This window comes from Sus scrofa, chromosome 15 (assembly GCF_054392235.1).
Source record: "Sus scrofa isolate SSC_HxYL_T2T_F1_AM1 chromosome 15, Sscrofa_HxYL_maternal_Yorkshire_Landrace_v2.0, whole genome shotgun sequence".
Classification (NCBI taxonomy): Eukaryota; Metazoa; Chordata; class Mammalia; order Artiodactyla; family Suidae; genus Sus; species Sus scrofa.
In genome coordinates this window covers 104,892,479-104,964,567 of record NC_139397.1, presented here as the reverse complement: position 1 = coordinate 104,964,567, position 72,089 = coordinate 104,892,479, and positions in this window count along the sequence as shown.

Genomic DNA, 72,089 nt, shown 5'->3' with positions numbered 1-72,089 from the left:
CTAGTTCACAGGATTGATTTTGTGGCGGGTTGTTGGTGGTCAGGACTGTCTCCTGTGACCCCCTCCTGTTTCCAGTTAGTGCTCAGGATGGTTTCCTGTAATTGGCAGCATCAGCAGTTGATCCTGCAGTCCCTCCCTTTGTCAGTGAGGCTCTAGGGACTTCTCTCTGTAGCTGAGGGGACAGTCACCCTTGGGGGCATTCTCCATAACCCCAAAGTCAGGGGCTGCTTCCTAACTACTGTTAAAAGGCTTTCTCTGTAGCTGTAAGGCTTTCACCATTCCAGTGGTCCCTCTGCCTACTAGGCTGATGGTAGAGTTCTCCCTGTAACCATTGCAAAGTAAAAAGGTGCACCAGTGGGCCCCTCTCAGCTCTTTTGGCTAGCCTTGCAACATACACTGCTTCCACAGTCTCCTGGTTGATTGTTGGCAAGGATCACTGAGCTTGTGCTATTCCTAAGATCACTCCACCAATCCACTGGGTTGTTTTTGCCTCCAGGGTTGTGTATGTTGTTTCCTGGTTCCATTTGCCCCCTTCACTGGGACTTTTGGTGCTTTCCACCTGCTCACATGGACTCATGTGACTCTAAAGATCCTTTGTGCTGTTTCCAAGTTCACTTTCTTCACTTCCTATGCAGCCTGTGGCTCTTCACCTGCCCACCAGCCCTTTTGTGACTCCCAGGACCTTTAGCACTGTTTCTGAAACAGCTTTACCAGGTCAATGGGCTTTTCACAGCTCTCCACCTGCCCAGAATTGTGGATTCCCAGATTTTCCCCTGTTTCTGAGGTAAATTTCTCCACCTCATAGGGAGATCTCGGCTCTGTGCCCACCCAGGAGGCCCCTTGTGAAATCCTGCCCCTCAGCACTGCTTCAAAATTAACTTTCTCCACCACCTAGTAACTTGTGTCTCTCTGTCAGCTGAGTATGCCCCTTTTAGAATCCAGAGAGTCCATGCTATTTCCAAATTTACCTTCTCTCTGCTAGGCAAATTGCAGCTCTGTACCCACCCAGAAGGACCCTAAGGGACTCACAGGATCTTTCCGTATTTCTGAGGAAATTTTCTCTACCCTGTAGGACAATTGTGGCTTTGTGCCCACCCAGGAGGCCCCTTTCCAAATCCTGCCCCTCTGTGCTGCTTCAGAAATAACTCCCCCAACTAATATACTTTTATGATCAAAGCCTTTTTTATTTTCCTTTACTCAGTCTTTATTCTCAGATCCTTTAGATAATAACTTCTAACTAATCACAGCTTTTCTTTAAAAATGCACTTATTTATCTAAAAATTATAGGTGGGTATAGGCTTTCTTGTATGAAAGCACTCCGTTGTATGGTTATCTGTTTATATGCAATAAATAAATAGCCATTTCCCTTCATGTGATAAATCTACATTCTTAGGAATGCTTAATTTCCTGTGACAACCAATTTGTTTTTGAAATATTACCCTACATAATAACCACAAAATGCAATTGTTACAGTAAAGTAGAAATAACTGAGTTTATTAACTGATAAATGACTTTGACACTATTAGGGTTTTTGCTTTCCAAAATGAGGATCTCAAGACCAATGCTTATTGACTCATAATAAATTAAGAAAGTGAGGTTTCCTGTTGGAATGTGTCTGTTTTTGGGTTACGAATATGCATATTGTGTATATGATTTGGTTTTCCTTTTACTAGTATATTTAGGAGAATCTGTGTGAACTCAAGAGCAATGGCTTAGTATTGAAGTAGAGAAGTACTTCTTTATTGAAGTAGAAAAGTATTTTATTATGTACTAGTTGTAGCAACTGGATTGTGTTGAAGATGTCCCAATGTGCACAATTAAAACTTCAGGCTTTATGCCAGAAATAATAGGAATTCTGCTTAATCCAGATGATTCCTTAAGGCAAGTAACTTAGACAAATATTCCATTTCACTCATTTTTTTCCTTTATGTACTTGTATTTTCATTGACTTTGATAAAAAGATATTCAGGAATTTGTGTACATTTGTGACATTATAATATTTTAAATGTCAGCTAAATCAAAACCATGACAGAATTTTAGAATAAGAACAACTTGGAAGCCTGATTCTTCCATAAGTATACATTTTTAACTGACATGAACATGAATAGGAATTACAGCCCTGAACTAAGGAGTAGGTTCCTATGGATCATACCATGACTAAGATAAGAAATATTTATCACTGTGTTTCATCATTTCACCCAGATAATTGTTGCTTGATTGCATGCTTGGAAATATTAAAACAAATAGAGTATAGAGAAATGGTAATTGTTAAAGAGAAAGACAATGCTGTTCATTTTATTTGATAGTTTATTGATAACGTACACTAGAAGGTACTGGCAGTTTGCAAATATTGCTGCGATAATATTATCCTGCCAGTGTGCCAGACTGCTGCTCAGAACAAGCTTGAAACCTGGCATTCTTATTTGAAGACTAAAATTGAAGTTATGCACCTGTGTTTGTATAATATTTTGCAATTAGATGTGAGCTGATATCTGTTGTCAATTCTGATACTGTATAGATGATTTCATACCATCTATGCATTAAAAATTAGGATGTGAATGGGAGTTAAGAAAGTTTATATTTTTACCACATTGATTTGCAACCCAGTAGATTTGAATACTTTTTTTACGATTAATGTACTCATTTACACCATGTTGGTTGTTTATGGAAATTAGGCACTTGCTACAAATGCAAAGATATGATTAAATTGAAGACTTTTTTCCTCAAAAAACAAAACAGAAATGATAGCTTAGCAAAAAATTGGAGGTAAACTATATGTGAACTAAGTGAGGAATATTTGATGAATTTACTGCAATAAATATTTTTGAGCATTAAATGTACAAATGTAAATACTCTATTGTCAGGAACCAGAAAGTATGGGAAAAATTAACACAGTTTTTCTTGTTTTTATGCTGTCTTCTGACATGTTTTTATCCTATAGAACTCTTAATGCTTTTCAGAGCATTTTCTTACCATGAGTATGTTTCCCATGTTTTCTAGCATTTCTAGGTTCCTAAAATTTTCATTTAAAAAAAGAGTAACTCTATATGCAGAATAGAATATAATTGCATTTCATTAATTTAGTCTTGAATAACTTGAACAAAAAAAAATTAATAAAAGTAATAATGTAGTATTTAGAATATCTCAGAATTAAGGAAGAAGTTAGGCATTAGCCACAATGCACCATCAAATCTGAAAATTGAATGGGAGGAAGACCACAAATACAGACATTCAAAGATGGAAAAATATGAGTGATCAGTTAGTCAAACATTTTTATAGATGATTCATATCAATTTGATTTTGTCAATGAAAAGATAGCATAATCAAAAGGAATGACTGAGGAAAGTTGAATGAAGGTACCGTTTATAAAAGTGCAAACAGGAAAAGTGAAGCCTCCGGGTTAGTAATAACCATTATACACCTAGACCTGAAGGAGGAGTACCTGAAGGATGTTACTATTACCTTTGATTTATATTTACATATATTTTAATAATTTTAGTTATTAATATTATACATGGGGTATTAAAAGTAAAACACTTTCTGAATTTTTTTAATTAAAAAATTTTTTATTGTTATTTCCCCAATATGATTTTTTTCTACTGTACAGCATGGTGACCCAATTACTAATACATGTATACAATCTTTTTTCTCAAATTATCATGCTCCATCATAAGTGACCAGAGATAGTTCCCAGTCCTATAGAGTAGAATCTCATTGCTAATCCATTCCAAAGGCAATGGTTTGCATCTATTAATCCCAAATTCCCAATCCATCCCACTCCCTCTCCCTCCAGCTCAGCAACCACAAGTCTATTTTCCACGTCCATAATTTTCTTTTCTGTGGCAAGGTTCATTTGTGCCATATATTACATTCCAGATATACGTGATATCATATGGTGTTTGTCTTTCTCTTTCTGATTTCCTTCACTCAATATCAGAGCCTAGTTCCATGCATGTTGCTGCAAATGGCATTATTTTGTTCTTTTTTATGGCTGAGTAGTATTCCACTGAGTAGCCCAATTGAAAAATGGGCAAAAGACCTGAATATTCTAAATTTACCATGCCCTGAAAAAATTGTGTAGAATAATATTATCTGGTCATGGAGTTCCCATCATGGTGCAGCAGAAATGAATCTAAGAACCATAAGGTTGTGGGTTTGATCCCTGGCCTTGCTCAGTGGGTTAAGGATCCGGCGTTGCCATGGGCTATGGTGTAGGCTGCATACATGGCTCGGAACTGGTGTTGCTGTGGCTCTGGCATAGGCCAGCAACAATAGCTCCAATTTGACCCCTATCCTGGGAACCTCCATGTGCCACAGGTATGACCCTAAAGAGACAAAAGACAAAAAAAAAAAAAAAAAAAATATTGTCTGGTCTTCCTGGACCTAGCAAGAGCCTGCAGTTCAAGGAGGTTGCTCAGAGATTATTCTCTTTTTTATCCCTTTACCATTCCTACCCACACATATAGGTAACAAATTCACAAGTTTCTAATTTGCACTTTCTGTGATTTTATTTTTACAAAGATTAGAAAATATCTGCATTTTATTATGCCCCTCTTCTTCCTCAAAATATAATATAGTATGGATACTATTTTGTTCCTAGTTTGTCCCACTTGACAGATTATCCAGTAAACACAAGATACATATTTATTAATTATCTCCTGATTATTTTTATATAGCTTCTTAACACAGTTGGAAAGATCAACTACATTTTATTCAACCTGTGCAAAATCATTTAAATAATTTTCTTTTTTTATTACTCAAATGAATTTATCACATCTGTAGTTGTATAATGATCATCACAATCCAATTTCATAGGATTTCCATCCCATAACCCAAGCACATCCCCCCAACCCCCAAACTCTCTCCTCTGGAGACCAAAAGTTTTTCAATGTTTGTGAGTCAGCATCTGTTCTGCAAAGAAGTTCAGTCTGTCCTTTTTTCAGATTCCACATGTCAGTGAAAGCATTTGATGTGGGTGTCTCATTGTCTGGCCAACTTCACTTAGCATGATAATTTCTAGGTCCATCCATGTTGCTAAAAATGCTGGTATTTCATTCCTTTTAATGTCTGAGTAATATTACATTGTGTATATGTACCACATCTTCTTGATACACTCCTCTGTCAATGGACATTTAGGTTGTTTCCATGTCTTGGCTATTGTAAATAGTGCTGCAATGAACATTGGAGTACATGTGTCTTTGCGAGTCATGGTTTTCTATGGGCAGATGACCAGGAGTGGGATTGCTGAATCAAATGGTAGTTCCATTTTTAGTTTTCTGAGGAATCTCCATACTGTGTTCCACAGGGGTTGCACCAATTTACTATCCTACCAACAGTGTACTAGGGTTCCTTTTTCTCCACACCCTCTCCAGCACTTATTGGTTGTAGACTTTTGGATGATGGCCATTCTGGCTGGTGTAAGGTGGTACCTCATAGTGGTTTTGATTTGCATAGTCTCTAATAATGAGTGACGCTGAACATCTTTTCATGTGTTTCTCGGCCATTTGTATGTGTTCTATGGAGAAATGTCTGTTTAGATCTTCTGCCCATGATTTGATGGAGTTGTTTGTTTTCTTGGTCTGGAGCTACAGAAAGTGTTTATAAATTTTGGAGATTAATCCCTCCAAAAATTTGTCAGTTGATTCATTTGCAAAGATTTTCTCCCATCCTATGGGTTGTCCTTTCATTTTGTTTAGGGTTTCCTTTGCTGTGCAGAAACTTTTAAGTTTGATTAGGTCCCATTTGTTTATTTTTGTTTTTCCCGTCAATACTCTAAGAGGTGGATCTGAGAAGATGTTGCTGTCGTTTATGTCAGAGAGTGTTTGGCCTATGTTATCCTCTAAGAGTTTTATAGTGTCTGGTCTTATATCTAGGTCTTTAATCCATTTTGAGTTATGTTTGTGTATGGTGTTAGGGAGTGTTCTAATTTCATTCTTTTCCATGTGGCTGTCCAGTTTTCCCAGCACCACTTATTGAACAAGCTGTCCTTTCTCCATTGTATATTTTTGCCTCCTTTGTCATAGATGAGTTGGCTGTAGGTGCGTGGGTTTGATTCTGGGCTTTCTATCCTTTTCCACTGATCTGTATTTCTGTGTTTGTTCCAGAACCATGCAGTTTTGATGATTATTGCTTTGTAGAATAGTCTGAAGTCCGGTAGTCTGATTCCTCCAGCTCCATTTTTCTTTTTCAGGATGTCTTTGGCTATTCTGGGTCTTTTGTGGTTCCAAACGAACTTTAAAATATTTTGTTCGAGTTCTGTGAAAAATGTCCTTGGTAATTTGATAGGGATTGCATTGAATCTGTAGATTTCCTTAGGTAGTATAGTCATTTTGATAATATTAACTCTTCCAATCCATAAGCATGGTATATCTTTCCATCTATTTGTGTCATCTTTGATTTCTTTCGTCAGTGTCCTATATTTTTCAGAGTACAGATCTTTTGTCTCTTTGGGTGGGTTTACTCCTAGGTATTTTATTCTTTTTGATGTGATGGTAAACAGGATTGCTTCCCTTATTTCTCTTTCTGATCTTTCATTGTTAGTATATACAAATGCCCTCGATTTCTGTGGATTGATTTTGTATCCTGTGACTTTGCCAAATTCATGGATGAGCTCTAGCAGTTTTCTGGTAGCATCTTTAGGATTCTCTAGTATAGTATCATGTCCTCTGTGAATAGTGTTAGTTTTACTTCTTCCTTTCCAATTTGGATTCTTTTTATTTCTTTTACTTCTCTGATTGCTGTGGCTAGGACTCCCAGAACTATGTTGAAGAGTAGTGGCGAGAGTGGACATCCTTGTCTTGTTCCTGATCTCAGTGGGAATTCTTTCAGCTTTTCACCATTGAGAATGATGTTTGCTGTGGGTTTGTCATATATGGCCTTTATCATGTTGAGGTAGGTTCCCACTATGCCCACTTTCTGAAGGGATTTTATCAGAAATGGGTGTTGGATTTTGTCAAAGGCTTTGTCTGTGTCTATTGAGAGGATTATATGGTTTTTTGTTGTTCAGTTTGCTAATGTGGTGTATCACACTGATGGATTTGCAGATATTGAAGAACCCACTTTCATCCCTAGGATAAATCCCACTTGATCATGATGTACAATCCTTTTAATGTATTATTGGATGTGGTTTGCTAGTATTTTGTTGAGGATTTTTGCATCGATGTTCATCAGTGAAATTGGCCTTTAGTTTTCTTTTTTTGTGGTATCTTTGTCTGGTTTTGGTGTTAGGGTGACGGTGGCCTCATAGAATGAGTTTGGGAGTATCCCTTCCTCTGCAATTTTTTGACATAGTTTCAGAAGGAGAGGTGTTAGCTCTTCTCTGGAATTCACCTGTGAAGCTATCTGGTCCTGGACTTTTGTTTGTTGGAAGTTTTTTAATCACAGTTTCAATTTCAGTTCTTGTGATGGGTCCATTCATCTTTTCTATTTCATCTTGGTTTAGTCTTGAAAGATTGTACTTTTCTAAGTATTTGTCCATTTCTTCTAGGTTTTCTGTTTCATTGGTGTATAGTTGCATATAATAGTCTCTTATAATCCTTTGTATTTCTGTGATGTCTGTTGTTACTTCTCCTTTTTCATTTCTAATTTTATTGATTTGAGTCCTCTCTCTTTTTTGCTTGAAAAGTCTGGCTAGGGGGTTATCAATTTTGTTGATCTTTTCAAAGAACAAGCTTTCATTTCATTGATCTTTTCTATGGTTTTCTTCATTTGTATTTCATTGATTTCTGCTCTGATCTTTACGATTTCTTTCCTTCTACTTTAGGCTTGTCTGTTGTCTCTCGAGCTGCTTTAGATGTAAAGTTAGCTTGTTTATTTGAGCTTTTTCTTATTTCCTGAGGTGGGCTTGTATTGCTATAACCTTTCCTCTTAGAACGGCTTTTGCTGCACCTCATAGATTTTGGAGTGTCATATCTTCGTTGTCATTTGCTTCTAGGTATTTTTTAATTTCCTCTTTGATTTCTTCAGTGATCCATTGGTTGTTTAGTAGCATGTTGTTGAGTCTCCACGTGTTTGTGTTTTTTGCAGTTTTTTTCTTGTTGTTGATTTCCAGTCATATAGCATTGTGGTCGGAAAAGATGCTTGTCATGATTTCAATTTTCTTAAAGTTACCGAGGTTGGATTTGTAGCCCAGGATATGGTCACTCTTAGAGAATGTTCCATGTGCACTTGAGAAGAATGTGTATTCCGTTGCTTTTGGATGGAATGTCCTATAAATATCTATTAAGTCCATCTGGTTTAATGCTTCATTCAGGGCCTGTGTTTCCTTATTGATTTTCTGTCTGGATGATCTGTCCATTGCTGTAAGTGGGGTGTTAAAGTCCCCCACTATGATTGTGTTATTGTCAATTTGTCCTTTGAAGGTTGTTAGCAGTTGCCTTATATACTGTGGTGAACCTATGTTGGGTGCGTAGATATTTAAAATTATTATAACATCTTCTTGGATTGATCCTTTGATCATTATGTAATGTCCTTCTTTGTCCCTTAAAATAGTCTTCATTTTAAAGTCTATTTGTCTTATATGAGTATTGCTACTCCAGCTTTCTTTTGATCTCCATTAGCATGTTATATATTCTTCCATCCTCTCACTTTCAATTTGTATGTGTCCCTAGAAGTGAAGTGGGTATCTTGAAGATAGCATATATATGGGTTTTGTTTTTGTATCCATTCACCCAGTCTATGGCTTGTGGTTGAGGTGTTTAGTCCATTAACATTTAAGGTAATTATGTATATGTATGTTCTTATTGCCATTTTATTAATCACTTTGGATTTGTTTTTGTTGCTCTTTTTTCTTCCCTTCTTCTCTTGTTCTCTCCTCTTCTGGTTTGATGACTATCTTTAGTGTTGTATTTGAGTTGATTTTTCTTTGTTTGTGTATCAATTGTAGATTTTTGGTTTGCCGTTATTCTGAAGTTTTGATATAAGTGTCTATATGTATATGAGATTGTTTTAAGTTGTTGTTCTCTTAATTGCAAGTTCATCTCCAGTGTCCTGCATTTGTACCCACCTCTTCTCATGACTTCAGATTTTGGTGGTATAATTGTGCATGGATAATTTCATATCTCTACTGTATATATACCTTTACTGATGAGCCTTGTCATGTGTGGAATTTTTGTTTCCTGTTGCTGTCTTGTCTTTTCTGCCTAGAGAAGATCCTTTAGTATTTGTTGTAAGGCTGGTTTAGTGTTGTTGAGTTCTCTCAGCTTTTGCTTATCTGTGAAGGTTTTTACTTCTCCTTCAAATCTGAATGAGAGCCTTGCTGGGGAAAGCAATCTTGGTTGGAGGTTTTTTCCTTTCATCACGTTAAGTATATCATACCACTTCCTTCTGGCCTGCAGAGTTTCTGCTGAAAAATCTGTTGATAATCTTATTGGGGTTCCCTTGTATGTTATTTGTTTCTTTTCCCTACCTGCTTTCAAGATTTTCTCTTGGTCTTTAATTTTGGTCAGTTTGATTAATATGTGTCTCGGGGTGTTCCTCCTTTGGTTTGTTTTATATGGTACTCGTTGTGCTTCCTGGATTTGAGTGAGTGATTCCTTCCCCATGTTAGGGAAGTTTTCGGCTATGATCTCTTGGAATATTTTTTCTGTCCCCTTCTCTCTCTCTTCTCTTTCTGGCACCCCTATAATATGGATGTTGGTGCGTTTCACATTGTCCCAGAGTTCTCTGAGACTCTCTTCATTTGTTTTCAATCTTTTTTCTCTTTTCTGTTCTGTATCCATAATTTCCACTAATCTGTCCTCCACTTCGCTTATTCATTCTTCTGCCTTCTGTATTCTGCTGTTAGCTGCTTCTAGTGAATTTTTTATTTCAGTTATTGTATTTTGCCTCTCTTCTTGTTTAAGTTTTATATCTTGTATCTCTTTGGTCAGTGTTTCCTGTAAGTTATCCATCTTTGCCTCCAGTTTATTTCCAATGCCTTGCATCATCTTCAGCATTGACAATCTAAAGTCTTTTTCCTGGAGACTGAGAATCTCCTCATGGCTTAGCTGATTTTCTGGGGTTTTTTCTTTCTCCCTCATCTGAGTGATAGTTCTCTGTCTTTTCATTTTTATAGGTTTTTGGCATGGTGACCTTTATACAGATAATGGAGTTGTAGCCTCTCTTACTTCTGGTGTCTGCCTCCCTTTGGCTTAAGTCTGTATGGGGGCTTGGTGTAGGCTTCCTGATGGAAGGGTTTGATGCCTGCCCACTGGTAGGTGGAGCTGATTCTAATCCCTCTGGTTGGTTGGGCTTTGTCTCTGGATGGGATTGGAGATGGGTGTCTGCCTGAGGGGTCTTTAGGTAGCATGTTTACTGAGGGGCAGGGCTGTGATCCCACCTGGATTGTTGTTTGCCCTGGAGCTTCTCAGCACTGACTTACAGGTGGGGCCAGATCTTCCGAAAATGGCCACTTCCAGAGAATGGCAGCTGCTGAATATTCCCGAGAGCTTTGCTTTCAATGTCCTTCCCTCACAACAAGCCACATTCACCCCTGTTTTCCCAGGATGTCCTCCAAGAACTGCATCAGGTTTGATCCAGATTCCTATGGAGACTTTGCTTTGCCCTGGGATCCAGTGCACATGAAAGTTGTGTGTGCCTTCTACGAATGGGATCTCTGTTTCCCCCAGTCCTGTGGAGCTCCTGCACACAAGCCCCACTGGCTTTCAATGCCAGTTGCTCCAGGGGCTCTTTCTCCCAGTGCCAGATCCCCACACGCGGCAGTTTGATGTGTGGCTCAGAACTCTCACTCCTGTAGGTGAGTCTCTGTGAACCAGTTAGTTTCCAATCTGTGGGGCTTCCCACCCGGGATGTATGGTGTTGTTTATATCACAAAATGCCCCCCCCCCCACCATTTGATGTGGCCTCCTCTTTTTCTTCTGGAGTAGGATATCTTTTTTAAGGTTTTTGGTCCATTTGGGTGAAGACTGCTCGGCCTTTAGTTGTGAATTTTGTTGTTTTTAGGAGAGAATTTGAGCTCCAGTCTTTCTATTCCACCATCTTAATACCATCCTAAGTCATTTTCAAACTGTTCTGATAATATATAATGTTGCAGTGAATAATCCTTTGTAGATGTATTTTCTTGTTAAAAATGTACTTTCAGGAGTTCCCATCGTGGCGTGGTGGTTAACAAACCCGACTAGGAACCATGAGTTTGTGGTTTCGATCCGTTACCTAGCTCAGTGGGTTAAGGATCTGGCATTGCTGTGAGCTGTGGTGTAGGTCACAGACGTGGCTTGATTCCCACACTGCTGTGGCTCTGGCATAGGCTGGCAGCTACAGCTCTGATTAGACCCCTATCCTAAGAACCTCCATATGACACGGGAAGCGGCCCTAGAAAAGGCCAAAACCCCCCCAAAAAAATGTACTTTCAGTGTACTTTCTTAGAAAGTGAATTTCCTAGACCAAAAGGTAAAGTCATATGTAATCTCTTAAGGTATTGATTAATTACTCTCCTTAAAATGTATACAATCATATTTGCAGCATAAAGTATGAGAGTGCTTATTTTATGATAGCCCTGCCCAAAGAAGTATATTGTCAAGGTTTTAAATTTTTTGCCAAACTAGTAGTTGGGATATTACATCTCTGTGTAATTTTATTTGCATTTCTCTTATTCTTTTATGTAATATGACCATGACCACCATTTTATATGTTTATAGAACATTTTTTATCTTTACGATTTTTTTCTTTAGGTATTTTTCTCATGTTTCCCAATTTTAAGAGATGCTTAATTTTTACCTATGATTTATATTGCATTTTTTGTTTGTTTTTACCTGTCTTTTAATTTTGCTCATGACGCACCCATATTATCGTCTAGTGTTTGTATGATTTCATTTTGTTTTATGTCTCCAATCTGGTTGGAGTTCATTATTGCATGTGATGATAGGTATGGATCCACTTTTTTGTTTGTTTGTTTGTTTGTTTGTTTTTGGTTATGCAATTACCTCCTCACCCTTCATTTTAAATGAAAGTTATTCTATTTCCTAGTGTTTTGAAATGCCAGTTTTGGTCATACACTAGAAATCCCTATGTATTTGGGCCTACCTATTGATTTTTTATCCTATTCATTTGTCTCTTGGTCTGTTTTTGTGCTTGGAGCACATTGAATTTTGGTTTAATTATGATTATGTGTGTTTTAATACCTGTTAGGGAATTATCCATCTTCATAGTCTTTCCTCTTCAGTGATTTCCTGCTAATTTTCATATTCATTTTTCAAGATGAACTTTAATGTTGATATGTCTAGCTCCATTGAATAAGTTAAAAAACTCAACCCAAGACATTTTTATTTGTACTGTGTAAAACTGATAAATATTAACTTAAACTTAGAAAGAATTGGCCTGTGTAATATTTAATCATTTTACCCAGTAGTAAGAGACATCTTTCTATTTTTTTCAGTTGACTTTTAGTACACATAGTAGTGTTTTCCTCATAAAAATTTTACTCATCCCATTATAATTACTATTAAATATTACCTTTATTAGTAGTAATATTAAATCTTTTTATTGTTATAATTATATATTATTTAATATATGTATCATATAAATATATTAAGCTTAGTTATTAGTAGTTACTTGCTGTTCTAACGAATTGAAATATTTTCTAATTTACTATGCTCTGAAAAAATATATGACATAAGACTATCTGGTCGTTCAAAGTTTGCTTAATCTCCCTTGTGAAAATGTTGGGGCATGCTGCCTTGTTTTAGGAGTTCATCCCTTGAGGATGAATTCTGTCTGGTGTGCAATGTTGATAGGGATAGGTCACTTATACTCAACTTAGGATTCTGTTGACTTGAGACTGGATTTAATATTTCCTAAGGATTATTTCTTTATCTTATTCTAGGGAGTATCTTTTCTGCAAGTTTGGACTATTTACCAAACCCCTGTCATTTTCACTCTTCTTTCAAACACTGGCTTCTGCCTCTTTCTGCTTCAATTCTTAGACTTTCTATCCTGGGCCACTTACAGAAAAGTGTTTGGGAATCAGGCTTGTGTTTTCCTTTATCCCAGGATGTTGTTTCAAAGGCTTCTGAAGTCTTTTGTCTTCTAACAAATTTTTATTTGGAACACACTCCAGATTTTAAGGTGATATTGGTGAGAACAGCATGAATAGCAGCATGCTATTTTTCTTTAAGCACATTCATAAAAATGACCTTTGATATTAATAAAGTGTTTATATAAGAAAATTCTTACAATTCCCATTATGAAGATTTTTGTCAGTGCATAATTACTTTTAGTTGTCCTTTATTTTTAGCATTATCTATGGAAAGGAGTCTATCTAGAATACAGTGACCAGAAAAAAAATCTACAGTATTCTTATTTTTCTTCTAACAAAAGGTGAATTTTTTTTTTTTTTTTTGGACTTCAAAGCCCAGAGACTGGTTTAGTGGAAATATTTTATCACTTTTTGGAAGTGTATTAGTTTTCTAGGACTGCTATAACAAAATACCACAAACTAGAATGCTTAAAAAGTAGAAATTTAATGTCTAACAATTCTGGAGACTAGTATTTCATAATCAAGGTGATAGCAGTATTGTTTTCTTGTGAGGACTATGAGGATTAATCTATCCAGGCCTGTCTCATTGGCTTATAGTTGACTGTCTTCTCCCTTATCTCTTCACATTTTAGTCCTTGTGTTTTTATCTCTGTGTCTGAATTTGTCCATCTTTTTAAATAGGGGTACCGATCATATTGGATTAGGGCCCACCCTAATGATTTCACTTTTACTTGATTACTGCTGTAAAGACCTGTGTTTCCAAATAAGGTAACATTTGGAGGTTCTATGGGTTAGAACTACAAAGACCTTTTGGAAGGGACAAAATTGAATGAATAATGAGAAATAAATGTAGTGTAAATGAAAATACCATATATATGCATTAATTCATATTAATGCTGATAGATTTCTGGTATTTGAAAATATTAATTTTAGGGAACTTGAATTCACAGTAAGTAGCATAAAGCAGCAAAAACTACTGGTAAAAATAAGCTGAGCTCAGCCTTTTAGATTCTCCTAACAGCTAGAAAAAAGTATATTATAACTTCTTCCTAGGTAATTTTTTTCATAATTGGATTAATAATTTAGACACATCAGTGAGCCTATTGATTCTACTTTTCTAAATTGTAAATGTCTTCAAGTCTTTTACCATAAGACCATAAAGCCCGTACTGCCATGGGTTGTTCAGACTATTCTATAATTTACGATGGAAACATAAGATTAAACCACATAGAAAGTTTTAAAATATTAGAATACCACTAGAAAATCTTCCCACAGAAGAAAATAAAAAAAAAAAACAAACTCTCATTAATCTGGCATCCTCTGCAGTGACAAGGTCATTTCATGCTGAACGAATTAATTTATATATTTCCTATTCTGTAGTTTAGTCTAAACAAAATAACAAAGTTTGAGCTCTTGTTTTAATACCAAATTACATATAAAACTTTTTCATATTTGATTTCTCAATGACATCTGGATGTATTTATTGTTAATAATCTGTTATTAAGAGCTAAGATAATAATATTCACATATTTATTGAATAATTATTTAGTATATTTAATATTTTATAATGATTAATAACTGACAAGTTACAGCAGGAAAGAGGTGGCACAATCATACTCAAGTGAGTTTATTCACAATGTGAGCATGACTCTTACTGTCCAATCCCTGCCAATCTACTATTAATAAGCATATGAAAACAAGAGATATAAATTGGAACTTTACAGCGTAAATGATGGTGCATTTTCACCTTTGTATCAAAAAGAATTTAATGAAGAAACTTTTTTTTAATTTCCCCAATACATTATTTTTTTTCTACTGTACAGCATGGTGACCCAGTTACACATACATGTATACATTCCTTTTTCTCACATTATAATGCTCCCTCATAAGTGACCAGAAATAGTTCCCAGTGCTATAGAGCAGGATCTCATTGCTAATCCATTCCAAAAGCAATAATTTGCATCTATTAACCATAAGCTCCCAAGCATCCCACTCCCTCCCCCTTAGCAACCGGAAGTCTGTTCTCCAAGTCCATAATTTTCTTTTTATGGAAATGTACATTTGTGCCATATATTAGATTCCAGATATAAGTGGTATAATATGATATTTGTCTTTCTCTTTCTGACTTGCCGAGACCAGCTCAGCAGGATGGGGCTGAAGAACGGGTGCTGTGGAACTTAAAGAAAAAAGTTAACATAAAACAAGACACAGAGACATTTATCTTAAGTAAAGGTGGGAACCAGGGGACTTAAGGTCTCAAGGACAAAGAGTCCTGCCTCAAGAAACCACACTGCTTTTATTGTGCTCTTGAGGATTATGTCAAGTGTAAAGGGGGTTGTAGGTGCAGGATATAGGGGTTTTTTTTATTATTATTTTATAAGTTCTTTTATTATTTTAAAAGTCACTTAGCTGGTAGATGGTTAAACTTTTACTCTAAACTTTAGGCATTTAAGAATCATTAGCATTTGAGTTAGCTATCTATGCATAGCATTTCAGAGAATCCTCACTGTGCTTCCTCAAATGGCATGCCTATTTGAGGCAACCCTGTATGCCTAGGTTTGCACCTTGGTTTTCTTTGCTAATGCATATTCTGCTAACGACCACTCTTAAACCACTTGGCCATGAGGTTCCTCTTTCTCTTATTCTTTAGAGAACATATCATCATATCATGCTTGTGCAAATGGCGTGCCAATCTGCACAGGTCCGGCATGCCTAGACCAATGTATTCTGTCCTCATTCAGCTGACCCTACGAATAACCCATGCCCTTAGGTCTTTGTCCTTAAGCTTAAGTCATTTACCATCACCATGACTGTTTCTCAAGCAGGAAGACGGGACAAAATAAAGGACAAGATAAAGTTTTCAGCAAAGAGGCTAAGAAAATAATATAAAAACATGTCTCACAACACTGACTTCCTTCACTCAATATGAAAGTCTCTAGTTCCATCCATGTTGCTGCAAATGGCATATTTTGTTCTTTTTATGGCTGTGTATATACACTACATCTTCCTAATCCAATCGTCTGTTGATGGACATTTCGGTTGTTTCTATGTCTTGGCTATTGTGAATAGTGCTTCAGTGAACATGTGGGTGCATGTGTCTTATTAAGGAAAGTTTTGTCCGGATATATGCCCAAGAGTGGGGTTGCTGGGTCATATGGTAGTTCTCTGTATAGATTTCTAAGGTATCTCCATACTGATCTCGATAGTGGATGTACCAGCTTACATTCCCACCAACAGTGCAGGAAGATTCCCTTTTCTCCACACCCTCTCCAGCATTTGTTATTTGTGGACTTATTAATGATGGCCATTCTGACTGGTGTGAGGTAGTTTTGATTTGTATTTCTCTAGTAATCGGGGATGTTGAACATTTTCTCATGTGCTTGTTGGCCATGTCTACATCTTCCTTGGAGAAATATCTATTCAGGGCTTTTGCCCATCTTTCAATTGGGTGGTTGGATTTTTTTGCTGTTGAGTTGTATAAGTTGTTTGTATATTTTAGAGATTAGGCCCTTGTCAGTTGCATCATTTGAAACTGTTTTCTCCCATTCTGAGAGTTGTCTTTTTGCTTTCTTTTTGGTTTCCTTTGCTGTGCAAAAGCTTGTCAGTTTGATTAGGTCCCATTCATTCATTTTTGCTCTTATTTCTGTTGTTTTGGGAGACTGACCTGAGAAAATATTCATAAGGTTGATGTTTTGCCTGTGTACTCTTCCAGGAGTTTGATGGTGTCTTATCTTGTATTAGTCTTTCAGCCATTTTGAGTTTATGTTTGTGCATGATGTGAGGGTGTGTTCTAGTTTCATTGATTTGCATGCAGCTGTCCAGGTTTCCCAGCAATACTTGCTGGAAAGACTGTCTTTTTCCCATTTTATGTTCTTGCCTCCTTTGTTAAGGATTAATTGACCAAAGGTGTCTGGGTTTATTTCTGGGTTCTCTCTTCTGTTCCATTGATTTCTCTGTCTGTTTCAGGACCAGTACCTGACTGCCTTGATGACTGTGGCTTTGTAATATTTTTTGAAGTCTGGGAGAGTTATGCCTTCTGCTTGGTTTTTTGTTCCTCAGAATTGCTTTGGCAATTCTGGGTCTTTTGTGGTTCCATGTAAATTTTTGGATTGTTTGTTCTAGTTCTGTGAAAAATGTCATGGGTAATTTGATAGGGATTGCACTGAATCTGTAGATTGCCTTGGGTAGTGTGGCCATTTTTACCATATTACTTTTTCCAACCCAAGAACATGGAATATATTCCATTACTTTACATCTTCTTTAATTTCCTTGATTAATGTTTTATAATTCTTAGCATATAAGTCTTTCACATCCTTGGTCAGGTGTATTCCCAGGTATGTGATTTTTTGGGGATGCAATTTTAAAAGGTATTGTATTCTTGTATTCCTTTCCTACTTTTCATTATTAGTATACAGAAATGCAACTGATTTCTGAATGTTAATCTTATACGCTGCTACTTTGTTGAGTTTCTTGATCAGTTCAAGTAGTTTTTGGGTTGAGTCCTTAGGGTTTTCTATGTATAGTATCATGTCATCTGCATACAGTGACAGTTTTATGTCTTTTCTTCCTATGTGAATGCTTTTAATTTCTTTTGTTTGTCTGATTGCTGTGGCTAGGACTTCCAATACTATGTTGAATAACAATGATGAGAGTGGGCATCACTGTCTTGTTCCAGATTTTAGTGAGAAGGCTTTCAGCTTTTCTCCATTGAGTATTATATTTGCTCCGGGTTTGTCATAAATGGCTTTTATTATGTTGAGGAGTATTCCCTCTACACCCACTTTGGTAAGAGTTTTGATCATGAATGGATGTTGGACTTTGTCAAATGCTTTTTCTGCATCTCTCAAGATGATCATGTGGTTTTTAACTTTTGTTAACGTGGTGTATGGCATTGTTTGATTTGCATATGTTGAAACAGCCTTGTGTACCTGGGATGAATCCCACCTGGTCATGGTGTGTGATCTTTTTTGTATGTTGTTGGATTCGGTTGGCTAAAATTTTGTTGAGAATTTTTGCATCTACATTCATCAAAGATATTGACCTATGGTTTTCATTTTTGGTGGTATATTTGTCTAGTTTTGGAATTAGGGTGATGGTGACATCATAGAATGTCTTTGGTAGTGTTCCTTCCTCTTAATGAAGAAACTTTCAATAAATATTTTCACTTTCCAGTAGAACTTTGTAGTAATTCTGAGATCAGTGATAATAGACAATAAGATATATGGGAGTGAATATATGGGATCAAACCTTTTAATCTAAATAAATTACATTACATTACATTTGGAATGATTGTTTTGGTATTTTACTTTCTCTGCAAGGCAGAGGTTTCTGATCTTTTCTTGAAGGAAATAAATTTTTGTAATACCCAACCATGACATTTCTGGTCATACCACATTAGTCATAACATAGTTGCAAAGAAAACTAGGGAGGTGAGAAATTTTGTAGGGTGACTTTTCTTGAGAAAAATTAAAGATCTATTAGTATTAATTTAACTATCTATATTTTGAAAACAAATACCAATATTGTTCATAAAAAGATAATAAAGAATTCTATACCACGATCCACAATATTGACCTACCATGGTGTTACATGCAAATAAACCCATCATAAATTGAAAACAGTAAGCTGAAAAGGTATTTAATACATCTGACCCAAGATGCATCATAGATTATTAGTCTATCCTACCTTAAATATGCTCTGAATATTTAAATTGGCCTACAGTTACACAAAATCATCTAACACAAAGTCTATTTTATAATAAAACTTGAGTATCTCATGTAATTTATTGAATACTGTACTTAATGTCTCAAACAGATTGGTTATAGGTGTGTTGGTTGTTTATCCTTATTATTTCATGACCGAGTGGAAACTGTGGATACTGTCTTTATTATTCTTCAGTATGTGTTGGCTATTCTGGGTCTTTTGCCACTCTGTATAAAGTTTAGTATTGATTTGTTGATATCGGTGAAATAATTTTCTGGAATTTTTTTTTTGGAAGTGCATTGAATCTATAGATCATGTTGGGAAAATGTGACATCTTGACGACACTGAATCTTCCTTTCTATGAAATTAGAATATATTTCCATTTAATTAATTCTTTTTTCTTTCTTTTTTTTTTCTTTTTTGGGCTGCACCCATGTCATATGGACTATTCCAGGGTAGGGGTCAAATTGGAGCTGTAGCTGCCAGTCTATGCCACAACCACAGCAATATTGCATCTGAGCCATGTCTGCAACCTACACCATAGCTCACTACAATGCCCAGTCCTTAACCCACTGAGAAAGGCCAGGGATCAAACCCATGTCCTCATGGATACTAGTAGGGTTCATTACTGCTGAGCCACCAGGGGAATTCCTAATTCTTATTTGATTTCATTCATCAGCATTTTATAGTTTTCCTCATATAAATTATGCACATATTTTGTTAGATTTATACTTAAGTATTTAATTCTGGGTTGCTAATATAAATGATACTATGTTTTTAATTTCATTCCACTTATTTATTAGTATATATGAAAGCAACTGACTTTTGTATATTAACCTTGTATCCTACAATCTTTCTATAATCACTTATTCATTCCAGGAGTTTATTTTTATCACAAATGGATGTTATATTTTTGTAAAATTCTTTTTCTGCATCTGTTGGTATGATCATATAATTTTTCATTTTTTAGTGTTAATATGGTGGATTATATGAATTGATTTTCAAAATTTGAACCAGCTTTGTATACTTGAGATAAACCTCTCAGTTTTGATGTATAATTCTTTTTATACTTTTTGGGATTCAATATGCTAATATTTTTGAGAATTTTATATCTATATTTATGAGAGGTATTTATCTTAGGGATTTTTTTCCCCCTTTAATATCTTTGTATGGTTTTGTTATTAGGGAAATAATGCTGGCATCATAAAGTGTGTTTGAAAGTATCCCCTCTGCTTCTAATCTCTGAAAAGGATTGCAGGGCATTGTATGATTTCTTTTTTTTTTTTTGGTCTTTTTTTTGCTATTTCTTTGGGCCGCTCCCGCGGCATATGGAGGTTCCCAGGCTGTAGCTGGGAGCTGTAGCCACCGGCCTACGCCAGAGCCACAGCAATGCAGGATCCGAGCCGCGTCTGCAACCTACACCACAGCTCACGGCAATGCCGGATCGTTAACCCACTGAGCAAGTGCAGGGATCGAACCCGCCACCTCATGGTTCCTAGTCAGATTCGTTAACCACGATGCCACGATGGGAACTCCTGTATGATTTCTTTTTAACTGTTTGGTGCAGTTCACCAGTGAACCCATCTGGGCCTGATGTTTTCTGTTTTGGAAGGTTATTAATTATTGATTCAGTTTGTTTAGTAGATATAGACCTATTCATATTGTCTATTTCTCCCTGTGTGTATTTGGCAGACTGGGTTATTCAATGAATTCAGTCCATTTTATTTAGGTTATCAAATTTTTGGACATTGAGTTGCAAATAATATTCCCTTATTATTTTTTTTTAAATTTCCATGGAAACTTTAGTGATATCCACCCTTCATTTCTGATATTAATTATTTGTTTCCTCTTTTATTTTCTCTTAGTAAGTCTGGCTAGATGCTTATCAATTTTATCATTTCTTTCAAAGAACCAGTTTCAATTTTGTTCATCTTCAACATACATTTCCTATTTTAAATTTCATTGATTTCTGCTCTTCTTGTTATTTCTTTTTCTCTGGTTACTTTGGATTTAATTTGATTTTGTTTTTCTAGTTTCCTAGGTAGAAACTTAGATTATTAAATTTGCATCTTTCTTCTTTTGTAATATATGCATTCAGTGCTAAAAAAAAATTCCCTCTAAGCTTTGCTTTCACTACATTCCATAAATTTTGGTATGCTGTATTTTCATTTTCACTTAGTTCAAAATATTTTTAATTTTTTCTGAAATTTCTTCTTTGTCCCATGCGTTATTTAAAAGTCTGTTTTTTTTAAACTCCATGCGTTTTGGGATTTTCTAGTTATTTTTCTGTTATTGATTTCAGTTTAATTACAGTGATAGTCTGAAAGCAGCCATTTTATGACTTCTAGTCTTTTAAATTTCTTAACACGTGTTTTGTGGACCAGGATGTAATCTGCTTTGGTTTCATGTGAACTTGAGAAAAATGTGCATTCTGTTGTTCTTGGAGAAGTAGTCAATTATATCCAGTTGATTGATGGTGTTGTTGAGTTCAGTTGCATCTTTACTGGTTTTTTGCCTGCTGGATCTGTTGAGAATAGTTTTGAAGTCTCTGACTATGATAGTAAGTTTATTTCTCCTTGCAGTTCTATTAGGTGCTTTTATGAGCATTTCATGTGCAGAATTGTGACAACTCAAAGCAAATTAACTGACATTTAACAAAAATCAAATGAAAGCATTAATTATTGATTATTTATTATTTATTGAAACCTAATATGAGCCAAGCCCTGATAGAGTAGTAAAGAAGATAGACAAGTTTAATGATCTATTGGACCTTACATTCTAGCTTAGAGATAAAGGGGAATGGGGGAAGGAAAAAAGAACAACAATTAGATACATGAACCTGAAAGTAATTTAAGATAGTGAGGTTATGGGGAATAACAATTTCATCTACAAGTTCATTGCAGCAGAAAATTCAATGGCTCAGATTAACCAGTGTTGAACTCCACTTCTTGCCACAGGATACATTTACTAAAAGGCCTGAGGCCTTTTAACATGTTTTCCTGTGACAAATTAGCCTGAAATATCCATAAGTTATTTTACATAAAGTAACTGGCTGATTCTGCTGAATTAGGAATATTCCATTTTTCTGGTGCTTATAATTCTATAACTCTATAATTACATAATATTAAAACACAGAGAAGTGCAAGCATCTGCTTTGATTTAGAGGGTTTATGAAAGACTGCATTGTAATAATGAAGTATTTTAATGTAGAAAGTGAAATAATATAAATAAATGCAAATTTTTCACACTATAAACTTCTACTATAGTTTATAATTACTTTTATAAAATATGTAAGTAATTGTATATTTTTATTGATGCTTCTTTTCCTGGCTTTGTTTTCTTTAAAATTGCTTCTGTGGTAGGCTAAAGAGTGGCTTGCAAAGTTATCCATATCCTAATCCCTGGAACCTGTGAATGTTACTTTATATAAAAATGACTTTGCAGATGTGATCATGTTAAGAATTTTGAGGTAGGGACATTACTCTGGATTATCTGAATGTGGCCTAAATGATGTAATCACATGGTTCATTTTAAGAGGGAGGCAAGAAGATCAAAGGAGACAGTAGGAGATGGGACAACACAAGCAAACGGATGAAGTTCTGTAAGGAAGGGACCAGAAGCCAGGGAATGTGGGGGACAGCTAGAAGTTAAGAAAGACAAACAGATAGCTCCCTGCAATTTTCACTGATGGGAATAAACAATAATTTTATCACATGAAAATTAAATCAGAATTTTAAAAGGGTACTTTGTAAAAAACTGAAATAATATGTTGAATTATATATCACAGTGGTATATTGAACATAATTATTTCACATAAATTTAGAACACAGTGTACTCAGTGAAGGTTTGAAAGTATCATTTGAATCTTAATGAAAGTAATACATACATATATAAGTGTATATATATATACACATATATACATATCATTTTATTTTGGAAGTGTATGTGCATGTATAATTCAACATATACATAAATGGATAAATGAATCATTTTTTTAGGAGCAAAGAAAAAAAAAAGAAAATATCACAATTGCATGTGTCCCAGGCACTAAAGACAGCTATAAGAAATATATATACATTCCACAGACTCTGAAACCACAGAAAATGGCAAGGAAAGAGCTCAAAAAATTCTGCCTTCCACTGAAACAAACATAAGCTAGCAAAGACTGGCAGAATTAACTTTTTTAAGACCTATGGAAATTAACCCCAAACTTAATAGTAAGGGAAGTGCATCTCTGCACTCTGAGCTGACAGGTTATAAAAGCTGACAGAGTTGTAGGTGGCCTGGCTTGGACAGTGGAGATACCTAATTCATATCTAAGTTGCAAAGACCTGAAGAGAGGCATGTTTTTGTTTTGTTTTCTGTGAGCAGTTAGGATATCTAACCCAATTTATCACTTTCTAGGACACCGAATATGAAGTGTTTGTAGCCTTCCCAGAAAATAGCTGGATTAAAAAGTTCTGTTTCTTCTTTACACATGATCAGGTGCTTCTACCTTCTGTAGATCTCTGAAGGATTGTAAAATTCTAAGATTCAGATTTGAGCATGGGAACTATGTTATGCATCATCTCATTATTGTTATTCTTCAACCTATTTTTATCAGATTTCTGGGTTGGGACATTAGACTCAAAGCTCAACAATCAATAAAGTGGCTTTTCTCTCCTTGCCATTCTTTCAAGGTGGTCTCTAACCCATTAAGAAAGTTTGGAAAAAGTAGAGGATGATCTTGGGCAGTATTCTCATATATCTGGATTCCTAGACTATATTACCATCTAACAGAGTTTCATCTTTTTCCTAACATCTGGCATTTCGAACAAACAAACAAAAAATAAAAAACTATAAAAATTACAAGAATATTAAAAGCAATTGTTTTTCTACTAATCTCTAATGTAAAATTAAGATTATGGCAGAGACTTAAAAGTGCTATTTATAAAATGTAATCTAATTTTTTAAGTATATGTGGATATTTTTTTCAAGTTATTTGTTTATTTGGGAGCAGTCTCCCTTGGCAATCAAAGTACAGTTTTTAAGATGGTATGTAAATATTTTAAGAATAGAGGTAGTATACTTTTAGGTTAAGTGCAGCAACTCTGGGGCCAACTGCTTGTGTTTTAGTCCTGACCTAGTCATTTTCTAGCTGTATTACTTTGGTCTAGTTATTATCCTTGTACACAGCTTTCATATATATGAAATGGAGATAATAAAAGTATCTACCTTATAGAGCTATGAAGAGTAAATGCATTAACATTTTTAGTGTACCAATTTTACAACATATATTCTAAATACCACAAAAAGAAGGCTAGCATGAGGAAAGAAAATAGTAATATACAATGAAATAAAATAACAAACAATACGTTAGTTGACAAAGTTGTTGTACATTGGGAAAAAATCTATTCATTTAAAACTTATCAATTTTATTTTTTAGGTATGTTGGCTCATCTAGCGAAGTAGTGTTTGCATAAAATTCTAAAAAAAAAATAAGGATATAATGACAGAAAGAAAAATCAACCATTGTTTATTTTGGGCATAAGGGAAAGTGTGAGGGAACTCTCCAAGGTGAAAAAATAATTCCATATTTCAATTGCAAGTTGTTACATGACAATATACAATTTCCAGAATTCATCACACTGTTCACTTAAAGTTGCTGAATTTCATTTTATATAAATTATACTTTAAGAAGTTGGGAGGGAAAATGTAAAGAATTTATAGAGTGTTGCTATAGGTTAAAAGGGAGGTTAAAGCAAAGCTTTTAGCACAGAGTCTCAAAAATGGTAGGTGTTTGGTATGTGCAATCATTATTTTTACTTAATTTTGTTATCTTTTATTTTACTTGCTCATTTAGCCTTTTACCTCACGGTTATGTGCTGTAAAGTTTAACTTCAGTAGACCCAGAATTGCCCTGAACTGGTTTGCTAAAATACTACCATGACACTTATCTGTAGTCAAGGTATGAAATCTACTGTTTAATCGTGTTATTTTATAACCATGAACCTTACAAATTTTAGAGTGGCTTGCATTAGATTTGTAGGTATTATTTATTAATAATTTACTGTGGTTACCAGTTAATATTTTACAGATTTAGTTATACTAAGCCTTTTTTGAATTTTGAGATAAATATTACTTGGCTATGTTATATGACATCTCAATATAAGATTTAGCTTTGTTTTTTAGGTGCTTACAGAATGTTTAGGAGTTATAATGCCTAGAAAATAATTTGCACACTGAACCTGAAGCTTAAGTTATTCTTCCATGTTCACATCATTCAGTCTTTTAAGAGATTGCAAACATACAGTTCTCTTAAAGTGGGACTGGGGGAGCCTCATGCTTATCTCTGGGGAAGCCTGGAAGTCTGATACTGACCATTTGCCAATAAAGGAGTGGGCTAATCTAGCTAATGATTTATAATGTGCTATTTAAAATTCAGAACTCTCCTGGGAGCAAATAGTACTAACTTCTATTTTTCGGAGAAATAGACATTGAGAATTTATTCCTGGTATAACAGATGCAGTGCCCAGCTTTAGCCAAGTGACAAGTGGGGTACATAAGACCCCTCAGCAGAAAAGGGGTATAAAAGATGCCTCAATTCTGTAGGTGGGATTTATTTAAATTGGTTAAGCCACTATGGAAAACATTATGGATATTCTGCAAAATGTTAAAAATAGAACTATCATAAGATCTAGCAATTCTACTTTTTGGTATTTTTCTAAAGAAAAAAATAATTCAGAAATCTAAGCACCCTATGTTCATAGCTATATTATTTGCGATAGTCAAGATATGGAAATAACTATGAGTTTATCAACAGATAAGTGGATAAAGAAGATATGGTTCATGTGACCGCATGTGCAAACACAGGCGCGTACACACACACACACACACACACACACACACACACACACACACACGCAGGGGAACATTACTCAGCTGTAGAAAAGAAAACAAAAACAACAAAAAACTCAGATGCAGAGAACAAACTAGTTGTTGCCCATGGATAGGTAGTGAGAAGGGCAAAATCGGAGAAGAGGCTTAAGAGATGGAAACTACTAGGTGTAAAATAAACTACAATGATGTGATGGACAGCACATGGAATATAGTCAATATTTTATGATAAATTTATATGGAGTACATTCTATAAAAGTATTCAATTACTATTTTGCACATGCTTAACTAACATAATGTTTTAAGTTAACTATAATTCAATAAAAAAATGTAAAAAAAAAAAAAAACGAAAAAACACCCCTCAGTAAACTCCTATATAGGCTCCTCTGGAGCTGAGAAATATTGCACATATTTTGTCAGTTCATAATCCAGAACCAAAGCATAACCTGTCTGATGGAGAAGGGACTTTAGGGAACTGTCTTTGGAAATCTTTGGATTTCTCTGTTATTCCTTATTTTTTTTCCACTTTGTTCCATATCCTTTACTTTTACTAAAGCCCGTATGGATATGCCCTGTGCAGTCCTGTCCTTTCAATTATCTGACGAAGTGATATCATTGCAGTAAGTATTTCCATGCGGAATTTTATTTTCACTTCCTGAATTTTCATCACTCAGTTTCTTGTTTTATTTTAATAGTATTTATTAATCCAATTCCCCACTACTAACATTACTATTCACTCAGAAAGCCTTTAGAATATTTCCATATTCAAGTTTCCTAGATAAAGAGAGAGAAAGAGAAGCTATAGCATGGTCTTGGATAAGCCTTTGACTACAATTTTTAACCTGATAGAAATAGCAGTTAGTAAAAAAGATGTTATCCTGAATTTGAAGCCACTTCAATACTGATTCAATACTAATTGCCTTAAAATTGAAAGTATATGGAATCTTATAAAACAAAAACTCATGCTACCTTCCTGTAGGAAAACATACAATAAGCTGCTAGTGTTATAATGTATTTTAAATTATCTTTTGAGCTATCTTCACAGTAACTGTTATCAACTCCTTTTACATTAAAAATTTGAAATTTTTAGGACTATCTCAACTGCTTCCAATTAACTCTTCAAACTGAAGTTAATATGTCACTTAGTATGTTGGCTACTAAAAACTAAGTTGATTTTATATACAGACCCTATAAAATTCTGTTACTCAACAATTTTAGACAAATGGATTCCTTGAAAAAGCTTCTCGTAAAGTCTGTAGGTGCCCAGAGAACACTTGAACAAATGCAAAATGTATTTCAGTCTAACATCTTTCTAAATTTTTACTCCTTTTTTTTCCTTCTAGAAACACGAGTCACAGATTTGGTGGGAGATAAAGAGGTAGAAAATTGAACATATAATCCAGAATCACTAACGGGAGTCTTGAGTTTTCCTTTTTAAAAAGCAGTTGCTATATAGAAACATGGATATTCAAAAGATAGTCATGTCTGAAATGATTCATGTGGAAAACATACTGTGTGTGTATTTGAGTTACTGCAAGTTATTATATAAAAATATAATAGCAATTTTGAAACATCAGTGATTTGAGGTAGCATATTAATAAAGCATTAAATAACATTAAATATAAATCACATTTTGAATAGTTACAAATAATGACCTCTTTTTTTTAATTCTCTCAATTTTTCTGGTTCAAGTCAAGGATAAATAAATAGGTTCAAAAGCAACTTTATAAAACTTGATATTTTCCTTTCAAAAAGATGAAAACTGTGAAATCAAGCAGATCTAATTGAATTACATTTATTTTTCTAGCCAGAAATAATAGTTTTGCATTTTAGCAAGATTAACAAAGTTTCTTTTAAAATAAATATGCTTAAGTAAAAGCATGAATCAATATAAATCAGATATTAAATAAATCATACTACTTTTCCTTATATAATACATGTATTGGGAAGGCAGTATATGTGTGTGACAGAAATTAAGAAAACCAAGTCTTAACCTGACTTCTGTAATGCTGATAGGTTTGTGTTAAGCCCAGTCACTAATATAAAATAAAATACTGACAAAACTTTACTGAACAACTCAGGTTTTTATGAGAGTTCCCAGTAGAGCTTGCGAGCAATTGGGAATTATGTAAACACAAAGAGCTGTATAAAATTAATAATAAATTATTTTAAAAGAAGCAGATAAAAAGTGATTAAATCATGTTTCATCATGATAGGTCTTAAACTGATCCTTTAAAGATTAGAAAAATTTGGGTTGTTAGTGAAGGAACTACAGAGAATAATTTGTTCAGAGTAAGCATTAAGACTAGACTCAGGGATCATGAGCAGCATATTGGGATTGAAAGTGTGAGTGTTATATAATGTGTAACTAAATTGTGCAAATAGGAAGAACATTACATTTCTAAGGATTTTGGACTTCAACCTCAAGATCCAGTCATTTTTACCCTGTTCCCTCATTAGGGAGATTTTAGAAAATACTTTACACGTGCTCTAACTTAAGCCAAATAAACCGGAATTTCTGAGACTTGGGATTGTTGTTGTTGTTGTATTTAAATTCCCAAGGTGACTTTAAAATTCAACCAGATTGGCGAACCACTACTTTCAGCTGTGAGCCACCATTACAAGCTTCTGATGAAGAATATAACACAATTCAAATAGTGGTTTTGGTTGTGATATCTGTTTCTCAGATAATGATTTTTCAGAGGAAGTTTAAAGAAGCATTACAGAATAAGAAGTTGAAGCTTAATAAATAAATTATGATGGTCCAGGTAAGAGATACTTATTTTTTGAATTAAGGTAGTAGGAATAGAAAAGTTTGGATGCAAGTTTAAAGGTTTATATGTAAGCTTACCAACTTTATATTTAGAGGACATTGTGTTAGTGTTTCTTCTTGCTGTAGAGGTGATGCTTTTGTGTTGATAACCAGCACTTCCTATCGTCACTTACATATTGACGTACATTTTTATGAGAATGGACTGCGGACTGCCATGGAAATAGATATGGATATATGTAATGACAGTGACTTTAGTGTGTATTTGTGGTCTGTTGTTAAGATTGTAGCTTTTCATACAAACAAAGCTTACAAATTTAATCTAGTAATTAAAAATTTCCTTGACTTTAATATTTCATTGATTTAAGCAGTATTATCAACACTGGATCATTTTAGATGAAAAAAATATGATTTGATGTGAATTTTCACACCTAGTCTTATTTTTATGCATTGTAATGTCATGTTAAATATTTTTATTTAATAATTTAAGTTGGGGACTTCCCGTCATGGCTCAGTGGTTAACGAATCCGAGTAGGAGCCATGAGGTCGTGGGTTCAATCCCTGGCCTTGCTCAGTCAGTTGGGGATCCGGTGTTGCCGTGAGCTGTGGTATGGGTTGCAGATGCAGCTCGGATCCTGCTTTGCTGTGGCTCTGGCATAGGCCAGTGGCTGCAGCTCCGATTGGACCCTAGCCTGGGAACCTCCATATGCCACAGGAGCAGCCCTGGAAAAGACAAAAAAAATAAAAAATAAAATAAATAAATAAATAAATAATTTAAGTTGGTATATCTTCAAGTATGAAAACTGAAGTGTCAGTAATAGTCAAACTGAAAAAGATAAGGACTAAAATCAATGTAATTTTTATTCATTTGTAATCATTGAGAAATTTATACATCTTAGACATTAATAATGCAGTATCCAGGCAATTTGAATTGATTTGGATCAAAATCTTATAGAAATAGGAACATATACGGCCTGTGGATTATTTTAAGGAAAGAAGTATCATGGCAAGTAAGAAATAGTTATATCATTTTATTATGGTACCATATATATAGTCTTTTATATGGTGACATTCTCCTGATATATATGAAAGAAAAAAGGGACATTCTGAGAAGTAAATATTTGCATTCCCAACTGCTAATGCAATCACTTGAAGAGGGTAGGTAGATGCAAACTATTACATTTGGAGTTCCCGTCGTGGCTCAGTGGTTAACAAATCCAACTAGGAACCATGAGGTTGTGGGTTCGATCCCTGGCCTTGCCCACTGGGTTAAGGATCTGGCATTGTCGTGAGCTGTGGTGTAGGTCACAGATGCAGCTTGGATCCCACTTTGCTGTGGCTCTGGTGCAGGCCGGTGGCTACAGCTCCCTTTGGACCCCTAGCCTGGGAACTTCCATATGCCATGAGTGTGACCCTAGAAAAGACAATAAGACAAAAAAAAAAAAAAAAAAAGAAAAGAATGGGTAAGCAATGAGGTCCTAATATACAGCACAGGGAACTATGAACAATCTCTTGGGACAGAACATGATGGAAGATAGTATGAGAAAAAAAAAAAATATATGTATGACTGCGTCACTATGCTTACAGCAGAAATTGACACAACACTGTAAATCAACTATATGCTAATAAAAATAAAATTTAAAAAAGTAAAAAATAGATTCGCTTGTTTATTTAAAAAAGGAAAAATGCACTTAATTTCAAATAGATCATCCTACTGATTAATCCACAGAATTTTAGTACCACTAAGAATATAGATATTCATTTAGCAGAGAAAGTTAATTTCCTTATCTAATTGCTTAATTTAGAAGAGACAGTATTTGAAAAGTTATCCTTAGTGACATATAGTTTCAATACCACATTTGTGATTTGTTGAGTAAAATAAACACTATTTAATTTTAAAATTTATTGAGATAGATTTTAAAAATTATAACCATTTTTATTGCTAGTATATTAATCATATATATACTTTTTAATATTACTGATATATAAAAATAAATACCATTTAAGAACTTTTCTAATTACTACATCTTGCTTTTATGTAACATTTATGTACAATTTCTATTTTCTAAATATTGTAAATAGTTTCATAATGACACTTTTTGTCAGTGTCTACTGTAAAGCAAAGTGACCCAATCATAAATGTATACATACACACAAACACACACATATTCTTTTTCTCATATTATCCTCTGTCGTTTCATCACAAGTGACTAGATATAGTTCCTTGTGTTATCTCATTGCTTATCCACTTCAAATGCAATAGTTTGCAACCACTAACCCCAAACGTCCATCCATCACACTCCCTCCCCCTCCCCTTTGCCAGCCACAAGTCTGTTCTCCAAGTTCATGAGTTTGTTTCTTTTCTGTAGGTAGTTTCATTTGTGCCATATACTAGATTCCAGATATAGGTGATAGCATATGGTATTTGTCTTTCTCTTTCTGACTTACTTCATTTAGTATGAGTCTCTATTTCCTTCCATGTTGCTGCAAATGTCATTATTTTGTTCTTTTTATGGCTGAATAGTATTCCATTGTGTATATATCCAACATCTTAATCCATTCATCTGTCAGTGGACATTAGGTTGTTTCCATGTCTTGGCTACTGTGAATAGTGCTGCAATGAACATAGGGATACATGTGTCTTTTTCAATGAAGTTTTGTCAGGATATATGCCCAGGAGTAGGATTGGTGGGTCATATGGTAGTTCTATATTTAGTTTTCTGAGATACCTCCAATACTGTTTTCCATAATGGATGTACAAATTTACAGTCCCACCAGCAGTGTAGGAGGGTTCCCTTTTCTCCACATCCTCTTCAGCATTTGTTATTATTGACTTGTTAATGATGGCCATTGCATTTCTCTAATAATTAGTGATGTTGACCATTTTTTCATGTGCCTGCAGCTATCTATGTATCTTCTTAGAGCAATGTCTTTTTAGGTCTTCAGCCTTTTTTTTTTTTTTTTTTTTTTTTTTTTTTTTTTTTTTTTTTTTTTGGCTGTTGAGTTGAATAAGCATTTACTCTTTATTTATTTTTGTCTTTTTGCCTTTTCTAGGGCTGCTCCCATGGCATATGGAGTTCCCAGGCTAGGGGTCTAATCAGAGCTGCAGCCACTGACCTACACCAGAGCCACAGCAACATGGGATCCGAGCCGTGTCTGCAACCTACACCACAGCTCACAGCAACGCTGGATCATTAACCCACCGAACAAGGCCAGGGATCGAATCCGCAACATCATGGTTCCTAGTCAGATTCGTTAACCACTGCGCCACAACAGGAGCTCCAACAAACATTTACTCTTAAATGCTCAAAGGCCCAGAAACAAAATTGTGATGTGATCAGGGTCACTTAGTAAGTACTACTAGTGCTTATTGTTTGTAATATTGCCCAATTGCCAGTTCCATTTTCCTATCTTTCAAAGCTCATACAGCTTTATCTGCAAAAGCATCTCATAAAAATGTTTATTTTTCACTAAATGTCCCATTGGACAAAAGCTCCAGAGATATTACACAGAAAATGACTCAAACATGGATAATTATGTGGAAAGTATTGCTTTTTCAAAATGATAGATGTAACATCAGCCCCCACCCATCCTTTCCTGCCTATAAAAAATATTCCCAAATCATAGAAAAAGTGTCAATAACATAATATATGAATAGAAGATAAGTTTCTAGGTAGATAAAGAGGTAAGAGAAAGGAAAGGGAGAAAGAGAAAGAGAGAGACTAATAGTTGAAAATAAAGTGTGGCTTTTGGTGGAAAAGAAACTGTATGGAATCTAGTTGAACAATGAAAAACAGATGAAATATGATTGAATAAGAAAAGTTATACCAGCATGAGAATGAAAGAGGACTGCTATAAAAGGTAGAAGCACTAAAAAATAGGTTCTGTGTCACACAGTGATTACTGGAGCAAGAGAAGCCTAGAAAAAAAATCAGTAGATTGAGAGCTTTGGCATTACAATAGTAGTTTCCAGGCAATTCATTCCCAAATACTAGATACTCTTTTATTATTGGAAATAACAATGAGAATGATGTTTTCCCATAGAAAGAGAGCTTAAGTTGGCAATAAAGGGCAGTGCAGATGCCTGGGAGACACCAAGAAGAGTTGGGTTCAAAAAAATAACTGTGTGTGATTGTTTTCTTTAGCAATATGTCTTCTCCCTCATTTGTAGAAAAACAGGTTAGTGTGAAAGTTAATGAAGCATACCTTTAAATTTAATTTAAAAAGAGTATTTAGGAGTTCCTGCTGTGGTGCAGCAGAAGCAAATAGGACTGGCATCCAAGAGGATGCAGGTTCAATCCCTGTCCTCACTCAGTAGGTCAGGAATCCAGCATTTCTGTGAGCTGTGGTGTAGGTCACAGAAGCTGCTCAGATCCCAAGTTGTTGTGGCTTTGGCATAGGCCGGCAGCTGAAACTCTGATTCGACCCCTAGCTTGGGAACTTCCATATCACTGGTGTGTCCCTAAAAAAGATGCTAAATAAATAAATAGAATTTAATTATGATGTCTATTTTTCACTTCCTTCTTAATAACGTAAGAATGATTGAACTCTTTAATTCTTATCTCCTTTTTTTTCCACTTCAAATCTGGAGATGTCTAAATTTTTATTTCTACCATAGTTATTTTTTAATACAGTTTTGTTTTTAGGAGAGTTTTAGATTTGCAGCAAAGTTGCAAGAGTCATAGACTTCCTACATACAGTTTCCCCTAGTGTTTACATCTCATATTAGTATGGTATGTTTGTCTCAACTAATGAACTAATATTGAGGAATTATTATTAATAAAAGTCTGAACTCTATCTAATTTTCTTTAGTTTTTATCTAATGTCTTTTTTTGTGTTACAGGATCCCATCCATTTTATCACATACAGATAGTCATACTTAGGCAACTTTTGTTTGTGAAAGTTTCTCAGACTTGCCTTGTTTTTGATTACTTTGTTGGTTTTGAGAAATACAGGCAAAAGTACTGAAGTATCTGACTATTAGATTTATTTATTTCTCCTTTCTGTTCTCAGTTTTTGTTCCATGTATTTTGACACTGTTGTTAGATGCATACACAATTAGGATGTTATATCTTCTTGGAGAGTTGGCTCCTTTGTGATTATTTAATAGCCTTTTTTTTCTCCCTGATAACCATATGGTTGTTGTACTTTGTCTGAAATCAACATAACTACTCCAGCATTATTTTTTTTTCTTTTTAGGGCCACAACTGCAGCATGTGAAAGTTCCCAGGTTAGGGGTTGAATCAGAGATGCAGCTGGTGTCCTAGGTACAGCTTCAGCAATACTGAATCCAAGCTGTATCTGTGACCTAAACTGCAGCTTGTGGGCAACGCTGGATCCTTAACACACTGAGTGAGGCCAGGGATTGAACCCACATCCTCACCTACATTATGTCAGGTTCTTAACCTGCTGAGCCACAAGGGAAATTCCCAGCCTTATTTTTTATTAATGTTAGTATGTATTACCTTCATTTTCCTCCTTTTACTTTCAATCTATGTTGAATCTTAATATTTAAACTGAGTTTCTAGTGGATACATATAGTTGGGTCTTGATTTTTGGTTTGCTCTAACAATTTTTGTCTTTTGCTTGATGTGTTCACTCAGTCCATTTCAAAATGATTATATAATAGCGTTAATATTTTCAATTATTTTTTTATATATTTAGGAGCAAAATTTCTAGGTAATGTAATGATTATATATTTAAACTTTTGAGGAACTACCAAACATTTTTCCAAGTGGCTGTCATTTTACATTCCCACAAGCAATGAATGTGGTTTCTAGTCTTTCCACCTTTTTGCCAATATTTGTTGTCATTTTAGCCTTTTTGAATGTGGTCATTCTAGTTGGTGTGAATTGTTATCTAATTGTGGTTTTGATTTACATTCCCCTAATTGTTATGTTGAACATCTTTTCAGGCACGTCTATGGAGAAATGCTTGCTTAGGTACTTGTCCCCTTTAAAAAAATAAGGCTGTTTATATTTTTATGAAGTTGTTATAATTCAGGGTTATAAGTTCCTTTTCAGATACATTTTGCATATAGTACTATTTTTCAGGTTACCTTTTCACTTCCTTTTTAAATTTTTTTTTAACATACAGTTGATTTACAATGTTCCTTCAATTTGCCTTGTATAGCAAAGTGACCCAGTCATACCATACATGTATGTACATTCTTTTCATTTTTTTCATACTATTTTCCATTATTTCTTAACCCAAGAGATTTAACATAGTTCTCTGTGCTATACAGTAGGACCTCATTACTTATCCATTCCAAAAGTAACAGTTTGTATATATCAACCCCAAACTACTCATTCATCCTATTCCCTTCCCTTCACCTCTGGCAACCATAAATCTGCTCTTCATGTCCATGAGTCTGCCTCTGTTATGTAGATAGATTCATTTTTGCCATATTTTAGATTCCATATATAAGTGATACCATTATGGTATCTGTCTTTCTCTTTATGACTTACTTCATTTACTTTGAGAATCTCTAGTTCCTTCCATGTTTCTAAAAATAGCATTATTTTTTTCCTTTTTATGACTGAGTAGTATTCCATTGTGTATATGTCCCACATCTTCTTAATCCATTCATCTGTCAGTGAACATTAGATTGTTTCCATGTCTTGGCTACTGTGAATAGTGCTGCAATGAACATAGGGATACATGTGTCTTTTTCAATGAAGTTTTGTCAGGATATATGCCCAGGAGTAGGATTGGTGGGTCATATGGTAGTTCTATATTTAGTTTTCTGAGGTACATCCATACTGTTTTCCATAGTTGTACCAATTTACATTCATACCAATGGTGAAAGAGGGTTCCCTTTTCTCCACATCCTCTCCAGCATTTGTTATTTATTGACTTGTTAATGATGGCCATTCTGACTGGTGTGAGGTGGTACCTCATTGTAGTTTTGATTTGCATTTCTCTAATAATTAGTGATGTTGACCATTATTTCAAGTGCCTATTGGCCATTGGTATGTCTTCTTTAGAGAAATGTCCATTCAGGTCTTCTGCCCATTTTTTGATTGCATTATTTTTTGTTGTTGTTAAGTTGTATGAGCTATTTGTATATCTTGGAGATTAGGCCCTGTCACTTTATTGTTTGCAAAGGTTTTCTGTCAGTCCGTGGGTTGTCTTTTTGTTTTTTTAATGTTTTGTTGTTGTTGTTTTTTTCTGCTGTGCAAAAGATTATTAGGTCTTGAAATTAGGTTGCATTGATTTATTTTTGCTTTTTTTTTCTTGCATTTTTCTTTTTTAGGGCAACACCTGTGGCATATGGACATCCCCAGGCTAGGGGTCAAATTGGAGCTGCAGCTGCCAGCCTATGCCACAGCCACAGAAATGCCAGATCCAAGCCAAATTTGTGATCTACCCCACAGTTCACACAGTTCCGGATCCTTAACCCACTGAACAAGGCCAGGGATTGAACCAGCATCCTCAGGGATACTAGTCATATTCTTAGCCCTCTGAGCCACAATGGGAACTCCCTATTTTTTTGCTTTTATTGACCTTGTTCTAGAAGTTGGATCAAACAAGTTGTTGCTGTGATTTACATAGTAGGGAATTCTACCTATATTTTCCTCTAGGAGTTTTATAGTATCTGGCCTTATATTTAGGCCTTTAATCCATTTTGTGTTTATTTTTGTGTATGGTGTTAGTGTTCTAATTTCATTCTTTTACATGTAGCAGTCCAGTTTTTCCATCTCCACTTATTGAAGAGACTATCTTTCTTGCACTGTCTGTTCTTGTCTTTTTTTGTAATTGATTAGTTGCTTGGATTTATTTTTGGGCTATCTTTCCTGTTCCATTGATGTATATTTCTCTTTTTGTGCTACTACCATACTGTTTTGATAACTGTAGCTTTGTAGTATAATCTGAAGCTGGGAAGCCTAATTTTTCTTTTTCAATATTGCTTTGGCTATTCAGGGTCTTTTGTGTTACCATAAAATATTTAAAATATTTTGTTCTAGTTCTGTGAAGAATGTCCTTGGTCATTCGATAAGGATTGCATTGAATCAGTAGATTGCCATGGGTAGTATTGTCATTTTAACAATATCAGCTCTTCTAATGCAAGAGCATGGTACATATTTCCATCTGTGTCATCTTTGATTTCTTTCTTAAGCATCTTACAGTTTTCAGAGTATAGATCTTTCGTCTCTTTAGGTAGGTTTATTCCTAGGTATTTTATTCTTTTGGATGTGATGGTGAATGGAAGGGTTTCCCTAATTTCTCTTGCTGGTCTTTCATTGTTAGTATATGAAAATGCCTTTGATTTCTATGTGTTTATTTTGTAGCCTGCAACTTTGCCAAATTCATTGATGAGTTCTAACAGTTTTCTGATAGTGTCTTTAGAATTTTCTAGGTATAGTATCACGTCATCTGCAAACAGTGATAGTTTTACTTCTTCTTATCCAATTTGGATTCCTTTATTTCTTTTCTGGTTGCTGTTACTAGGACTTCCAAACTATGTTGAATAGCAGTGGTGAAAGTAGACATCCTTGTCTTGTTCTTGACCGTAGCAGAAATGCTTTCATTTTTTCACCATTGAGAATGATGTTAGCTGTGGGTTTGTCATACATACCTTTTATTATGTCGAGGTATGTTCCCTCTATGCCCACTTTCTGTAGAGTGGCATAGACATGGGTGTTGAATTTTCATTTTCATTTTCTTGATGTTGCCCTTTAAAGCACAAAAATGTTCAGTTTGATGAAGTTTAAAATTCTTTTTGTTGCTTTTGCTTTTGGTTTTCATATCTAAGAAGGCTTACCTAATGTCACAGATATTTACTCCTGTTTTATTCTAAGAGTTTTATAGTTCTAGCTCTTAAATTTTGCTCTCTGATCCACTGTAGATTGGTTTTCTTATATGTTGTAAGGGAAGGATCATACTTATTCCATTACATATTGATATCCTAGTGTCCTAATATCATTTGCTCAAAGTATGGTTGCCCCCACCACCCCGTTTAATTGTCTTAGAATCCTTGTCCAAAGGCCTTTGGCTATAAATGTGATGATGTGTTTCTGGACTCAATCCTTTTTAATTGATCTGTATTTCTATCCTATGCCAGTACCACATTGTCTTGCTGATTGCATCTTTGTACTGGTTTTGAAATGGGTAAGAGTGAGTCCCTCAACTTTATTGTACTTTTTCTCATGATTGTTTTGATGATTTCATTGTTTCTTATATGCAACATTTTCCTGCCTGTTGCAGTCTTAGCATATCATTAATTGGATCTTTCAGGAAAACTTGAAAATATAAGTTTACCACTTATTATCTAAAAACCTCAGATTTATATGTGTTTCTTTTCAATTTAGGAGCTTTTAGACTCTATGTAACACTTTCAGCAGAGTCTGAATGAAGATGCATATTCAAAATGGTAACTTTTCCAAGAAGTATGTGTAAATATTCCCACTAACTGAGATGAATTTAGGCTATAAATAGTTCACATCATTTCAGATAAAATTTCACTGACAAATGATTTGCTTAAAATCTTTGGAATTCATGAACCCTCTCATCCAGAACTCTCTGGCTTTTGAAGTTTAAGCTGATGTTCCCAATCACTTGTTGATTACCTTGCTCATGCTGTCAGTTACTACCAAACAATATGAGCTCTCACAGTACCCAATTATCTTGTATATGTAATTAAATTACTAATCATATAGTGAATTGTCTAATGTCTCAGCAACCAGATTTTAACTCTGAACAGAAGCTAGGCTTTCTTATCTACTATAGGCCTTTCTTGTTTAGGGCTTTGTAGCATGTCCCACAAATAGTTATTTCTCACCACGTGTAAATTGTGCTTACTAGTCTCTCTCTTGGTACAGTCTTGTGCCAGTTCTTAATATGACAAGGTCCTTTTTATCCTTGTGTCTTGGTTTAAACACTGTTTGCTCCAAGAGTTTATATATATATATATATATATATATATATGTAGGATTATTATGAAATTTCCAAAATATTTAATATAATGAATATAAATTACCTTCTTAATAAAGTGTGTTCCAAAAGCAAATAATAAAACTAAAACTAAACATTTAAATTTTTTCTATACATTTTCTCAATAATAATCCTAAACCACCTTATATCAATAGATGTAGGCACTATAAGACATAATCAAATAAGCCAATAAGTTCCTTATTATATATTATAAATAAATGAATCATAGAGGCTTCAAATATGCAGAAGTTAAATATATCATGATAACAGATATTAATATTGTTAAACCACTTAAAATGGTCTGCCTTCTTTTAAATGAAGCAGTCAGGATCTCTAAAATAATACATGCTCAGCATGCAACTGCAAATAACTTCAAAAATACAGAAAAGAAGGAAAATATTTCATTTAATTTATGTGGGTGTGTGTATGCTCTCAGGTGTTTTGTAAGTTTAAAACGTATGAAACTATAAGAGAAAGTAGGTAACCATATAAACTGTATATAAAACAGTGGTTATATACTTTCAAAAGTGGTGTCAACCCATAGAATACTGTAAGAAAAATAAAGCTATTAGACTGCTGATTCTGGTAGATATTCTAATATTAATTTTAGAGAGTTTGACTTTGATAATTTGTGATTTATTATTTTAGGCTTTTTATTGTTAAGAAAAGTATTAACTAGAAATAATTCTGCTTACTTGGGTGGTAGAGACAAAAATATAAGTTTTAAATAAAGTGATAATTTTTTTTTCTACTATGATGTTCAGGGTAAAGATGAAGAAGTCATCATTTCAGCCTTCAAAGGACTTTTAACTTACTACAGGAAGTAAACGTGTAAAAAAATGAACACAGAATAGTTGATTACTCTAAAGGGTATGGTAGAAATGAGGAGATCTCATTTTGCTTATGTCTAGAAATAATGAGAATCAAGTTTCCGAAGTTAAATATTAGTATTGTGCCTATGAAGTTTTTTAGTATTGTCAATTTTTGAATGACAAATTGTGAGGAGCCTATACTGTGGGAACTACATAAGTAGCTAAAAGACATTCAGTCTTAATTTCTAAACCAATGGCATAGTTGATCTTGTAATTTCTCATTGATCTGTAGATATGTAAGGAGACAGAAGCAGGAACTCTTGAGTTCCTAAAATAATCCTAACTTCCTGGCCAAGATTGTTGTTTATAAAAATGTGTGTGAAGCTTAATATGGTATCATTTTGGGGAAAAAAAGAAGGGATCTTGGGATCTTGAAGATGCCAGTGGCCAAATGTTTCTAACATGTATAAAGATGTGAAAAATTAGATGTTACAAGCTTTAGACATATGTTTATGATAAAAATGATAATGCAGAACCCTTGGAAGCATTATGAAGGAAAAAAGATAATAACAATTTCTCTGAGAACAATTTATTGTGCTTGGTGAGCAGAGAATATTTAAAAACATGGTATTTCAGTTTTCAGCAACACTATCCATGAAAATATTAGCATGTATGGGCTAAATAAAAACTGAGTCATTCGAAATCTAAAGGTTTAATAGTTAATGACTACCTGTGTGAAGGCATGTCTTTAAAAATATACCACAGAGAACATCATTTATATTATCAATAATTTGGATCTATCTTAGAGGTAATGATTATCCCATTTTCATTTAAAAACATATATTTATTTATTTACTCTTATCTTTTTAGGGGTGCGTGTGCAGCACACGCAAGTTCCCAGGCTATGGGTCTAATGGGAGCTGCAGCTGCTGGCCTATGCCACAGCCATAGCAACACAGGATCTGTACCGCATCTGTGACCTACACCACAGCTCACAGCAACCTGGATTCTTAATGCACTGAGTGGGGCCAGGGATTAAACCCACTTCCCCATGGATACTAGCTGGGCTCATTACTGCTGAGCCACAGTGGGAACTGCAATTATACCATTTTCAGATAACAAGATTCTAGAAGTTATGCAAACACAGTAATTCATATGATTTTCAGAAATGATGAGGTGCATCTAAAATATATGAATGTAAAATTCAGAATTTTGGTAATGAGAATAAGAATTAACAGTGTACCAAGTTTGAAATTTAATATATCTAATAGAGTAAAATTAAACAAAAATTTTAATAATATAAAAGTGGTACAGGTTTTACTTACCATGACAGTTGAAAGAATTAGAAAGTTGATTACATGTTATATTTTAATTTTGTTTATTCCACAACTACAAGAGTCTATGAACTGGAGTACTTCACCAAAAAAATCAACTGAGAAACAACTAATAAAACCTATTTACTTTTCCTGAAAATTTCATTAAATGTAATTTTTGTAGTTTATTTTCTATTTCAGAAGCAATAGAGAACTAATTGTGACAAGCCATCTCTCATTGTCATTCACAGCTCAAAATAGATGTCTGTATGACATTAAAATTAGAAAATTAGATGTTCCAGAGAAATATTTGGGGATTTAATTTTAACATTATATAAAAATGTGTTTGTTTCTTACCACTCTATAAAAGAAAGATTCAGTTATGTCTTACAGAATATTTGTATTCTTCTTGAAATTATTATAAAGCAATGCCTTTTAAAAGCATCAAGATTAAGTGGAAGAGAGGAATATATGTTTTCTAGAATGAAAAATCCCAGCCTGCATATTTTTGTTAAACATTTCAATAATTTGACTTAAAAACTACAGAATGATAGAAACCTGGATTTATCCATTTATTTTTTGAAGAATATAATACTGTAATGCCTCTGTATTATAGTTATAGCAAGAACTAATCTACTAGCCAGATGACATGCAAAATAGTACCTAAACCTAAAAAACAAACAAACAAAATATACACACGGTTCCATTAAAATTTGTAATGTACATACTGGTTATTTCTGTCACTGCTAGTTTTTGTGAAAAACATTTATGTACCATAATTTTATTTTTCTTTCTTTTCATATTCAATATATAAACGAATTATTATTATTTTTTTTTTGGCTTTCTGTCTTTTCTAGGGCTGCACCCATGGCATATGGGAGGTTCCCAGGCTAGGGATGTAATCAGAGCTGTAACTGCGGGCCTATGCCACAGCCATAGCAATGTGGGATCTGAACCGCATCTGTGACCTACACCACAGGACCGGCAACGCCAGATCCCTAACCCACTGAGTGAGACCAGGGATCAAACCCAAACCCTCATAGTTCCTAGTTGGATTCATTAACCACTGAGCCACGACAGGAACTCCTAAACAAGTTCCTTTTAATTCTATCAGATGCCTGCTCCCTAAATTTTTATGATCCTATATGGACCAAACAAAAAGAGAGTTATTAAGATAGTTTGTTTTTATATATCATTATATGGTAAACCTTTATAAATAATTTATATCTATTGATTTAAAATTGATATTTTCTATATAAAATATCATTTAAAATAATTTTGTTATACTGATTCTTTAGTGGAAACTAAGAGTTTTAATGTCTTTGCCCCTTCATTTTCTATCCTTTTAACTCAGTTATTTTACACTTGATAAAATTGGAGTTCAGAGAAGTTAAGGGACTTCATATAACTTTATTTTTTTCTTCAGAATGCAGTATGGGAGCACTAAAAATGTACTCCCTTGCCATTTAGGTAACCATGTAAAAATATTTCCTACAGGTCTCATTAGAAGTATCAACCTCTATTCCCTGAGTCTAAGCATCCGCATAAGTTTCATGACAATATAAAGATTGTATTAGTCAAGAGTTCTTCAGAGAGACAGAAGCAATATTGTGTGTGTGTGTGTGTGTGTGTGTGTGTGTGGAGAAAGATTTCTCTTAAGGAATTGGCTCACATGTTTGCAAGGGCTGACAGCTTCAAAATCCCCACCAGCTAGGCAACCTGGTAGGTATAAAGTTGATGGTGCAGTCTTGAGTCCAAAGACTGGAGGCAGAATTCCTTTTCCTCCAGGGGACCTTAGGCTTTTTCTCTTAAGGCCCTCAACTGATTTAATGAGACCCAACCACATATGGATGTATGCTATACTCAAAGCCTACTAATTTAAATGTTAATCACTTCTAAAAATATCTTCACAGCACATCTAGACGCGTGTTTGATCATAAATATGGGCACCATAGCCTACCCAAGTTGACACATAAAATTAACGATCGCAAAGGCAAATTAATTTCTCTGAGCAGGAGAAGGTCCTGAATACTATTGTAGCATATTGTATTATTAAAGTTAGTTACCTAGTAAAGAAGATAGTTCCTCAAATTTAAGTAGAAGTAGGACCTTCATTGAAGTAAGAGACTAACCCACTTTGGGTATTATAGTCAGGTTGTTATGATGAGAGTTATCTGAATCTGAGAAATTTTGATTCTATATAGTTTTAAAAAGTGTTACTTAATAAACTGAACTATATTGAATGATGAAAAAAGAACAATAGAGAGCAAGTGGGAAAATAAGTTTTTGAAGTGCCTGTGGCAATTAATATCTATTGCTATTATGTTTCAAAAACATGTGGGTTTTTTACAATATAAAACCATTATTAAACTTTGAAGTCCTATATTCTTGAGGCTAAAAAAAATCATCTCTATTAAATTTATTTTTATGACTCTTCTTGCAAACCACTGCAGTTATTCTCTGAATATGTGTTATGTACTGAATTTAGGTGTCCAAAACTCTAACAAAATTCTGGTGGATAGTTGGTAAGACTTTGTATATCAATTTGGAAACATTCTCTTTGTTGATTTAAAAATATGTCTAGTATGTTTCCATTATGAGAATATATGTTTAAATACCCTTCCTAAGAAATAGCACAGCATGTGTGTATATGTATGTGTGAGTGTATGCATATATGCATGTGTGTTGGGGTATTGTCCATTGGTCCTAAAACTATGTGAATTGGTCTACAAGATGCTACACAATTCAAGGATTCCTTTTTTTAATATATAAACATTATAGAACATAGTAAATTTCTGGGTTACTTTGTGTCTGTATCATTACCACTCCCAGAGGCCATAGCACCAGAGGCTGAAAACAACATTCGTACACACACACACACACACACACACACACACACCCACACCCTCATACACACTGCCATTTCGTATAGCTGTGATGTTAGAATGATGTTATATTGTCTCTGGCTTACCTGAAATGACTTAAAAAGTCTTATCAATTAGAGGACAACAAAATAAAATAAAAGTCTAATTGTCAGTATTGCTGAACTAAAAGGAATGACTGAGATATCCCGATTTGTCTTTGATTGTATTCTGTTCCGCTTTATGCTTAATTGAATTGACTCTCAAGTTATTTTAACCATGAGGAGTATCAGATTGATTTCAAGGCAAACTATAGAGTAGGTCAATCTTCCCATGGATGTCACAATCTACACTATCATAACCAATGAATAAATGTTACTTTATTAGAGATAGATTTTAATTGTGACATCAAGGTTGAAAATATTCCATTATGAATGAGGTTGTTTTACATTTTGGATGAATGTATTGTGCATATTGAAGAGGTAGATTCTGGTAGGATTGTTTTGTTTTGCTTGTTTTCTTTGTCTTTTTAGGGCTGCACCCGCATATGGAGGTTCCCAGGCTAGGGGTCGAATTGGAGCAGTAGCTGCTGGCCTGCACCACAGCCACAGCAACACCAAATCAGAGCCGCATCTGCAACTTACACCACAGCTCATGGCAACACTGAATCCTTAACCCATTTAGCGAGGTCGGGGATTGAACCTGTGTCCTCATGGATACTAGTCAGATTCGTTTCTGCTGAGCCACTATGGGCGCTCCAATTCTGATAGTTTTAGAAAAGGTGGGACAGGGGTTCACCAGAAAAATAAGGCAAAGGTCTTATTCTCCTTTTTGCAAAAAATGGAACAAACACCAAAATATATATATATATATATATATTATATATATATATATATATATATATTATATATATATATATATCCAGCATATTATGTGCTGAATATTCATGTTTTCCAACAGTGAGTGTAGTGGTAAAGAGCATGGATTCTGTAAATGACAGATCTGAACAGCTCCTTATTAGCCCTGAGATATATGAATTGCTTAAACTCAGTTAATAATAGCTACTCGTATTCTAAATAATTTGGATCAGGAAAGAGAAATCAGAACTGTCTTTTCTGGAGTTCCCATTGTGGGTCAGCGGTAATGAGCCCGACTAGTATCCATGAAGATGCCAGTTGGATCCCTGGCCTTGCTCAGTGGATTAAGGATCCAGTGTTGCTGTGAGCTGCGGTGTGGGCAGATACAGCTCAGATCCTGTATTGCTATGGCTGTGTGGAGGCTGGTCGCTACACCTCCAATTTGACCTATAGCCTGGAAACTTACATATGCTTCAGGTACGGCCCCAAAAAGACAAAAAAAAAGAACTGTGTCTTTTTCACTCAATGCACATTACAGGAAAAGAGTAAAAATAGCTTTGTAAACAGCACCAGAAGATATCAATATGTTAATATGTTTTATATTGACTGCAAGTTTCTGTTCACTGTCTAATTGGAATGGCTTTTGGGGGTTTGGTTAGAAGAACTCCACTAAGAAAATAACAGGCTCCTAATTAGGGGGAAAAAATGATTGACTTGATAAAAAGTAATAAATTTGTGGTAAAATTTGTGTTTGAAAAATATATTTGTGTGTATAGGTCAGTAGGTGTACTCATGTATCCTGGCCAGGTTCCATGTGTGAATTATCTAAGTGGAAAATTAAGAATATAGGAGTTCCTGTTGTGGCTCAGCAGGCTGAGAACCTGACATAGTATCTGTGAAGATGTGAGTTTGATCCGTGGCCTTGCTCAGTGGGTTTAAGCATCTGGCTTTGCCACAATCTGCAGCAAAGGTTGCAGATGCACCCCAGGTTGCAGATGCAGCTCAGATCCTGTGTTGCTGTGGCTGTGGTATAGGCTGGCAACTGCAGCTCTGATTCAACCCCTAGCCTGGGAACTTCCATATGCCACGGTGTGGCCATAAAAAGCACAAAAAAATTAAGAAAAAAATTTCCAAGAAAACCTATTTATAAGCCTATCAGATGTTTATTGATATTTAAGTAAAATGTTTTATGAAAATAATATTCACTAATAATTTTATTTCTTTATTTTTAGAAAAGGACATTAAGATGAAATTTACTGATATAATAAAGATTTAACAAAAGGTAAAAAGAAATATGTAATTATATGATAGCACATCTAAATTATTAGTCAGTAAGCTTTGAAGACTCTAGATAAAATAAGGCTAAATAAGTAAATAAACAAGTTCCAGGACTTCTAAAATTTCTGGCCTAGGCACACAGCTTCTTAGCATTAGGAGGAAAAGAAGGCATTAAATAGCTATGTTCCATGTTCCTTTGCCTAAAAGAAGTTTTTTATAAAATGTTTTAAAAATATGTTAGGCACATCTGTTATGCCTATAGAAATTCTGAACTTTGGCACTACTTTCAGCTAGGTAATTCAATTCCTTTAATATATATTCTATATGAAGTCATTTTCAAAGTTGTCAATTATTTTAAAAGTAAAGCTTCATAAATCTGCATAGTGTGAGAATACTGTGAAATTAATCAGTGTTTAGTTAGTTTTCATTGTTTTATTTTGCACAGACATAAAATGCTGAATTAAATTTTATTATTAAAATTGATATTATCTTTGATAATCAAATAGTTTTCATAAAATACAAACTAAAGCTATCTTCATTTCTTACCTAAAGGAAATTAAAATCATAAAATAGTAGTTGGAATGAGCTTTAAATCAAGTCAATATATGCTTTTTACTAATAATTACTGAGAAACAGTGTTCTAAAAATTAGAGACATAATAAAATTATATTTTTCTAGTTATTTTTTAATAGAAATGCAATATTTGGCATCTTTATAGTCAACCTAGTTAAAACATGATTTGATTTTTGCTTTTAAATCCTATGGCAAAAATGAACAATTTTTTATGAAACAAGAAATAAAAATGATTTGTTCAAATAGTGAATATCTACTTATAAATAAAAAACTGGTGAAGAGTTCTGGATAAAATCTCAAAAGCCACTGTCTCCAAGTACTTTTCCTTTCATTACTCTTTGCTCTTAAGCCTAAGAAAAAAACACCACCTGTAGTTCCCCTTCTTCCTCTCTAGTAGCCAATAAAATAGATGTTTTAATAGTCCTGGGGTTATATAGAATGTCAATTCCAAAAGGGAAGAAGCTAGAAAAGTAGCTGGTAAATATAATAACACATTATTTCTGTTTTTATTGTATGTGTATTATTCTTGTTTCATGGTAATAATTATTACCGTAGTGCTTTCAGAAAGATTAATCAATACTTACAAAACACTTAACTGTTGTTCAGGTTGTTCATGGCAGATTGTCTTTAAAGTGGGCAGTCAACGATCCCTTCCCTCTTTGCACAAACATGCTGATCCAACCCTGTGAAGTAGAGGCTGTTTTCCTCTTTGAAGACATGTATGTTCTTAGCTGAACCAATGGGCTCTTTTACTCATTTCGTGATGTTAAGAAAAAAATTAGGAATTATTCCATCTATATTGGGTATAACAAACATGAAATCACTTATCAACAAAAAGAGCATGTTGCATTCTATTTAAACTAACTTCTAGGTAATTAATCTGTGTTGACACAGAGTAGCAAAACAAAACAAAAAAATGGATACTGCTCTCTGTTTATGGTGGTGAAACAATAGAAATCATTGAACTTCTGTAGTTAAAATTGGAAGTAAACCTCCTACTGGTTTAGGAATGACCAAAAGTTAGGATTATTCTTAGGAAAAACCTAAACGTATTATTTGGGGTAAGCATTTCTTTTTTAGTATACCCAAATAGTGCACTAGATGCCTATCAGTTAAGCACAGCTGGTGTTAGCCTGAAGCAGTGTAAATCAACGGATTTACACATTAGCACACATCTAAAAGCAATGCAATTTGAATATTTAACTTCTCATTATTTTTGTTTGTAGTATATACCTGAAACCCAACCAGAGGCAAATTCAACTCTGAATTTTTACAGAAACCTGAATTTAGAATTATTTCATAAAACCAAAAAAACAAAATAACTAATAAAATGAACTGATAACTATAAAATTATTAAGATCTCTCCCACAGCTGAGAAACAAAATAATCTGTACATTTTCTGGATTTGTCAATTTAACTATTTGTTTAAATAGCGTTTATGGAAATACATGTTATAAATATCTTATTATTTTGCTCTGTACCTTTTTTAGCTCTACTTCTGAGAATTTTATAAATTGTTGACAGAAAGCAAAAAGGAATCCATAACATTAATCCTTTTTTCCTTAGCATTGCTGATTTCATTCTGATATATATATGCTAGGGATTGTGGGGCATGTCTGTATTGCCACTGAATGACAAGCTAACTTTGACCCACTTATAATAAAATGTTGTGTTGTCACTTAGGCTCAAAAAGCCATTAAAGCTTGACAGCATTGCCTCCTGTCAGCTTTTCCCAAATTTGATCGAACAAAATGTCTACTATTTGTTCCACATTTTTTTTTTTTAAATGACGTCTTAACTAATTAAAAGAAACGTGTTGAATTTCAGTTCTGGCCCTCCATGAGCTAAAGGTCAGCCCATTAAAATTTTTCTTATTGACAAGGCAGCTTTGCTTCTTAAGGATACATCATCACAGCAAAATAGGGTAGTTTAGGAAAAAAAAAAAATCAATTCATCATAAACTCTGAACTTTGCCTTAGCTTAGTATTTTTTTCTAGCTTGTGGTTTTCTGCACAATAATCCATTAAATCTGAAAAGAAAAGCAAATACAAGCCATAGCATGAACCCAGAGAAAAGTTTTCAAGTAATTTAATTGTAACACACATAGTAAAACTGCATGCATTCATAATTACAGTCAAAACACAACACTGCAAGCTTGATCTTGAATCTAAATTTTAGAAAATATCTAAGTATATAAGCAAAGTCTGTATATCAAACAAGAAAGGGTATGTCAAACTGATGAAATGTGTTTAAAAAAGAGCAATTTGCCATTCTTAAGGATAGGAGAGAGATAAAGGATGTCACAGTGAATGTCTGGGAATCATAAACTAAACTATATTTTTTTATCCATTAGTTATAGTTTTAAACATAGAAACTAGAGAGAGACAAAGGGTATTTGATTTAACTCCTCAAGTAGCATTTTAAAATGCTATCCCCTTGGAGACCAAATTTAGTTTAAAGTTACCTGGGATTTGCCTAGGAATATGGCTAATTGGCACAAATGAAAGAAAAGAAAAAAAATTTAAAAATCTATCAGAATTTTAAAATGTATGCTTTCTAACAACAGCTATATGAAATGGAATATATTAATGAGTTATAAATTTAAAAATCTATCATACAATTTTATCCTTCTAGAAACCAGTTTAAATTTAATAGGGAGAGAGTATGTTAAATCATGCCATATTTGGCAAAAGGTAATAGCATCACTTAAAAAAATATGTATGCAGAATTTTAGAAAGAAAGCATTTCTTTGATGATAAATATGCAATTATTATAGCCTTGGCAACTGGTTGGGAAAATCTCTTTTTTTTCTGGGTATTTAAGATGATGGCATATTTATTTTCTTAATTTAATGTTTATTTTACATTTGAGTATAGTTGATTTACAATGTTATGTTAGTTTCAGGTTTTCAGCAAAGTGATTCAGTTTTATATATACATATATCCATTCTTTTTCAGATTATATTCCCATATAGGTCATTATAGAATTATAGATTTCCCTGTGCTATGCAGTAGGTCCTTGTTGATTATCAATTTTATATATGGTGCCATATGTATATATTATTCCCAAACTCCTAATTTATCCCTCCCCCTCACCTTTCCCCTTTGGTAATCCTGAATTTGTTTTCAAAATCTGTAAGTCTGTTTCTATTTTGTAAATAGCTTCATTTGTATCATGTTTTTTAGATTCCACATATGTGATCATATATGATATTTGTCTTTCTCTGTCTGACTTAACCTAGTATTATGATCTCAGGGTCCATCCATGTTGCTGCAAATGACATTATTTTATTCTTTTAAATGGCTAATATTCCCCTGTATACTTATCCCAGATCTTCTTTATCCATTCCTTCCATGTTTTGGCCATTGTAAAAAGTACCACAGTAAATATTGAAGTGCATGTATCTTTTCAAAAAATGGTTTTGTCCAGATGTATGCCCAGGAGTGGAATTGCTGGATCATATGATAGCTCACTTTTTAGTTTTAAGGAACCTCCATACTGTTCTCCATAGTGGTCAATTTATATTCCTACCAACAGTGTAGGAGGGTTCCCTTTTTTCTGCTTCCTCTCCAGCATTTATTGTTTGTAGACTTTTTGGTGATGGTCATCCTGACTAGTGTGAGATATCTCATTGTAGTTTTGATTTTCATTTTTCTAATCATTAGTGATGTTAAGCATCTTTTCATGTGGTTTTTGGCCATCTATATGTCTTTGGAGAAATATCTATTCTCTTTTTTTGGAAGTATAATTCACTTACAATATAATATTAGTTTCAAGTGTACAACATAGTGATTCAATATTTTTATACATTATGCATCATACAGAGTTATTAAAAATTTTGAATGAACAGAGGACTTGAATAGGTGTTTTTTAGCATTTAGTTATATGAGTTCTTTATATACTTTGAGTATTAACCTCTTATCACATACCATTTGCAAATATCTTCTCCCATTCAGTAGATTGCCTTTTAATTTTGTCAATGGTTCCTTTTAGTCCAAAATTTTTTTAGTTTTGTATGGTAATTTTTGTTTTTGTTGTTCTTGCCTGAGAAGACAGATCAAAAAAAAATTTTGCTAACTCCATTCTCAAAGAGGGCAATGCCTATGTTTTTTGTTTTTTCCAAACCTTTTTTGTTTTCAGGTCTTACATTGATATGTTTATTCATTTGGGGTTTATTTTTCTATGTGGTGTGACAAAATGGTCCAGTTTTCCCAACACCACTTATTGAGAGATGGTATTTTCCCCACAGTATATTCTTGCCTATTTTGGTATTGATTAACTTAACATGTATGGGTGTTTTTTTACTTGGCTCTCTGTTCTGTACCATTGATTTGTATGTCTATTTTTATGCCAATACCATACTGTTTTGATTACTATATCTTTATAATAGTGTTTTAATCTTTCTCAAGATTGCTGATACTGTTCTGGGTCTTTTGTACCTAAATACAATTATTAGGATTATTTTGTTATAGTTCTGTTAAAAATGCCATAGTATATTTTGATAAGAATTGCATTGAATCTATAGATTGCTTTGAATAGTATGGACATTTTAACAATATCAGTTCTTCTGATCCATAAACATGGAGTTATCTTTCCATTTATTGTGTCATTTTCAACTTCGTTCATCAATGCCTTATAGTTTTTCAGAGGTGTTCATGTCATTGGTTATTTTTTTTTTCTTTCTTCTTTTAAATTTTTTTTATTATTACCCAATACAATTTTTTTTTCTACTGTACAGCATGGTGACCCAGTTACACATACATGTATACATTCTTTTTTCTCCCATTATCATGCTCCATCAGTCATTGGTTATTTATTTCTAGATATCCATTCTTTTTGATGTGATTATAAATGGAATTGTTTTCTTAATTTATCTTTCTGATAGTTATTAGTATATAGAAATGCAACAGATTTCTATGTATTAATTTTGTATCCTACAATTTTTCTGAATTCATTTATTGGTTCTATGTTTTATTGTTTTTTTTGCCAGAGTCTTTAAGGGTTTTCTATATTTAATATCATGTAATCTGAAAATAGTGACAATTTTAATTCTTTCTTTTTTATTTGGATATCTTGTATTTCTGTGTCATTTTCTCATCGGATTGCTGAGGATAGGGCTTTCAATATTATGTTAAAGAGAAGTGATAAGAGTGCATATCCTTATTTCTGATCTCATACAAAAAGCTTTCAGTTTTTCACTTTTGAGTATGATGTTAGCCTGTAGATTTGTCATAAATGCCTTTTATTATGTTCAGGGATGTTCCCTCTTGCCGAGACCAGCTCAGCAGGATAAGGCTGAAGAACGGGTGCTGTGGAACTTAAGGAAAAAGCCAACACAAAACAAAACGCCAACACAAAACAAAACACAGAGGTAGTAAAAGTCTCTAGGACCAAGAGCCCTGCCTCAAGAAACCACACCGCTTTTATTTTACTCTTTTGATGAGATCACATGAGGAGGGGCTATGGGTGGATGATCAAGCAAGAAGATTGGAAAAATATGTCTCGCGACACCCTCTATACTCACTTTGCTGAAGGCTTTTATCATGAATGAGTATTGAATTTTGACAAATCCTTTTCCTGAATCTATTGAGAGGCTCATGTAATTTTTATCCTTTGTATTGTTAATGGGGTGTATCATGAGGATTGATATTTATCTATCCTTTCATCCATGAAATAAATCTTACTCGATGATGATATCTGATCCTTTCAATATATTGTTGAATTCAGTTTGCTAAAACTTTGTTGAGGATTTTTGCATCTATTTGTCAGATATACTAGCCTATAATTTTTTTAAAGTGTCTTTGTCTGGTTTTGATATCAGGATAACACTGACTTTGTAGAATGAGTTTTGGAGTATTCCTTCCTCTTCAGTTTTTTAGAATGGTTTAAGAAGGATACACATTAACTCTTCTTTAAAGTTTTTATGAACTCCCCCTTAATTCAATATGGTCCTGGACTTCTGTTTGTTGGAAAATTTTTTATTAATGATTCAATTTTACTACTTGAATAGTAAATTGGTCTGTGAAATTGGTCTATTAATTCTTTCTGATTCAGTTGTGGGATATTATGTATTTCTAAGAATTATCCATTTCTTCTAAGTTGTCCAATTTGTTGGTATACATACACACGTATATATATATATACACACACACACATATATATATACACACACATATATATATACATACACACATATATATATATGCACACACACATATATATACACATATATATTTTTAGGATTTTCTTATGATTGTTTGGAAAAAGTTAGTTTTAACTTTTCCTCTTTTATTTCTAATTTTATGTATTTGGGCCCTCTCTTTTCTTAAAGGTTTGTTAATTTTGTTTACTTTTTCAAAAACCCAGCAGAGTGCCATCAATCTTTTCTGTTACTGTTTTTGGTCTCTATTTCATTTATTTCCTCTCTTTCCTTTATTAGTTCCTTCCTTCTGCTAACTTGGGCTTTATTTGTTCCTTTCCTAGTTCCTTTACGTATAAAGTTAGGTTGTTTATTTGATATTGTTCTTCTTTCTTAAGGTAGCCTGTATCTCTATAAACTTTTCTCTTAGAACTGCTTTTGTTGCATCCTATAGATTTTAGAAAATTGTATTTCTGTTTCAGTTCCCAGGCTAGGGGTCAAATCATAGTGGCAGCTGCTGGCCTATGCCACAACCACAGCAACGTGAGATCCAAGCTGTGCCTGCAACCTACACCACAGCTTATCCTTAACCCACTAAGCAAGTCCAAGGATCAAACCTGCATCCTCATGGATACTATTCGTGTTTGTATCCTGCTCAGCCACAACAGGAACTACCTTGAAGGTGTAATCCTATGTAGGACTGTACCTAGGTTGTGTGTGCTCAATGAGTTTGGTGGAAAGACTAGAGCTGAAGTTGATATGGGTCAGGGCTTCTTCCAGGGTATGATGGGGGCTACTGTCTTGGGGTAGGGGACTGGAGTCAGAGCATGGCATGGATTGGGGGCATATTGGGATAATCTTTCCAGGCTAGCTAGAGTATGACATGTTTTTCAATCCACTGCCTCAATGCTTGGACTCGGATAGAGTGTAAGTTTGTGTGAAAGCCCTTTCAAAGCATTGTCTCTGATTCTATAGGTCTCCAGCTCTCCCAGTCACAAGTCCCACTGGTTTTCAAAACCAGTTAAAGGGCTTATTTTTCCAGGGCCTATCCCCAGGCCCATGATACTTAATGTAGGGCTCAATCCCCACATTCCTTAGGGAGGACCTCCAAGTTTGTGATATCCCCTTTGTTTATATGTTATCTTAGAGGTATCTCTACTAGATTGTGTTTCTGCCCTCCTTCTCACCTTAATGTCTTTTTTTTTTTCCTTTAAGTTTGTAGAAAACTTTTTCTGCTAAACTTCAGGTTGATTTCAGAGAGTTGTTCTGTGTGTCGTTGTAGTTTTGGTGTGTCTGTGGGGAGAGGTGGGCTCAGAATTTGTACTATAACATTTTTTTATCCTGTCTATAGGAATGTGATTTGAAATCCTCAGCAGACATAACAATGAGAGAAGATTTTTGTATGATCGCTTACTGTGAGTTGTATCTTTTTAATAGCCAAGATTTTTCAGAGGTCCCCACAGTTGATACTAGTTCTTGATATTCATAAAATGTGTGTCTTGTGCAATTACACTCCTAAAGTATATTTTTCTTTCTTTCTTTTTTTTTTTTTGGTCTTTTTTTAGGGCCACACCCGCAGCATATGGGAAGTTCCCAGCTAGGGGTTGAATTGGAGCTACAGCTGCTGCCCTATGCCACAGCTACAGCAATGCAAGATCCAAGCCATGTCTGTAACCTACACCACAGCTCACAGCAATGCCAGATCCTTAACCCACTGAGCAAGGCCAGGGATCCTGGATGGGTTCATTGTGAGCCACAATGAGAACACCCTAAAGTTTAATTTCTGACACCTAAACACCTCCAATGCCAATTGTAAACTTTTCCTATATCACAGGTGTTCTGGGCATGGAGAGTATTCAGATGGGAAAGATCTAGTCCTGAGAGCCACTGAAGGATTAAGACAAACTGATAGGGCAAGTCATTTAGGAAAACAATTCTGGGTACAGAGAGGAAAATTGTGTAAGAGTGCAGGGCTTAAATCAGATAAACCAATTAAGATGATACTACTGGAGAAAATATCAAGATATGGTGATTAGTTGACTGTGAGGGAGGGGAAAATGGGTCAAATATAACTTTTAACCATTTAAGTCTTTGTTTTTAAGAGTAATGGAGCATGATAATGTGAGAAAAAAAATGTATGCATGTATGTATAAATGGGTAACGATGCTATACAGTAGGAAAAAAATAGTAATGTATTGGGGAAATAAAAAAAAGAAAAAAAAAGATGTGGTATATATAATGGAATACTACTCAGCCATAAAAAGAACAAAATAATGGCATTTGCAGCAACATGGATGGAACTAGAGACTCTCATACTGAGTGAAGTAAGTCATAAAGAGAAAGACAAATAACATATGATATCACTTATATCTGTAATCTAATATATGGCACAAATGAACCTTTCCACAGAAAAGAAAATCATTGACTTGGAGAATAGACTTGTGGTTGCCGAGGAGGAGGAGGGAATGGGATAGATTGGGAGTTTGGAATTAATAGATGCAAACTATTGCCTTTGGAATGGATTAGCAATGAGATCCTGCTGTGTAGTACTGGGAACTATGTCTAGTCCCTTATGATGGAGCATGATAATGTGAGAAAAAAGAATGTATACATGTATATGTAACTAGGTCACCTTGCTGTACAGTAGAAAATTGACAGAACACTGTCAACCAGCTATAATGGAAAAAATAAAAATCAATACAACTGAAAAAAGAGTAAATGATGATTTTATTAATGAGGTCAAACACAAAATAGAAAAGAAGTAGTTGGAGATTTAAAATGACTAGATACAGTTTTAGATATATTGAATTTGAAGCATCTTCAGAATATCCAACAAATAAGACATTATGAAGAAAATAAGCATATGAGAAGATTGTCTGCCTATAAACATATAACGTGAAATTATGTGGAAGCACAGGCCTCTTGAAGTATAGAATTTTCATAAGAAATTGTAATGCTTATTTCTGATAAACTTGTTTTAAATGTAGGCCAATATCAACCCAATTTTTTTTTTTCTATAGAGCTGGTTAATTTAGCCAGTAATTACATTTAAACTCATGAGGAAAAAATGAATCAGATCAATGGAAGCCAGAGATACATTAGGTTTGCTTATAGTTTGAAAACAATACCTCATAACAAAAGTAAGGGCTGACTGATTTTGGATTATCATTTTCCGTAGATACCACTGCCAAAACATTATCCTTATCTTCACTTCTTTATATCTTTTAGCAAAATGCTGAACATATAGCATGGGTGCGCTAAACAAATCTTAATTAATTGATGTCTTAAAGGGAATAGGCACTACTTAGGGATAAAAAAAAGTTGCTTTGGTTTTAACAAAATGGGTGACATTTAATTTGGGTTTGAGTAGCCTTTTTCGAGCAGAATAGAAAAGTAAGTGGGGAATAGTAGACATTTTAAGCAGAGGAAAGACAGTGTCCAAAATATGTGATAGCATTGCATTGTTATACAGAGTACAAAAATTAAGTAATAGTCTTCAAAGTAACTGAGTGATCATATTGTGAAGGACCTCACATTCCATGTTTATATATTTATTCTTTAGCTAATGGAGAACCATTGGTGGTATTACATTTTCTGTAGAGGAATTCAATGGTTTGATTTGCTTTGTCTAGAAGTTAACCCTCCTGACTGAAAAGTGAACATGTATTTAAATGGTTTTGCAGCAAGAGAGCAGTCAGCATATTAGCAGTGGAAAATGAGATAAAAATAATGTAGGTATAATGGATTGAAGAAAAGAGAACAATAGAGGGAATATTTGTAAGGTATCAAAATTGAAGATAGAGTTTGAAAACCCATATAGAAATTCCCTTGAGGCTCAGTGGGTTATGGATCTGGCTTTGTCACTACAGTGGTTCAGTTTACTGCTGTGTTATGGGTTCTATCCCTGGTCCAGGAAATTCCACATGCCATAGGCATGTCCAAAAAACAAAGAAAAAACAAAAAAGCAAAACAAACAAAAAAAGAAAACCCATACAAGCTATGTCTCCATTATTCTAGATATTGCAGGTTTTACAATTCATTAAATATTTAATATAAAATATAAAACTAAATTAAATTTTGAATGTAGAAGATACTTTTAGTGAAAATGTAAATACAGAGTAAGAAACTACTTTATAAGGGTTAAAAAATACTCCAAACTAAAAAATGGTAGGTTAACTATGCAAAAATGTCTATTTATTAAACATCATATAAATACCTTAAAATGGTAAATGGTAATTAGTAAAGTGGACAATGGGAAGGTATGTAGAAATATTTATAACAAATACTTAAAAGGTTATCATTAATTATCTTAGTATTAAAAGAGATCTGATAAATCAATTAAATACCCCTGTTATCCCAACAAAATAATTTTTTAAATATATAAAGATAATTCTTAAAAGAACAATGAATAACCAATAAAAAGGAGAATATATTTTGCCATTGCTAACTGCTAAAAATTGAAAATAAAACCAGTATTGATTTGTTCTTTAAATTATTAGTCTGTCATGATTTAAAAAGATAGCATTTCATGGTAAGAGTAGTATACATGTCTTCAAATATGTGTTCTTAAATCATTATTGAATAATATACATATAAATATTACTGTATTTTTTCAAAGTGCATTAAAATAAACTGCAAATTCTTTTCATGTATATCATTGTTTAATCAGAAAGTAATTTTTAAGTCCTGTAGAGTGTATACAAATCAAAAAATGTAATACAAACTAATAAAAATTAACCTCTATATTTGATATATGCTGAATAAATTCACATAAATTGATAAATTCCATAGTACATATTTTCAGTCAAATGCTTTCAGATACCACTCAAGGGACTTCTTTCACAAAATACCATTAACCTATAACTTCAATAGTTTAAAGGGAACATACCTTAATTACCTCTCTTGGCTTCTGCCAAATCATTATTTATCTTCAACAAAACAATATCTTGATTGTGTCACTCTATAGATATAACCAAATTACAAACCACTTTAAAATATCCTTTCCCTTTGGACTTAAAAATTGACATATTTTTCTATGTCATGCATTGAGAAACCAGATTCTTATTCTAATAAATCATCCAAATACTCAAAATAAATAATACTTCTTTCCAGTCTATGTTTGAACCTGGATTTCAAAAATAGACAAAGAATAGAGTATAACTTACCTTGGATAATGAGCTTTATAATTAAGTTAGAGAAAATAAGTTAGGATTGATAGTAATGTCTTTATAAACTCTTAATATTTGTCTAACACCTCTTAAGCATTTTTTATGTTTATTAGGTATTTTATTTATCAGTTGAATTCCAGGTGCAGTGGAAGGTAGTGGGCGAACCGATGTGTATATCATTTCATTGAAAATTGATGACAATTGAGAAAAAATTACTGACTTGGTTCTCCATCAGAAGTATTTATTTAGTTACTTCCTATTTGCATTTATTCTTTTATGGTTCTCATCATGCTTCATTATAATTATATATTAACTTTTCTAATTCATCTAGAAAAGAAACTAATGATTCTTGTTTCCTTTAGTAACCATGGCAAACTGGGTAAAATATAGTAATTAAGTTAATGCATAAACATTAAGCAATGAATTTATAAATGTTTTCAATAGATTCACTATTGAAATGCTTACAAAGGGTATCTGTAGATCCATTTCTACTCATACTTAACTAAAGACAAGTTTGGATAAAAGTTAACCTTCTAATAAATGCGTTACCTCTAGATCAACTGAAATTTTTGTCTTTAGAACATTTTATTGATGAAATGGCCTTTTTTTTTTTTTATTTTTGGTCTTTTTAGGGCCGCGCCTATAGCATATGGAGGTTCCCATGACAGTGCTGGATCCTTAACCAACTGAGCGAGGCCAGGGATTGAACCTGCATCTTCATGGTTGCTAGTCAGATTTGTTTCCACTGAGCCACAATGGGAACTCCAAAATGGCTTATTAATCCAAGATAATATATATTCTCTTCTGGTGAAAACATGATGGAAAAAATAAATGATCAAGGAGGAGATAATTAAATCAGCCAAGATGTATTGTCAAATGAACCATAAAAAAGTTTTGTGTGGTCCTTATTTAATTAGAAACACTGTTGGAAATGCCTCCCCATTCACTTTGTTAAATGCTCACTGTTCATAAAGATTTCTCATGTTTGTTCCTAATATCTGCAACTATGTTCTCTCTTGTCCAAGAGGAGAAACACAATACTATTATCAGTTTTTCAGGGTCTGAAGGTAAATTGTCTGAATTTGAAACCTGACTCTATCACCTCCTGAAAGAGTCACCTGTGGAAATGTTTCTCAATAAACTCCATTTCCTCAAATTTAAAACCTAAATATAAATGATATTTTGTTACCTCTGTTATTTTTACAATAACATAAATGTTAAGTGTTTAGCATAGAGCCTGGCTACTAGTTAAGTGCTTGTTAGCAGGTGAGTTTATTCTTGTTTAGTGTGTAAGTTTTGTTTTTGTAAATTTTATTGACTTTTCTTACTAAAACAAAGCTGACCACAACAAAACTATTAAGATAAACTCCTTTATGGGAGACGTGCTGGAGATATATATGTGTAGCTACTTGCATGTATCAGTGGAAATCTGCAATTGAAAAAAATCTACTGAATATCAGATTTTCATGTTAATTGGATTCTAGGTCAGTTTTGATAACAGAGATTCTCCAAGAGACAAGAGACAAGATATAATAGAATCAAAAAGAAGACACCTACCCCTCCTTTAAATTCAACATGTCTTCCTCTACCTTAAGATCACCACATTCTGTGTAATTATGAGCATAAACACACCCACACAAACACACACAGAAACACACACATCAAGCCAGAAGGTGACATTTCAAAATATACACAGATTTAACTGTTACAAAATTAGTTTTCTCATGTATAGTGTATATCCTAGTACCTGAAACTAGTATGAACAAATGTATAGAGAGATGTATCAAGGAATCAGTCAAAATCAAAAATCAAAATTAAAAGCACTAATTTAGGTTTTTAATAAGGAGACAGAAAGGCAAGGAAGTAAATTAAACAAAAGATTAATTCTCCAAAGAATTAATTTGAGAGGCAGAAGTATTTGTGCTTTAGCGGTTATGCCGGTCTTGGGCTGGCACCAGTGATATAAGTGCTAGATGTCTGGGCTTAGTGTTGACAATAGAATCGTATCTGTGGGCCTGCCTGATACCTAGCCTGTTCTATCCCATTCATTTTCAAGTCTTGTTTTTTTTTGGTGCTTAGAAGTAAATTCTATGAGGAGTGCCTGCTGTAGCACAATAGGTTAATGATCTGGCCTTGTCTCTGCATTGGCTTGGGTCACTAATGAGGCATAGGTTCAATCCCCAGCCCAGTGCAGTGGGTTAAGAATCCACATAGGTCACAGCTGTGGATCAGATTTGATCTCTGGCCAGGAACTTCCATATGCTGGGGTACTTCCATATGCCAGAGTGTGGCCAAAAAGTAAATTCTATGAGCTCTCCCATATTTTTCAATGTATTTTTTTATATTTAATCATTCACTATTAATTTCTGATCCTTGGAAAAACAAACATGCAAAGCAGCTCTGATACATGATCATTTCCTCTTTTTTTCATTATTAGTCTTGCCAAAGGCTTATTACATTTTAAGGCAAACATGTTTTATTAAATAATTATTTTTCTATTTTTTATTATATTTTTATATTTATTATTTCACTTCTCCTTATTTATTTAAATTTAATATTCTAATCTCTTTTTTTAATTGCAAACTATTGCTGCCCTATTTTCATCCTTCCTTTTCTGATTAAAGCATTAAAATCAATTTATCTCTTTGTCTCTTTTCCTCTCTTAATATCAAGGGCACTTTGGATTCAGTCTGTAAATGTGGAATTTATTAATTTTAATATATTTTGTCTTAAATATTTTATAATTTCCTCATTCTTTTCGGTATAAGCTATGAGTTATTTAAAAACATGACTCTAACAGATTTACACATTAACGTGTTTTACAAGCTATTATGTTCCTGTTTGTGAGTTCAATTCCTTTGTAATCACTGATTATGATTCTATGAGATTTATTGAGCTTTCTATGTTTCTTATACAATGCTTTTATTTTTATTTATTTATTTAATTTTATTTTATGGCCACACCTGCAGCATATAGAAGTTCCTTGACCCAGGGATAGAACCTGAGTTGCCTCTGAGACCTACACCATAGCTGTGACAACACTGGATTCTTAACCCCTTATGGTGGGCCAGGAATTGAATCCATACTGCCACAGAGACAATGCCAGATCCTTAACCTGCTGTGCTGCGGCAGACACTCCTATTTTTAATGTCAATGTTAATAAGCTATGTGCCCAAGGCAGTATGTAGTATATATGTAATGGTACCTAGTACACTTCTGTTAAAAGAACTGTTCTTAATTGTTTTTATTCTTTTATTCACAGTTACAACTTGATTATTCTGGTCAGTTACAACTATCAGTTCCCAAGATAATTACGATGAAACCACATTTGGGGATAATTTATTTTTTCTGTATTTCTAACAAATTTTATCTTATAAATATCAAGACTATATTACAAATATATCTTTTTAAATTATCCCTCCAGCTACTTGTTTTTAATTTTTTATGGTTATGCTTAGTCTTGAGTTATATTTTATCTAATATGAAGTTGCCTACTTGCAATATCTGTTTCACATTTGCCTAATATCTGTTTACATCTCTTTAAGCTTAATTTTTTTTTTTTCTTTTGCTTGGTGTCATTTCCAAACAACACATTGTTGAATGCTTCTTAAAATCCAATCTGAAAATTATCTTAAATATGTGTTTTGTCACCTTATACAATAGTAAATCTAAATAAACTCTTTATCAATCTTGCTTTCTATATAATGGATTCCTCCTAGATTAATTTTACCTCAGCTAAGGTACTTTTTGCAGTTTTTTTTTTTTTTTCCAGAGAATGTTTCTTTGTGACAATTTGAGTCTTGAGCACCTTAAAAAAAAAAAGCATATATCCAGTTGAATATAAGATTTATTATTATAGAAACTTATGTTCAAAGTTGTTTTTCTTCAACATTTGATTTATATATTCTTTCAGCTAATATTTTAGATAGATGATTGATTAAATATTCTTAGTTTTTATAGGATGTACATTTTGCTTCTAGAACAATTATTTTCAAGTTTGAATTTTTAGAATTGTCACTAAGGGACATTTTAGATATATTTAGGCCTCACTCTCATGGAATCAATGTGGTTGATATTCAGTACATCCTTTGAAGCACCATATCTAAAATTCCCTAGATGATTCTGATTTTAAAAAAGCTATGAATGTAAAACAAGACATGGAAGTCATTAATGCTGTTTCTACATCTTACATTAGTTGTGTTTATTTTTTTCTTATGTATCCTGTTAAGACCATTCTATGCTCTTTCATGTGAGGTCTTTGGAACTTCTTCCGACCAATAAAATTGTCATTATTTCTGCAGGTATCACTTTGCCTTCATTTACTCTTTTTTCTTCTTTTAGGGTAAATCAAATAGAAATTGTCACACTCAGTTTCCTCTTTATCTTTGAAAACTATTTCTTAAATTAGACTTACTTGCTGTCTGGAGAACCTTAAATTCTCAAAACAAGCATGTTTGGCTCTTTTACATTTCAATTTTTTTTTCCCTTTTGGCTTATTTCTCCTCTATCACATTTTTTTAGCATGAAGTTTACCTTTTTTCTTTTTTTAATTAAAGTATAGTTGATTTACAATGTTTCTTCAATTTGTTTTGTACAGCAAAGTGACCCAATCACATATAGTTCCCTGTTTTGTACAGTAGGGTTGTATTGTCCATCCATTCCAAATATAACAGTTTGCATCCAAAAACCCCAACTGCTGGTCCATCTCACTTTCTCTCTACTCCCCACTAGGAACCACAAGGCTGCTCTCCTTGGCCATGAACTGTTTCTGTTTTGTAGATAGGACCATCTGCGCCATATTTTAGATTCCACAAATAAGTGATATCATGTGGTATTTGTCTTTTTATTTCTAGCTTATTTCACTTAGTATGAGAATCTCTAGTTCCATCCATGTTGCTGCAAATGACCTTAGTTTACCTTTTTATGGCTGAGTAGTATTCCCTTGTATATATGTACCAGATCTTCTTAATCCATTCATCTGTTGATGGACATTTAGGTTGTTTCCATGTCTTGACTATTGTAATGGTGCTGTGATGAGCATAGTGGTGCCTGTATCTATCATATTTTAGCATAAACATCAAGAGGAAGCCAGGCTGCATCTGCAACACTGCATGTAAATCTCCATAACTTGATCACCACATTCTATTTGTCACACAGACAAGCCTTGATTTAATGTGGAAGGGAACTATATAAGAAGGTAGGCATTAACGTGAGGATCATTGGGGACCATTTTAGAATCTGATTATCACTTAAAAAGTAAGAGTTTTTTTTCCACATAATGGTTATGAATACAATAGCAAATGAAGACATGGTTATGATTGTTTATTAATTAGAAAAGTAAAATTCAATCCACTTAACAAATAACCGAGAACCTCATACTATCCCAATTGTAAACCCATGGTAACATTTACTATGTTTTTATGATATGCCAAGTGTAGAGTCAGTTTCTTTGCCTTCAATTTTATTTTCATAAAATTGTTAAGGGCTGACATGCATACAAAGTATATGTTTGTTTGCCAAAAATAAAATATTGGTTTATTATTTAACTTAATGAATGCATTCTGGCACCAATTTTTTGACAGCAATTGGGTGTCCTGCAACTCAATTCAGTTCAGTTCTGACATTAAATACCTAGAATTCGTGTCAGATCAACAAGTTAAAGAGCAAAATATCCAACAGGACTGCTCTTACTTTATTTATTTTTTTATTTATTTTTTGTCTTTTTGCCATTTCTTGGGCTGCTCCCACAGCATATGGAGGTTCCTAGGCTAGGGGTCGAATCGGAGCTATAGCCACCGGCCTATGCCACAGCCACAGCAACATGGGTTCCTAGCTGTGTTTACAACCTACACCACAGCTCATGGCAACGCCAGATCCTTAACCCACTGAGCAAGGGCAGGAATCGAACCCGCAACCTCATGGTTCCTAGTCGAATTTGTTAACCACTGAGCCACGACAAGAACTCCAGGACTGCTCTCACTTTAGACTACAAAATACTTGGGTTCCCATGATCCTCCTTCAGGTTATATAATTTTCTAGAGAAACTCAGAGAACTCACTGAAGGTGCTATACTTATGATCATAGTTTTATTTTAAAGGACACAACAGGAACACCCAAATGAAAGAAATCAATAAAGGAGAAGGGTGATACCTTCCATCCACTCTCCTTATGGAATCCAGACCTGCAGCCCTCCCAGCACATCAGTGTGTTCAGCCGCCCAGAGCCTACTTACCTTCAGTGTTCAGATATTTTGTTTTATTAAATAGAAATGATTGATGAAATCAGTGACCATGTGATTGAACTTAATCTCTAGTCCATTCCCCTCTTCTGAGTTTAAGGAATAAAAATGAAAGTTCCAATTTTCTAAACAAGTGCTTGGCCAACCTCTTGCTCAAAACTAGAAAAACTAAGGGCCCACCATGAATCATCTCTTAGCATAAATTGAAGTGTGGTGTAAAGGAGCTCCTTATGAAAATCCAGACACTCCTATTAGGAAATTCTAAGGGATTTTGAAGTTCTGTGTCAGGAATTAGAAACAAGGAACAAGTATATTCTGAGGAATAATATAATAACCCAAGAAATTCCACCTTTTCTTTGTATCTGTTTTTGAATAGTACTTGTGTGAAAATATCAAACAATTGCAGTTAATCAACCATTGTAATGCTATTAACTCTTTGTTCTACTTTTCTGAATACTGAACATAAAACATATTATACAACTAGGCATTCATTTCCTTATCTTCCAGTTTGAGGAAAATGGATCAGATTGCATAGATAGAGTTGAGGTTTGTTCATTTTTCTTTGCCTATCTATAAAAACACAAATTTGAGTAAAATGTCCTTTTTACAGAGAGCAGCTGACATAATTCATTTTTTTAAATGGCATGAATTGATGAGAATGTTGTGCTCTTTAGGTGATTAGTAAGCTATACCTGATGAAGAATGGAGCATACCTAAGAAAATATCTTTTTTATCAAAACAAAATTTATCATCTCATATTCAATTGATAAAAATGTTAGGTGGTAACCTGAGTCCTGAGTCCTTTATTGATGTTGGAAGTTCTTTGGCTAAGGCCGGATATAAAGATAACCCAAAAGCTATTTTAATGTAGCCAAGGGTTTTTATTTTTTAAAAGTCATTTCTTGCCTTCTCTGGACTTCAATTCACAATGATTTTCTTTTAACTTGGAGTCAGTCCTGCATAACGCAAGAATTGAATATGCCCTTTAAAGACACTTCCAAAGCTGAAGTTCTTTGATTTTAAAATATAAATCTAGTGTTACTTAGTGTCAGAGCTGCTTGTTTTCTTCACCTTGCTCTATCTTATTAAGGATATCAGTTTAACCCTTAAACAAAACCCTAGCTGAATAAAAATCTGATTAAAATTCTATCTCTTGGAAAGAAGCCTCTCTTTATACTTCTCTGACTCTGAAACAGCTCAGCTTTACTGTTTATCTCATCTGACAGTTGATGGGTTTATGACTTTCATCACCTCATGTATAAATTCCTAGTTCACTAACTGTGTTGCCCAGATTCTATGTTTTCTAATCCGTCTTATATGCTAAAAATCACCAACCTACTCAGACAAAAATGAAATCACTATTCCATTAGGATATTTATTTTATCATCATTTAGGAACTACCATCACAGTAATCATTCACATGTTCTCTGTATGTCAAATTTACCTCTTTCTTTAAGTTCCTCCTTATTTCCACTTCCATCCATGATTGGATTGACATAATGAACTAGAATTTTGCTTTGATCTTTGTTAGTGAAACTAATATTCTACCAATCCTTTGCCTTACCCTTTTTTTTTTTTTTTTTTGTCTTTTTGTCTTTTTAGGGCCAAACCCACAGCATATGGAAATGGAGGTTCCCAGGCTAGTGGTCTAATTGGAGCTGTAGCCGCCAGCCTACATCACAGCCACAGCAATGCCAGATCCTAGCCACATCTGCCACCTACACCACAGCTCACCACAACACAACACTGGATCCTTAACCCACTGAGTGAAGCCAGGGATCGAACCCGCAACCTCATGGTTCCTAGTCAGATTTGTTTCCACTGCACCACGATGGGAACTCCAGCCTTCCCTTTCATTCCTGTTTCACTCAGCTATTTAATATATGTTAGTATGTTTTACTTCACTTTGTAATGCTAACCTGATTCTTACAGATGTGAAGGGACATGAAAATTCCCATCTTTCAATGGATAGTGTACTTATTCTCCACTTCTGCATTTTCCTTGTATGTGAGGAGTGTTCCATTCAGGGCATCTTTTTCAGAGAAGGAACAACTTCTTTGAGTAATGAATATGGGGAAACTCAGCCTGCATTGGTCACCCATTTTTCCCATTCCTCTCTTTACTTGGAGGAAGAGACTATTTAATTTTTTCCAGTAGGAATGTTCTCTAGACTACTTAAGTTATTTGGGGAGAAGGTGGAAAGAGATTCCTTTGTCTAGCATGACTGTGACTACCTATTTGATGAGCTATTCACATTTTTCACATTCAGTGGCTATCCAAATTCCATTCCTCCGTTTACTTCATGTAAATTCTCAGCTCATGTAAATTCATGTAAATCTCATTCTCATCTCACCAATGAAATAGTTTTTATAACAGTGACCACCTCTATACTCTCAGTGTATTTGCCAGAAAATCTTTAATGAATGAAAATATTCTGTAAATGCCTTTTTTGATTTAATCTTCATAATACATTTTGTAAAAGGATTATATCATCTTCAATTTGAAAATAAGGCTCAAAGAGTGTATATAGTTAAATGGATTATCTAGGATGTAATACCAGATATAAAAACTCCATAGCTTACTCTACCCACTTCTGGCAAGGAATCCTTCTGGTAACCTGGGCCTAGGCCAGCTGCCTGCAGTTACTAGTCAAGACGTTTTAGGCAAATGTTGTCCTCTTTTGTAAATAATGAGCAACTAAGCACATTCTGTGTAAATTTTATAGTTGCATATACGTAAGAAAATACATAGATTTTTTTTGGTATATATGGGATCACTGACATTAAAAAGATCAATTAGAGCTCTTTAAAAATTGCCTTGGAATATATAATATAAGTTCTTTAATAGTATTAAAGATTAAATCAACTCATAAGTTGATTTGCTATGAAAATCAAAGAGTTATTATAGCAGGAATTTTAAACTTAGTGTTCTATCAATGGAATTCAGTGAGTTCATGAAATTGGATGCAAGTGAGATGATATCTTTAGTTTTCCTTTACCTTGATCTTTTTTTTTTTTTTTTTTTTGTCTTTTGTCTTTTTAGGGCCACACCCGTGGCATATGGAGGTTCCCAGGCTGGCATATTAGGGGTCTAATCAGAGCTGTTGCTGCTGGCCTACGTCACAGCCACGGCAATGCCAGATCCGAGCTGTGTCTGCAACATATACCACAGCTTACAGCAACGCTGGATCCTTAACCCACTGAGCGAAGCCAGGGATCGAACCCACAACCTCATGTTTATTAGTCAGATTCATTTCCACTGCGCCACGGTGGGAACTCCAACCTTGATCTTAAATTTAGCATTTCCTTCAATTATGAAAGTAGGTAACAAACTACAGTAGTATAAATGCCAACTGTGACTTTTTTATATATAATCAGCAATATTTTCAAACTTATATTTGTTTTAGTGCTTGCCATTTTTTCTTTCTTTCTTTCTTTTTTTTAAGTCTTGAGTCCTGTCCTGTGCTTCCAACAATGCAATCCTATGCAGGTTTGTTTTGGGAGGTGTTCCTAGGGAACTAGAAACAAGAGTAGGGGCTTGGAAGAGTAAAACAAAGAATGAAGGGAAGAATATACATGGCTCTGGGTAATGATGCTCAGGTCCTCCAGGGTGTTCTGAAGGTATGTCTAGTAGCACTTAAACCCTGCTGGTCAAGCAGTTGCTTCCTGATGTGTTAACTTTTAACCCCTGGACACTTCAGGTTTTCAATGACTGACGGTCCTCAGGAATCCCAGCCTGTCGAGAATTTAGTTAAACTAGTCCGCAATATTGTTGCCTTGGCATCCACTTTGTGTGGCCAAGAGGCACGCAGGGGCCTTGAACTGACACTAGACCTTCCCACATACCCTGGATATGACAGAACCACAAGTAAGTGTAAGTTCCTGATGTAACATCCCCAGTGCACCTGGTAATAAACAGTCTCTCCTGCCTTCTGATTCTTTCCCCTTGTGCCCTCCTGAAATAAGATCCCCACTGGGATTACTACAGTGCCACTCTTTGGGGTCTTAATTAACCAATTCAGTCTTAGCCAGGGAACTCCAAAGCACTCCACCCATGGATCCTAATAAGGATCCCTGCGGCTAGGACCTATCTGTACCCTGCCTTAACCTCTCTATGTGGTCTCTTGAGGCCATGTACCTCCTCCAAGACTTGTGAGTAATAAACTTCTTTATTTCACTTTGTCTTGCAATCTTTTATTGAAATTTGACTTACCATCCAAGTTTGTTAAAATACTTAACAAATACTACTTTTACAAAAATCACAACCCAACTATAGATTTGAGAGAAAGTACTGTGACCGAAAGACAGAAATAGTTGTAAGGCTCAGAAAAAAGGCTCTATCTGGTTACTGCATGAAACTAGCTGTCATAGCAATTGTTAGAGTGAAATAGAGGTTCAGAAAGTGTGAGATAGGGCAAGAGAGATCTCTTACATAACTTTAGACTTAGGATTTTATACACTATATCTACTTCTTTCTTTTTTAATTACAGTAGCTGTCAGATCCTTGCTACAAGAACACTAACATCAGCTTTGCCTCCTAATTTTTGTCATGAATACTATCTTTCTTAGAGTTTACTTCTATATTTTTGAATAAGTTTAGATTTTTACTTCTTATTTTGTCAGCTTTGACTCACAGTTATTATGAATCAGACATGCATTATTTCTATTTTTTACTACGTTTCTCATTTTTCTCCCTGTCTTTTAGATGTTTCATTTCTATGTTGTCAGTGTGTGTAATGTATATATTTCATTCGTTCATCCCATTCTATCTTGGTTTTAGAACCAAGGATCTTTAGCTAAATATATTAAATGACAGTAACATTTATTTTGCTAAAATTTCCAGTTTCACTTGAACAGCAGGAGATATCCCTCTTGTGTTTTCTTAGAAGGCTCATGTTAACAATATTCTCTTTATTATTGCATGTTCAAATAAGTTGTAGTGATTTCATGTAAAAGACAAATAGCCTGGATATAAGTTTCCTTATTCCCATGAGAATGTTGTAGATGTCACTCCACTAATTTTGGTCATTAAATGTTGCTGGATCCATTAGCTTTTGCTTCATAACAAATCACTTCAAAATCTCAGTACCATGCAACATTAAACAGTCATTTTTTCATGCCTCTGCTAATCAGTCAAGAGTCTGCTGATCTAGTCTAAGCTCAGCTGGGCAGTTCTGATGATTTTGGTTGAGATAACTTCATACCCACAGATAGCTCAGGTCACCTAGGCCTGGATGTCTCTATCATCCACATGTCTCAATCTGTGTTTTTATTCCCAGGAGGATCCATCCATCCCAGGGGAGATCAGGCTACTAACCTAGGCATGTCCTTCTCATGGTGATAGTATAAATGCAAAAGCAACTAAGTGCAAATGTAACTGACCCTTTTGAGTCAGGCCTCAACAAGGTTCTTCCTACCTGGTGTCTTTTGAGCCAATAGAACAAGAAAGAGTTTGATTTAGAAGGAAAGCTTTATTCTTTGATCAAAGAATGGAGAGATATTAGCTTGCACTCTAAAGGACACATTCTCCCCCAAAGGCTGTGAGTGGAGCTGCTTTACAGGGATCTTGACAGCAGGGAAAGGAGGAATTGGAGTTCTCATAGGACTGGCCCTTGTGCTGCTCATGCTCCAGATTGCAGCCCCTGGCAATGCACTGCCATCAAAAAAAAAAGGAAGTTTAGATTCTATTATCCAGATTCTATTTTGTCAATGGGCTTTGCAGGTGACAAATTCCTCCTTTGTCTTTTGTCCTGCTTCTCATTCTTGAGGGGTATTGAGGGAACAAAAGTCTGTCTTATGTAACTGCTTTCTGTTGATTGGGGGAATCCTCATAACTTCATGTAGGGAAGAGAACTTATCCCTACCTGCCTATTTATATGTGCTTAACTGTCACCAGGCCTCAGCCCTGACTGTTCAAAGGGGCCTGTTGCCTCAAGTTTTCTCTCTGGAGTTCAGAGCTTGGGGACCCTCTTCACTCCAGTGTGATGTGCCCACAGAGAGGTCTCTTGCAACTCCAGAGAAAAATGGGTGGTTAGGATTTACTAGAGAAGAATGGGTGGTTAGGATTTACTCCGGAGAAGAATGGGTGGTTAGGATTTATTCCATTCCACTTAGGAGTAAGCTGATCTTATGTTTTTTTTTTTTTTTCCCCAGGTTTTTATGTTACACCCAGTTACTTTGCCAGAAGGGATGTTGGCCCAGATCAGTGGGTGCAGGTGGCACCATATTCTGTGAGAACTCTCCTACCTGGAGGGCATACAAGGAGGTTAAGACATCCTTTCTTTTAGGCTTGGGGAATGGATCTACCATACCTGAGTTCAGATTCATTTAATTTTTATTTATCCCTTGAGTTTAATTTCATGCAGATTAGAACAATTGGAAGCAAATTAATCCAGATTTTTTTTTTTTATGTTTCCTGATATAGCTTAGCTCAGACCCCTCTGAAGATCTGATTGGATTGCCCTACTTTTCCCAACATTTGAGGTCTCCAGGCTGAGTGCAAGTTCTCTTTTTTGTGCCCAGGACACTCATTATCCCTTTCATCAATTGAGACACAAATGTTGGACCATTATCATTTTGTAGGGACCCTGGGAGCCCAGACCTGAGGATTATTTCTTTTAGTAATGCCTTAGCCACTTCAGTTGCCATTTCAGTTCTAGCAGCAAATGCTTCCATCCACCCAGAAAATGTGTCTACTAGCACCAAGAGATACCTGAAGTCACCCAGTACTCTCAGCATGACAGTGAAATCAGTCTTCTACATTTTTCCAGGATATGTTCCTCTGTTCTGAACAGGCCTCACCTGGGGGCTTCTGAGGTGTGTGTGTGTGGGGGGGGGGGGGGGCTGGTGTTAGAGTTGGTCATTATGCAGATGGAGCACGTCTCAACAATCCAGCTAATTATATTTCTCATGCCAGGAGTTACTATGACCTCAACTAACCAATTATAAAGGGCTTCCTTCCTATAGTGAGTTCCCTGATGAGACTCCCTAATGGCTTGACAAGCCGAAGTTTGGGAAACAAGCATTGCCTATGTTCATTAACTAGCCACTCATGGTCTCCAGGATCTCTACTGAATCCCCATTTGGGCTTTGTGCTCTCTTCCTTTGTGTAAATTAGGGAATGATTGAATGGATCTGGCCTTCAAGGTATGAGGAATAGTTGCCAAGTTACTGGTCTAGAGCTGCCTTTTTGGCAGTTGGGTCAGCCTTGCTGTTTCCCTTTATTAACGCTGCATTCCCCTTTTTGGTGACCCCTGCAATGAATTGCCACAACCTTTTTTGCTGTACTTCTTCTAAGAGTTTCAATATACTTAAGCCTTGTCACACACATTTATTCTCTGCAGTTAGCACACCTTTTTTCTTCCAAATAGCCCTGTATGTGTATAAGGTGCCACAGGCATACTGAGAATCTGTGTGAATATTTAAGATCTTCCCTGCTCTGAGCTCTAAGGCTCAGATGAGGGCTATCAGCTTGGGCAGAAATTGAAGGGTAGGCTTTGTGCTTTATGACCCAGGTCTGGGAGGTCACAATGTATCCTGCCAGGCTTTTTCTCTCTCTCATAAAACTGCTTCCATCTGTAAACCATTCTTCTTCAACATTTAGGAGATGCTCACATCCTAGTTTGAGGCAACTGGAATCGATTTTTTATATGGTTTCTATACAGTCATGTTCTAGGAGCTCCACTTCTCTGGGTAGCATGGTAGCAGAATTTATTGTGTAACAAGTTTATTTATTTATTTTTCTAAGAGCCACACCTATGGCATATGGAAGTTATCAGGGTAGGGGTCAAATTAGATCTGCAGCTGCCAGCCTATGCCCCAGCCACACGGATCCAATCCGTGTCTGCAAGCTACACCACAGCTCATGGCAATGCCATATCCTTAACCCACTGAGCAAGGCCAGGGATCGAACCTGCATCTTCATGGATACTAGTTATGTTTGTAACCACTAAGCCACAACGGGAACTCTCCATGTGGCCAGTTTTCATGGTAGCCACCACCTTGTATAAAAGCATAGTGTAGGAGTTCTCTGGTGACTCAGTGCATTAAGGATCCAGCATTGTCACTGCCCTGGGACCTTCCACATGCCACAGGCATGCCCCTTTCCAAAATAAACATAGTATGAACTAGTATCACCCTTCTGGGGAATGGCCATCTGTTCCCTTAGAATTTATTTGAACCTGGTGGAGAGTCCATATAGTGATTGGCTGACCAAACATTAACTTTTTCAGCCTCCTTTAGCAGGGTTGTAGTAACTCCTACTTCCCACAGGCAAGGAGGATAACCCTTAGTGGTTTAAACTAAGTATTTAGAGAAATAAGCCAACTGAGTAAGAGGTCCCAGTTTTTGAGCTAATACTCCAAGGGCAATTCCCCTCCTCTCATGAATATAAAGGTCAAAGGGTTTGGCTAAATCTGACCGGGCCAGGGCAGGGGCTTGAAGTAATTACTTTTTCAATTCTTGAAAGGCCCCTTTGCATTCTGAATTTCATTCAAAAAGATCATCCTTCCTTTTCAACTTTTCATATAGAGACCTAGCTTTTAGATCATAGTTAAGGATCCACATGTGGCAAAACCAAGCCATCCCCAAGAAAGCC